This window comes from Enoplosus armatus, chromosome 5, assembly GCF_043641665.1.
Source record: "Enoplosus armatus isolate fEnoArm2 chromosome 5, fEnoArm2.hap1, whole genome shotgun sequence".
Lineage (NCBI taxonomy): Eukaryota > Metazoa > Chordata > Actinopteri > Centrarchiformes > Enoplosidae > Enoplosus > Enoplosus armatus.
The window spans coordinates 13,900,427-13,972,515 of record NC_092184.1 but is presented as its reverse complement, the minus strand read 5'-3'; the positions used below and the strand labels follow the sequence as shown (position 1 = coordinate 13,972,515).

The 72,089-nt window shown below is 41.6% G+C and overlaps 4 protein-coding genes across 4 annotated transcripts; 2 read left to right on the top strand and 2 right to left on the bottom strand.

Annotated features, from left to right (window-relative positions):
* Positions 1-32,269: 32,269 nt before the first annotated feature.
* On the bottom strand, positions 32,270-39,209 carry rhoub (ras homolog family member Ub). The gene is made up of 4 exons (XM_070905344.1): positions 38,870-39,209; positions 36,909-36,967; positions 33,958-34,471; positions 32,270-32,568 (listed from the first exon to the last, which is right to left on the bottom strand). Exons 1-3 carry the CDS (start codon positions 39,084-39,086, stop codon positions 34,016-34,018), a joined length of 732 nt encoding a protein of 243 aa, XP_070761445.1. The 5' UTR covers positions 39,087-39,209; the 3' UTR covers positions 32,270-32,568; positions 33,958-34,015.
* A 1,904-nt stretch (positions 39,210-41,113) lies between these two features.
* Positions 41,114-50,269, bottom strand: rtn2a (reticulon 2a). Its single transcript, XM_070906114.1, has 7 exons — positions 50,240-50,269; positions 46,961-47,168; positions 46,535-46,673; positions 44,374-44,443; positions 44,228-44,274; positions 43,870-43,928; positions 41,114-43,035 (listed from the first exon to the last, which is right to left on the bottom strand). Exons 1-7 carry the CDS (start codon positions 50,250-50,252, stop codon positions 42,960-42,962), a joined length of 612 nt encoding a protein of 203 aa, XP_070762215.1. The 5' UTR covers positions 50,253-50,269; the 3' UTR covers positions 41,114-42,959.
* A 7,828-nt stretch (positions 50,270-58,097) lies between these two features.
* On the top strand, positions 58,098-63,594 carry ppm1na (protein phosphatase, Mg2+/Mn2+ dependent, 1Na (putative)). The gene is made up of 6 exons (XM_070905741.1): positions 58,098-58,503; positions 59,534-60,105; positions 62,558-62,675; positions 62,772-62,886; positions 62,987-63,050; positions 63,562-63,594. Exons 1-6 carry the CDS (start codon positions 58,098-58,100, stop codon positions 63,592-63,594), a joined length of 1,308 nt encoding a protein of 435 aa, XP_070761842.1.
* Positions 63,595-65,874: 2,280 nt separating this feature from the next.
* Positions 65,875-69,518, top strand: LOC139285855 (amino acid transporter heavy chain SLC3A2). Its single transcript, XM_070906523.1, has 10 exons — positions 65,875-65,919; positions 66,056-66,440; positions 67,660-67,818; positions 67,909-68,003; positions 68,094-68,171; positions 68,250-68,311; positions 68,388-68,568; positions 68,754-68,861; positions 68,954-69,016; positions 69,126-69,518. The coding sequence occupies exons 1-10, from the start codon at positions 65,875-65,877 to the stop codon at positions 69,516-69,518; spliced, it is 1,569 nt and encodes a 522-aa protein (XP_070762624.1).
* The last annotated feature ends 2,571 nt before the right edge of the window (positions 69,519-72,089 follow it).

The window sequence follows — 72,089 nt, the reverse complement described above, 5'->3', positions numbered from 1 at the left end:
ACTTCTGCTTTCTCAACAACAAATTCAGTTCCTTGTGCTTTCACTACTGCATAACCAGCACTCAATGTGTCTCCTACTCGATAGCAGGACCCATCAGTCCAATACTCCAGATCTGCCTCTTGCAATGGAAGAGCTTGCAAATCTGACCTGAGTCTTGAGTATTTCTCTGCTTCCAAAACACAATCGTGTGGCTCCCCATCCTCTGGAGTTGGCAAATTTTCAGCTGGATTCACTGTGGCACATCTTGCCAGGGTAACATCTTCCTGTTCCAAGAGTCTATGATAGTCTCTGAGCCTAGGCATTGTCAATGTATATTTGCCATAATTTAAAAGATTTCTGAGACTGTGATGGGTAAGAATTGTAACAGGATAACCCATAGTCACAGCTGACGCTTTGTCATACATTAAGTGAACTCCCACCATTGCTCTGTAGCACAGTGGTAACCCCAACTCTGCTTCTGAATAAGCAGTAGAGTAATAAGAAATAGGCTGAGGACTTGTCCCCGTACCTGTTGGCTGACAAAGAACTGCACATGCATATCTACCCCCAGCGGATGTAGACACATACAACAAAAAGTTCTTAGTATAGTCCGGCAATGCTAGTGCTGGTGCCTTCTGCAACCTTTGCTTCAAGGTTTCAAATGCCACTAGACCCTCCTGGGTCCAGGTCAGGTTACAATGAAGTTGGGTATTTCCAGTAGCTTTGATCATGGCCCTCAAAGGCCCTGTTAGACTGGCATAATCCTCTACCCATGCTGAAGAATAACCAGCAATGCCAAGAAATGTCATCATCTCTCTGACTGTCCTAGGCTTTGGAGCCCTTTGGATGGCCTCCAGATGTTTGTCAGAGATACTTCTACGTCCTTGTGTTATGGTTTGACCCAAATAAACCACTTTCTCCTGGCAGTACTGCAGCTTCTTCTGAGAGGCCTTGTGTCCCTTTTCTGCCAATATCTGCAACAACTTAACTGAGTCCTCATGACATGTTTCTTTATCTGGAGAGCAGATGATGATGTCATCTACATACTGAACAACAGTACTATTTTGCAAGATCTGATCTATCCCTGCCAAATCATCTTTCAACACTTTGTTGAAAATGTGAGGACTATGTTTGAATCCTTGTGGCAACCTCTTGTACTCATAAGACTGTCCCTTATATGTAAACCCAAACAAACCTCGACTTTCTGCGCTCAGTGGAACACTAAAAAATGCTCCACACAGATCTAACACTGTGAAATGTGTAGCGTCTGGCGGAATTTGAGCTAACAAAGTATGTGGATCCGGCACATCTGCTGGAAAATCAGCAACCACTTCATTTATTGCTCTTAAGTCATGTACCATTCGATAGGACTCATCTGGCTTCTTTAACGGCAATAAAGGTGTGTTGCTCTGAGGATTTGAAGTTATCGTCAAAACATCCGCTTGCAACAGTCCTTCAATTTGTGCTCCAATCCCTTCAATTGCCTCCTCTTTCAGTGGATATTGGCTTTTCCAAGGTGGTGTAGTTTCTGGTCGAAGTTCAACTTTCACTGGTTGGGCTGACTTCACAAGTCCAATGTCAGTACTATGCTTTGACCACAAACATTCTGGAACTTTTCGCAGCATCTCCTCTCTCATACCATCTGAGTCTAATTTAGCACTGAAGATTGACTCATGTGTCATCTGCACCGTCTGTGGTTGCCCTTGTCCTTGAGCTGAGATCATAATCTTTATAAATCGCTGATCTTCACTTCTCCAAATTGCAAGATTTTCCTTTATCGGTTTAAAAATGGCTTTCTCTGCTTCTGCCATCATTGTCCCTATATGTTTTTGTTCATATCCTTCAGCCACTCTCAAAGACACATGTGGAACACTTTCCTTGATATTATGCTCTTTATCAAAATAATCATTATTGCTTATCTTCATTGCTGCTCCTTGTGGTCCCAAAATTATACAACCCGAAACGAGCTGCACTTGTTCTGGTTGTTGACTTAACCACTCTGCTGGATTTGATTCAGCAACAGTCTTAAAATACTTAAGCGTGCAATGTAGTGGACTCTCAGGAAGTCTTGTATCAGGCATGTTTGCTATGATGAATTTTTCCCACAAATTGACCGGCTCCAGTAGTTCTGGACTAAGATTTCCAATCCAATAGGCTTCAGAAGCCTCGGTCTCTGTTGTCATCAATAACTGGTGGTAGGTTTCACTTGGCATTTCCACCAGACAGCCGTCTGGTGTGCATCGTATCGTACACTTCAATCTGCACAGAGCATCTCTTCCCAAGAGTGCAATTGGCGTATGTTCTGACACCAATATAGGTATTGTGATCTTCTGATTTTTACAGCGAAGCTCAATTGGTTTTGTGAGAGGAACCAGCTGTTTCACACCCTCAAACCCGATTGTCCGTATCAATTGTCCAGACATAGGGAGATGTATAGCGTCTTCAGGCCGAATACAGGTGAAAGCAGCTCCACTATCTGCCATCATTTCTAATGGTTGATCATTTACTTTCACCTTTACGATTGGATCTTGCTCCGGTCCTAACACTACCAGCTGACACCTCCCTTGCGAGTTTTCTGGGCACCCCTAGTATTCTGGTTCCAGACCCCTGTAAGGGTTTACCGGTCCCCTGGGTAGGCGTGGTTGTCCTCTGAATCCTCCTCTAAATCCTCCTCTATAGCCTCCTCTAAAGCCTCCTCTTGACCTGTAGCATTCACGAGCAAAGTGGTCCATCTGTCCACAATTATAACATCCTTCAGTTGACTGTTGAAAATTGGGATTAAAATATCCTCTTCCTCTTCCTTGATTTCCTTGTCCTCTTCCTCTCCACAATTGTGACTGGCCAAAACCTGGTTGTGAAAAGGGAGCGACGGGAGTTACAAATGATGTCTGTGGTGGTTGAAATTGGATCTGTCCTGGCTGAGTTTGTGGTGGTTGATTTGGCTGGGACTGACTCTGCATAACCACGGCTTGGTTTTTGTCCTTCTTTTTGTTATCTACCAATTGTATTTGATTAAGTTTTCTAAGAGTCTCCTGGTCCTGTTCTTTCTGGTCTTGCTCCTTTTTCCGATACAGTTCCACTTGGTGTGCTATATGATCTGTGTAGACACCTCTTGTCATGCTTCCAAGTCCAACCACCTCGGCCAGTTTACTCCTCACTGGCAGGGGCAACCCTTTCTGTAGCTTAACTCGCAAGATTGATTGCTCCATCTGATTCAAATCCGGATCATTCCCTGTAATGTTTCTCCAAACTTGATGAACCCTTGACACGTAAGCCCTCGGATTTTCTTGTGGACCCAATGGCTCAATGAGAATATTGTCAGGATGTACATTTGTTGGGAACATATTTCTCAATGCTCTCCACAATTGACCTCTACTTGCAGCAAACAACTCTGGATCATTTACTGCAGTCCCCATATATCGATCAAGTCCTGCATTTTGCAGAATCTCTTGCATAGTTGGGATCCCAAGAAGACTGGCCAGAAGTCTCTTAATGTCTCCCATGGCAGGCTGTGTTCCCACCAAAACTTCTTCCAGCTTTGCGATCCAAGGATGTGCTCCTTCTTGAAGAATAGGTAGTTTTCCAAGAATGTCAGACATATCTGTATTTTGCCAGGGCTTATACTCCAAATTCCTACCTCGAATGACCACTGGGCACATCTTATCCAAATCCTTTTCCTTTCTTGGACGTAGTGAATATTTTGAAGTGTCTGGCTTTTGAACTATTCTCTTTCGCAATTCTCTTCCCGTTGCCCGCAGGTCCTGTATCTGCTTCTTCAATACCTGTCTGCGCTCCGTGCTGACAGATTCTTCCAGGTCTAATTGACATCTGCTCAGAGTATTCTCAACCTCTCTTAAAACCTGTTGTCTCTCATCTTCTTTTCCAGTACTGGATGCTGTAGGGAAAGAAAATGAAAGACCCTCATCCTCCAAATCTTCATCACTGGCTCCATCTTCACTCTTATCCGTGTCACTTTCCTCTGGACTCCTTACTGATCTACATCCTCTTTCCTCTGCTTTAGTCAACATCTTTTTGACTGCTTGGCTATATCCCCCAATGGCCTCATCCGAGTCATTCTGACTCTCATCTCCCAACTCCATCCTTTTGAACCTCAGTCCACTCAAACCTCTCCGGTGTGTCTTCTTCTTCTTGGATTTGGAGGTTGGATACATTTCTATAGTTGTTTTGGCCTTCCCCATTTCGATTATTCGCTCATCTTCATCTTTGATGTGGTAATTGCCCTCCTGGCTGATCACTGGGAGCTGAGGATACACATCAGTGAGCTGCACCTTTTTCTCATAAGGTGGGGGCTTCTTTACTGAGGCAGTATGTGAGAAGGGAGAACTGACCTTTTCCATTAACTTTTCTGTTTCCTTCACATTTTTCCCTATATCTTCTTCCATTCTTTCTCTCCTTTCCTTTGCGGCTTTTACTACTTTCTGTCTCTCACTCTCAAATAACTGCAAAATACCAAGCTCGATCTGTCTTTTGTCTCTACGTTTTTGTCCCTTCCTACCTTTCTTTTGCCCAACTTTATAAGTAGCCACCAGCACTTGCATTGTTTTAATCACATCTGGGTTAAGAGTGCCTTCCACTGGCCAGGGTTGATCAATGTCCGGCCAACGCTTGCTCCATTTTTTCGACATTTCTGAAACACCTTTGACAAGAGGATTATTCTTCTGTACTACATTAACAGGGGTAATTGCTTTCATAATTTTAGTGTCCATCTTTAACATTGTGATGGCTTCCCTGTACTCTTGTCTTATATCAAAAGAAATTAAAAGTATTTTTATGATGTACCTTATTATCACAAACAATCCAGAAAAACTACTGAATTTGCCAACCTCAAAGGAAACCAAAGGTTTCGTGATCCGAAAACAAAATCTTAAATTCCCAAATTATTTCAACACTTAATCTTAACTCAGATCAAACAAGATCATGCTCAGACAATGAAATCCTCTTCTGCAGCTTTCAACTGTATTTTAATCAAATCAACCGTTCACAAATAAGTAGTTAAATCAATACTACTCCACTGTTAGATTAAATACCTCAGTTTATCAGTCCGTTGCCAAGCTTCCCAGTGTAATATATATATATATCCCCTATATGTATTTTATGAACCCCAAATTGAATACCAATAATTGAAAAGAAAGTTGTGTGACTATTTTTGAAATAATATTAATTATATGTGAGTGTATATCTATGTAGGTGATTACGGATATTTGTTAAAAGAGTTTCTCTTTAAACAATTTTAATTAATTAAATGTATAACAGTTCATTATATTCATACATACTTTTATCAATTTATGAATTTCAAGAATAAGTATTTTAATATAATTTCAATCTGGCGTATCCTCTAGTTCTCTGTCCCTTTTCTCTTTCTGTTTTACACAGAGAGAGAAAAAGAAAAAAGTGGGAGTGCTCACTCACTGCTCTCTTTTTTAGAAGAAGCCACCTTCAAAAGTGAGACACCACCCTTTTCTCTGCCTCTTTAAAGTAACAAAGACTTCCAGTTTACACTGACTGCCGGGGAGTGAACATCCGGCCCAACTCTCCTCAAAAAATTAACTCAGTGTATTAAGCACAAAGACAGAGGCGAGGTACACCCAAAAGCCAGAACCATATCTTCCCAATCAACAGCCGAAATACAGAATTTATCCTTTAACCATCCAATCTTCTCCTCTACTTTCTGCACAATCCTCCAACCACAGAAAAACACATTTTTAATACTCTTTTTCAGGAGATTTTCTTTCCCTTTCACTTCTCAAATTATTGTCTAGTGGTTATACAAACAAACTGTCCCTGCCGGTCTTCAGACCTAGCGAAGGCTCATATCTTATTATTATTATTATTATTATTATTATTATATGTCCCAAAGACGCTCATTATATTATTAAACTAGTAATGTCCCTTACTGGGCTCATTCTCTTATGTAATTATAAATGTCCTCCTTTTTGAGGCTCATGTTTTTATCAAATTATAAAGTCCCTTCGAAAAGAGCTCATTGGTTTTTTAACACTGTATCAACAACAATATCTTGCCTTATAAATTGTTAATCCCCTACAGCCGATCACAATCTATATGTCTCTTCAATCACACCTACTACATATATATCAAATACACATTACAAAAACATTCCACAGCCTTACACACACACTGCCATACCACACACAACAAACACACACATGAGCTCTCAAACACACCCCCAGCGCTTAAACTTATTCCCTTATATTTTCCTCATCTCTCTTTTCACTTCTCTTATTCTTTATCCTCTCTTATTTTCTATCTTCACTTTATCCTTTAACTATTTATCCTTTAACTATTTATCCTTTAACCATTTATCCTTTCACTAATTGTCTAACAAAATATCCTGGGCCCAGGATCCTTATTTCACTATTTTTACCATTACCAATTTGACTATTGAAAAGCTAACTTTCACACAATGTCTAAATTTACACATGTCTAACTGTTAAGAAGAGTACGGGCCCTGTATTTCATTAATCTGACTGCATGGTTTTTTCTTTAGCACACTTTTTATTGTTACTAATATAGCTATTCCTTTTTCTTCTATCGTTTATTTCTCTTTTCACTTATTTCTATCTTTTATTTCTCTTTTCACTTATTTCTATCTTTTACATCCTTAGTAGTACATTAATTTAAACGGAGTCTCACTTCTACCATCAATACATCACCACATCAACACATCACTACATCAACACAGATTCTTCTTATTAGTGCAACCATCAGTTTTAACCAAATGAACCAGCCTCACCTGACGTCTTGATGTGGTAGTTCATGGGTTAAGCTGTTAATTCGGATGCAGCAGATCCTGTTCGTGACGCCAAGTTCTGTAGTTAATTTCTTCTTCATTCCCCAGATGTAGGCGATGATTCGATGATGGAAGGAAACTCCGCTGATACTGACTTTTCACATAATATTCTTTATTTGCATCAAAGTTCAGGATCAACAGGCATGCGCATCTTAGCCTGGACAGCACCCGTAGCCGAATCAGTACTGCTGCCCCGAACACTGTCCAAGCTCATCTTTTATACCTTTAGACATGCATGGGGTCCTACTACAACACACAAGTCTGTAAACTTCCGTTCCCTATCTAGGGGTCAGGAAAAGAGACCTCTCAGAATGATGTTTCACGTACCTTAACCTCTCAGAGATAACTTTTCCCATACCAAGGAAGATCTCGTCTAAACAACAATGCATCTTATCTTTAAGGTGCCCCAACATCTGTTAATTGTTTACCTGGAACATTGCATACATGGCAACTTTGTACTACATATCATTGTCTGAAAAGACTACCTCTATGATTAGTATCAAATAATACACATCAGATGCCAAGCCAAATATCGCTCTGATTGCAGTGGAAAATGTGTAAGCTCTTCTCTTTGATCACCACACATGTAACTAATAGCAACGGAGTACACAGCAGCATATGAAGCTGATTAATCTTCATACAATGGAACAAAGTCGCTCAGGTGGAAAATGTGAGATCTGGGTGGAGCTCTCAGGTAGAAATTTAACTGTCAAGGATGAAAAATGAAATTAAAGTCTTAGGAAAGTCAGGTGGAGACAGCATTTTTCCTGAGGTGTGGGTGACTGGATGTGGGACTTGTTTTCCTGTAGCCATGCTGAATTAGCTCCCTCCATTCTTGACTCTCCCCTGTGACCTCACTTCCTTTACTTTCTAGACACACACTGACTCACACACACACACACTGACTCACACACACACACACCTCATACCTCACATAAACATTCATCTTGAAAAATATCCATTCAAACTCCTCGCTTCCACATTCAGACTTTCTTGTCTTTCTTGTATTGAATCTGCTTCATCGATAACATTTACTCACAATTATTATGATGTTATAAGACGTATGACAGCATTTCAGTGTTAAGAGTAAAGGAGTAAGTTGGGAATTGAAATGTACATTTTGCACACGTGACCGAGCAGAGCTGCCAAGAGTCTCACATAACATCTCGCTATTTTTAAGTGTTTGTTGTTGTGGCTTTCAGCAGACAGGAAAATGGTAAGAGAAACTCAGGAAGTTTTCTCTGGGCTTCAACAGATTGTGTTTGTCTTTGAGGTTTTATCTTGATTCAACTCAACTGGACAATGGGTCTTAAGAACTGAAGAGCTAAAGAATTAAGTGATGTTTAATGGAACAAAAAAGTGTGTCACAGGAACTGTAATTAGTTATCACCTGAATTTGTTGGCAATGTCTGTCCTTGTGCACGCTGATGAAACTGTCAACATGTTTTCAACTTTTTTGACATCATTAATCTATTTTTTGTTTTTTCACTTTGTTACACCTCAATCAAAATGAGTCATCGTTCCATTTTCCCCTCATATTTTTAGTTCATAGGTAAAATTATAGTGAACATCCCTCACACTGGGACATCTGTTTTACTTTATTGGTTTACTACAATCTTGTTTAGCATCAACAACGTGGATACTTTTATGGATCACATCATCCACAAAACATCGCAAAAGATAGAGCGATATATTTTCTGATCCATCAACACATTACGCAGCGCTCTTCTCAACACAATGGATAGAAGTGGTGAAATACTATAAATGAATGGTTTCACTGGAGGACTGTTCTCCTGTAAACAAACCTGCAGGACTGGAGGAGCAGAGCTTCACTGCCGTAAATGCTCCTTTTGTATGTGTGTGTGTGTGTGTGTGTGTGTGTGTGTGTGTGTGTGTGTGTTTGTGTGAAACAAAACACAAATCTATCAGCACATATGGATTTTGAATGAGGGCATGTATTTTGCAATAATAAGTATGTTTGTAGGTATACTTGTGTGAGCAACTTTGTGTATGCATGTGTGGTTGAGAGAGTGTGTGTGCACACACACCTATATACAGAGACAGTAATCTGAAGTTTCATTAACTGCTGGAGGGCAGAAAGTAGACTCCCATACAAATACAGTGGTGTGCCAAACAGCAACTATTCAAGTTTTTATAGGTAATATGTTGATAAAAACCTGCCCCATGCTGCTTGTTCATCAACATCAATATGTCGTCAGCGTTTTCATTCTTATTATATTCTAAAAACAAGTCTGATATCCACTATTGTGGCTGCATTTGGTCTTTTTGGCTGGCTTTAAGTTGGGCAGTTACCTGGGGTGGTAACAAAAAATGGCTTTGAGTTGTGAGCTTCTGTGCTGAGATCAGCTGCAACTGAAGTGACTTGACTGTATGGAGCAGAAGCCCAAAGTGATGATCTTTTTGATGAATTTTCACTGGCATCATACAATAAACCCTTTAACATTACAGAGAGTTATGTAATTCATATATTCATATTTTTCTTTTTTAGCTTTAAAGGTGCCATATGTAACAATATACAATAATTGTATGAATCGCTTTTTGTTGCCAATGTGTGAACAGAGTGTAACGTCTCTTAAAAGATGAGACCCTCCCCGACTTTCTCGGTTGCCTAGATGGCCAACATTAGCTTGCTTGCTAACAATATGGCGAGAAAAATACTACCTGCTGATAACTGATCCATGATACTAACTGATGTATTATGACAAACGACGTTCATTTTAGCCATCAATAAATGATGTAACAATACAAAGCAAAGGTGCATTAATGTTATAGGGTTGTTTTTTTTGGCTGATCGAGCGCTGAGTCACTGGTCCAAATAAAATATAGGAACATTACAGATAGTAACGTTATTCTAAATATGATTGTAAATCAGTCTGGTGTATGTCACTTCACTGTTTTGGCTCGCTCGCCCCTGCAGACTGCGAGCACGAGCAACGATGCTGATTGCTGTTCACTTAGCGGCCACCGGTGTAATTAAAAACAACGACTTTCTGAAAACTCCATACAGGACCTTCGAATACACATATTTAACTTTTTATAATGAATATGTCTTTGTTTATATGTACAGTCTTTTGCAATTGTATAGAATGGGCCTCTTTTTGGATCAGCACTGGAATGCAAACATGCAGTTCTTGAAAGTCACAGCATAAATATACACCAAGCTGAACACCACCTCCCCACATTCTCAATCTCAGTCACAATTAGTAGTGAGTATTACTCCAATAAGATTGAAAAAAAAGTCTTGTTTACTCCTGGTGTGTTTATTTACAACATTTTTCAGCTATCCCATAGTATTAAAACTATGAACACTTTGAATCAGTATCCAGAAAATGAACCTTTTCTTATTATTCATATTAAAACGGCCTAATAAGACATTATAAATGCTTCATAGCTTTTAGTTTATCCATAAAGTTTGTCCTACTTTTTACTACTATTACTACTTATTGTAAAAAAGCACATTTCATACTCTTACACATGGATTTGAGTGTTGGTGCGTGTGTCATTGAGTGTGGGTGGGATATATAAAGCTTACATTCGTGCCTCCAGCTTGAGTCTATTTGTGTTTTTTAGAAATATTTTAAAGGTGGCCTCATATCATCTCAGTTAGCTGTCCGAAGCTGTTATTATCACAGATTTTCCAGTGCAGCCCAGGTATTGCCTGCCAGCCGGGCTTGTTATCCTCCACTGGACAGAATCAAGGCCATCATTTCTAAAATACACAGCAATTTGCCTGTAAAATAACCAGCTTCTAATAGCCATTCAAATAAATCACTTTAAGCTCCTTTGACACGGCACTGGCTAGACAGTCCCTAATAAATGCCTCAAGTTAACGCACACTCAGCAAGGGATCTAGGTTGCCACACACATACACAGACATCAGACACATTAATACACATGAGCACATGCACATAGACAAGTACACACACTATCTCCCCCCATCATCCTGTACGGCGTCTCTCTTGATCCCCTCAGCCTAAGCCAGTCTGCTCTGCCTCCCTCTCAACCCAAACAAGCTCACGTTTGGAGAAGAAATTGGTCCAATAAATCAAAAGTGTAACCGACACCAGCACCACGCCTGTGTTTCTCCATCCCGCTGACCTCAGGAGCCCCATTAACCAGCTGTAGTAGGGTCCAGGGAGGAAATGGGACAGCCTGAACTCCTTCCTCCCTTCCCTGCCTGGCCCTGTGCAGCACACGGCGCAGCACGTTTCCCACACACTGTTGGGGTTCACCTCTGACTTCTGACCCTACAGAGGGGGGATGGACTGGGCTAGGGGGGGGACCACCCAGTCAGGCTCTTAGGGGCTCCCCCTGGGGATGGGATGGCTGAGGGGTGTGGGGCTAAGACTTCAGGGGACAGCATTATAGCAGGTTAGGGAAAGGGAGGAAGATCAGAGACATGTATTTGGTGAGGATGGGAAAGAAACAGTGAAGGAGGGGTGGAAGGGGCTTTAAATGGGTGTTGGGGTCACTAAGTGCTTCACTAAATGACCAGAGGACAGACAGAGAAACACTAAACACTCACATCTGTGAAAATGCTCGTCCTGAAGCTTGTATCTCTTTTACCACACCTGAGGGTGGGGTCTGACTTGATTTGTCTGATTTTTCCACTCCGTATCTGAGAGATGAAGAACCTCACTGATTGAGGTCAATTACGGTTGGTGCTAGAGGGTGAAGTGATAACATTAGTTCAGGACTGAGTAGGACTGATGGAGTGAAGATAGACTGATTCTGTCTCTGGGTTGTAAATCTCTCTTTATCACCCACCAAATAATAGTCCCAGGGCATTCACTCAGGCAGGAAGGCGCCCCAATAAAACTGCCAGATTGCGCCGACACATCATCAGGCTGTAAAGCCTCACTGCTGTTACTGGACGGTTACTGTAGCTACAGTCGTTTCTTTTTTGTTTTTGTTTTGAGTTACATTATTGTTGAGTGGTAATGTTGTGAGCAGGTTTTCTATTTCATGCAAGAAACCTCAAATTTCACCTCATCTTTTTCTTGACATCAGTGTTTTCTCACTTCATCTTCTGGATTTAATTTACTGACAATCTATTTTCCTTTTGTGACTATAGACAGAAATAAAATAAAATAGAATAACAAAAACAAACCTTTGACAAAAAATACCCATTTCTAATAATTTTCCAAATATCTTCATGCCCTACTGAAATAAATGGAAGCCAATGGCTGCTTGGAATATGGTAGAAACTTTGGACATGAATGTGAAGTAATATGATTTGTAGTCAATGGGCCAAAGCACCAACGCCTTTATGGGATAAGGTTGGTGTTTTGCTGGCGTTTTCTTACTGTCAACAAATGTAATCTAGTCCATTTCTCAATACTTCCTTACCCATTCAACCAAAAATTAATTGGTTCCTACTGCAGACATAAATCTTTTAAATGGGTCACAAATATCTAGTCTCATTGTTTTTTTAAAGGCTAACAAATTTCCTAAAACAGCTGGGCACTGTAGTTTTCAGCAAATGTTACTCAAACAGGAACAAAAAATGCATTTGTTGGGGATTATTTTCAGCTGCGGATTAATAAACATTTAGTGTTCTATTCAGTGTTGGTTTTGGTCTTTTTTATGAGATTTATTGTAAATATAGATGATTGCAGCCTTATCCTTTAAATATGATATAAAATATTATTATTTGAAAAATGTACATTAAAAAGTATTTGATTATGATTTAAAATTAAGTATTTATTACATGTAGAATGTAGATGAGATGAATGAGTTATAAGCTGTAGAAGCCCTTTATAGCCCGAAAATACACAATAAAGATCTCTGAAAGAGCAGAAATTATTCTTAACTGTCTTATGATGCACTACAGTGATCCTATTTGATCAAAGCCTGCATAGCGGTGGACACAGCATAACAGATAACACACGCAGAGGGGAGGAGAGGAACAGGCAAACAGGGTAATAAAGAAAGAGTGACAGTGGAAACAGAACAACAAAGAGTGTGAACACAAAGAGGTTTGACAGGGCCGGAGCAGGAATGTGCCGGCAGGTAGTGCAGGGGCCCAGGAAGCAGGGAGACATGGGAAAACATGGAGGGGGGAACAATAGCAGTGGTGTGTATGTGTGTGTGTGTGTGTGCGTGTGTGTGTGTGTGTGTGTGTGTGTGTGTGGTTGTGTTAGGAGGTGAGGTGTAGCAGAGCCCGGGGTAGATCAGTTTACCCTCCACCACTTACCTGCTCAGCACAGCACTCAAGCTGGGAGCAGGCCTCAAAGGGAATCACATCAATGGCTGCTATTCATATCAGCACATAAATGTGTGTGTATGTGTGTGTGCACGTCTGCAACGGACATGAGCCGATGATTAATTGATGCACAGATAAGGCGGGGAGGAAATCTTTCAGACTTTTGTCAGTTGCATTTGAAAACAAACACTGATGTTTGAATTACCTGTGTGGTTTCTATGAACTCTGAGTTAAAGTCTACAAACATGTGATTTCCGCTCTTTCAAATGAGCTGCTCTCTCGCTGCTCTTTAATTACACCAAATCACAGAGTGGATTAAACCTATTTTCTGGCACTGATACAGAGAGAGGATTATGTAAGGATGTGTTGCGGAGTTCTTCATTACACACAAACACCTCATTTAAACATGCAGGTAATGATGATCGTGTACGAGGCTGAATGGCTCATATCACATGAATCCCCACGAGCGAAACATTTGGTTTCAGCAAATTAAGGGGAGGAGTGGGGGTTGTTTTAGGGAATCAACACAATGGGGATTTTCTTTGATAAGCAAGGGGGTTTTGGTCTGACAGCTGGGAGATATTGGGTTTCTAATATTTTTCTCTGTCAAAGTTACGGCAGAGTTAATAGATTTTCTTGTATAAGGACGGCTTGTACTATGTTAAGTCTCAAAATCCCCCTTAACAAATGTTTTGGCCCTCTGTGTCCTGTGGGAAAGTAACAAAGTCAAATACTGTACTTGTTTTGAGGTACTTCTATACTTCTATTCTACTACATTTCAAATAGTACTTTTTGCTCCACAGCATTTATTTAGCAGCTATGGTTACTTTGCAGATTAGGATTTTACATAAAAAACATATGATCATATTATAAAACATGATGCATTGCTATAGATTAAAGGACCCAACAGTATATATACTACCTGTTGCTTACACATTAATGTGCCAATCATAAGTATCCAACACATACAATAGCATAAAATCCTTGAAGTAATAGTTTGACAGGGGGAAACAGTTAGCCTGGTTCTGTCCACATACAATTACATTTTAGACTTTATAGTGTGCCCCCAATTTAGAGGCAATAGTTTGGGGAAGGCTCTTTCCTGTTTCAAGATGACAATGCTTCCGAGCACAAAGCCAGGTCCATAATGAAATGTTTTTCTTCCCCCAGTTTGGTGTGGAAGAACTTCACTGACCTGCACTGATCATAACCTCAGCCAACACCTTTGGGATGAATTGCGAGCCAGGCCTTATCGCCCAATGTCAGTGGCTGACCTCACTAAGCAAGGCTCGACAATCCTGTGGAAGGCCTTCCCAGAAAAGTAGAAAAGCAGCACATTAAAGACTGAATTTAGAATGAGGTGATGACAATCACATAAGGGTATAATGTTTGGGTGTTCGTAAACTTTTGGACACGTTTTCCAGAGTACTTCTGTACTTTTACTCGTAAGCGAATATTTATATTGCTACTTTTACTTGACCAGAGGATCTGATCATCCACCACTGATTGGGACAAATTGAGAATACGAGCATGTGTGTGTGTGTGTGAGGGAGAAAAAGAGAAAGATGTGCTTCGATTGTGGCAGATGTTGGACTGTAACCTGAGACGAGCTCTGGTTTTCTCCCAAGCGACAAAAGACATGGGTCTCAGTGACAAAAACGAGTGACCCACAGCAGCTGGGGGGACATGGTATGTGTGTGTTGTTTCATATATGTGCATGTGTTATGTATGTTGCATACATGTGTGACATGTGATAGTGCACCAGGCAGATGCCTGAAAGAGAGATAGCCAGTTGTCGGGGGATTCCCACGCTAAATCTGTGGAGGATGGTGAAGTTTAAGCCGTCACTTCCCTTGAATCATGTGCAATAACAAATTTCAGGGTCGGTCTCACAGGTGGATAATCAATGCATTGGCCTCTTCATGGGCACCAATCAAATGTCAGGAACTAAATGATGGATGATAATGACAAAGATCTGGAGGAGGACAGAGTTAAAAACCTTAAACATCTTGCGTAACACTGATCGTACTGTAGGTGGTCTCCAAACGCAACCACAACAATGCTGACTCATGCTGTCCCGAGCGCACTGCTTGACTACAAACATTCAATTAGGCTCCTGCATCTGTCTCTCCCTGTCTCCGTGTTTGTGTGCGCACCCGTCGACACGTGTCTGTGTTTGTGTGTTTCCACGAATGCGAAGTCTGTGTGTCCGGTAAGAGGAGGTCACGTTGCAAACAGGAAGGTGCTGACGAAATCTTTCTTTTCCAAACAGTGCACTGACACAGCAAGTCATTGGCCTGTTGGGATGATTTGTTTTGAGGGGATAACAGAGAAAGGAGAGCTCAAACATAAATAAATAGTCAAAATGTTTTCATAACTAGAGTCCTGAAAACATTATAGGCAGCATATCGTTCTATAGGGAATGAAACCATTTTTGATAACTTTCTTCTGTTGATATTCAGTGAACTGAAAGCGTATTTGAGCAGAGACATTGTTTTGGCTCATATCCGGCACGTGCCAGTGTTTATGCCAGACATCAGACTGAAGGCTGTACGGGGCATAGGGGAGGTTATAGTGCTATTATTTAGTAAACATGAAATATAGCAACACTTTTCCCACTTTGAGCTCTTATCACGGGATAGAGGCGACACGAGGACCCAGAAAGTGTTGATATGACTTCACCCAGTTGCCACTGTAACATTTAGACTTTAAAGAGATAAGAGCACAGAGCCAAAAACATAAAATAAATGTGCTCAGTACTATCTATGCCCTATATAGCCTTAAATCTGATATTTGGCATGGAGACTGATATGCGGTTTAAAGCCCTGAGCTGTGGGATAAACCCCTGAGATTGGGCTTAAAGGGGCTCTGCTCTCAGCTGTGTGACATGCCCCTTATTTGCTCTCACTGGCCCAGCAGGGGTGTGTAATCTCTCTGCTCTCTCCAGCCACCCTTGCCCAGACTCTCCTCCTCTGGGAGTCGGGGGTTAAATGTGAAAGAGTGATGTCCATCAAATGTTTCATGTGTAATTCTCCATCCAGACTAAGATGGTTTCAGTGAACACACGTCTTTTTCTCTCAGTCTCATCCTCCCAGTGTTTTCACAGCAGGAAAGACTGATAATGTTGCTCTGTAACAGCTGGATGTGTAAATAACAGGTTCACCGTGATGATATATCAATGTTGCGTTCTCAAACTTTTTCCCACCGCCCTCAAGTGGCCAAAAAATCAGTTAATGCAGGTTCAAAGCGCACAGAGGCCCTTAATGTGGACTTGGATTAAGGTCACTTCACACCGCCATCGGTCAAGTGGAATTGCGTCACCTCTGTGGTTGCTCAGGTGTGCGTTGTGTTGAGTGTGTGTCAGTGGGCTTTAATAAACAAATGGAAATCTACAGGCATTTCAGAGCGTTTTTTATTACACGCTCCCATGATCACACCGACACACAGGCCTCTCTGGTCTTATCTATACTGCTGGAAGGGGCTCCCTCTGTTCTATAGGAGAACAAAGTCCACTAGTTTCACCATAATAACCCTTCAAAGAGAGAGAGAGAGAGAGAGAGTGTGTGTGTGTGTGCTTGACTTCCAGTAAATGGCCTTATAGCTTTCCACAGCAGCAGCCGTGGTAAGCAGGTGTCCTTTGTTAGGCTTAATCCTCACAAACCTCTTTCAGAACTGGCCTGATATTTACTTTTCTCCCTCTTTCTGAGAGACTCTGACGTCAGTGCTTCACAGATACTGACGAGGCTGAAGTGAGTATTTCACAGCAATTCATTCTGGTGACACTTTTTACAGCCTGTATCTGTTCCACTAACAGATGATTTATTATCCCTACCCCACTTCTTCTGCTTCTTCTTCTCAACTCTTTCCACCAGACTTTCCACACTTTTAAAAAAAAACTCACCTCCCACCTCCTTATCTCTGCCCCCTCTCATCTGCTTGCCTCCCCCCTTGTATCCTCCTTTATCACCTTTCTTTAAACGCCCCTTTTCTCCCCCGAGCTCAGGTTGTCTTGCCTTGAGTTGCACCATTGTGGCCAAACATTTACTTTTTCTACATCCCCTAGTTATGTCATACCCTCTGTCTGCAGCCCCGGGGCTTCTGTCAATCAACAGACCATAAAACAGCACTCATCCGACCCTGCCCACTTCACATCAGCCCATAGACACGTACAAAGTGCCACTATGCTGCTTTTTCTGACCTCTTTTCTATATTTTCTTTAGTAGTAAGTCGTAAGTTGCTGTAGTTGCATGTCTAATTTCAGTTGAAGAGATGAGGCAGCATTTGCATTTGCCAGCATGTCTTAAATAGGCTGTCGGCTTTATATAACACAGCAGCCTCATCCAGCAGCTTGTCGGGTCTGTTTATCTTACTATATTTATGTTACTGGGTGTTTCTAGTGTCTGATTCACTCCCCAGTCAGTGGGGTCTGAAGCAGCTGCGAGTGCTATTGTTGGATAAGCAAAGATGGAGCAAAGTCTGTTTAATGCATTTAGACAGTAAAACACTGGGCACATTTTAAATGGTGTGCAAATGCTGCTAATATGTGTACAGTAAGTACATCTGCTTTTGTCTATAAACGTTTGTGGGTTGTGTGTCTATCTGTCAGTCTATTGTTCATTGGCGTGTGTGTGTGTGTGTGTGTGTGTGTGTGGATGGATGAATAGTATATTACAGTGAGGTTTGGGGTGGATTATGTAACGTGGGGAGGGTGATGGAAGAACAGAGTAATGCATAAGGGCGGACATAAAGTACACTGTCTTTCCATGCTGTGACATGTTGGGACAAGAGAATGCCACCTCTTGTTTATCTGCGTCTACGCTCCACAACTCATCAATAAGGCTCTTTGACAGAGACACAGATACAATGTTTGTCATTAATCAACGTCGACGCTCACTCAGCTGACCCCTAAACCCCTGTGTGCTCTCATTTGCTTCCCTCCTCCATTAAACAAAACAAAACATCCATTCAAAAACCCCGAACATACTGGGTATAATATTTTTAGAATTAGCATCCCACCCATGTTTCTTAAATAACATGTAGGAGTGTTTTGTTTTTCTTTGGTTTCTGTTCCACAAACTATTATGTGCATATTGTCACTACAGTCAACTGCTTGCTCTGGGCTTGTATCATTTTAGATAAGAGATTATAAACCAGTTTGGTTCAATAAAGACACATTGTTATTTACACAGACCCAGGTGGAAAAGCAGACAGACGCCTTGATGACAACACTGTTTAAACAGATGTCAGGTGTCACTTGGACTCAGGTTTTCCATGGCTAACAGAGCGCCAGCTCAACTTCAACTCACTCAGCGGCAACGTGATACTAAAAACAATCAGGTTACGATGGCATTTGATATGCTTCAATGTAAAAACTGATTTTATGCATCACTTTGACCGTGCAGTAGCGTTATATAATCTCAAGTGTCAGGCCCCGTAAGCATGCACTCATGCATGTTTTTTGAGTAGTGTGATATGTATTGCAGCCTTAAATCCTTTGGGATTTTGCTGCCGGACTGTGCCACATTTCCACTGTGTGTTTGCATATGTAGTTAGATGAGCTGATTTCAGCAGGGAGATTGGCCTGCCAGTCTAGAGTGAATCTATCTATAGGTCCACTGAGACATCTGCAGCAGCTGGCCAACGCAGTCACCGGGCTCATTTTAGGCAACAGACGGCTACACAGAATGGCAGAATGTTCAAATGAGAGATGTCAAAATAAATGACAGGGGAGATAGGAGATATGTGGCGAAGGATAACCTACTGTTAAGGCACATGAATGTGAGTATATAATGACATAGAGAATGAGCTGCAATATACATAATTCATTATAATTAAGCAAACAGAAAGGCTGTCCACAGGGACAGGAGGTCTGTTAATCTTTTTGTTGAAAAAAAAAAAAAAATCCAATGCAATAATAAAGGATTTTTAAATTATAGAGATCTGAGGCATTGCAGTGGACAGACATGACACACTGCTGGAGCCACCCTTGAAATTGCACTCATATACTACTAATTTGCAACAACATTTGAGAGAACAGTAATGTAACAGTGAAAGTAATATGAATTATGTTTTTGTCAACATGAGGAAACATTTTCAAGTTATAACCCTTAAGATTTTAATCCTGGCAGCCGGTCGCCTGTAACACTTCATCTAACAGCTCATTGTGGCTGCTCCATTACTACCTGAAATGTTTTAAACTTATCTGCTGTCAAAAAATGCCCAAAATGACTGTTTCTTGTTTTGTAGATGCATTTTGATGAATCATTGTGGTCAGCACTAATCTCAGCACGTGAATGGCGGACCCCGCCATTGAGAATTAATACTACATTATAGAGAGGTAAGTATACAAGGTAAATACATTTAATGGCTATTGCATCATAAAATAGTAGCAAAAATGAGATTTGATTTCATGAAAATCTCAAGGATTCTAACTTTAATTAATGTAAGTCACAAAATGTTTACACTGAATGTATTTGCAAAGCGCTCATTGACAACATGTATTTGTTTTTCCTTCAATGTACGCTCTTTCAATATTATGTCGGCATTTTTTATGGCTATGTTTAAGCACTCAAAAGGTTAAATATTAAATATTAAATATTCAACAGTGACTTGAAGCACAAGACTTGACGTGTTTACTTAATTAACACTGAACCAAAACCACAGTCTTTCCCCGACCACCCTTCCTATGAGTTGAGTGCAGTACAAAAGCTTAGCAAATCCTTCACTGGAAAAAACATATTAAAACAGAACCCTAGTATGAAAGCCTAAATTTCCAAGAGACAGAGCTAGTTGTAGTATGCGAGATGTACTCCTCTCACATAAACTGCAAGAACATACAATTTCAATGTCAATACAGTAGAAGTCATCAGACATCACTTCAAATTCACCACAACTATGCCCAAGGACGGAGATAATGGTAGGTTGGAGAAGACAGAACGACTCAAATTCAGAGAAAGCTAGAACGAGGGAGAAAGTGAAAGAAAGAGAGAGAACACTAGAGATTGAAAAGATGGATGGATTTTGCGATCTAGAAGAATGTAGAGAGTGCTGTGTGATTACAGAGCAGTTGTTCATGCTCATCTGAAGAAGCCAGAGTTGTGTACGAGCCGCGACATTAACTGGCCCGAGGGACTTTTCCCTGCTCTTCACACAAGCAAGTGACAGGCATCCACTGTGTGTGACGGCAGAGAGAGAAACACTGTTAAACTGCACCACGCTAACACTGCTCCTGTTTCAGCTGCTTTCGTGAAAATACAGATGAGGAGGAATGTGCATTTGCAGGTTTTTATTGCCTGAAGTACAGGGAAATGTACAGAATACAGGTCCAAACACGGTGTGTGTGTCAGAAATTGAGTGACAGATACAAACTGTTGCTGCTGGCTGTCTAATCCAGGCTCAGTCCCCCTGAGTCACACTCTAGTCCTCATATTCAGCAGCAGACCGGAAATAAATTCTGTGTCAATGTACCAGATTTATGTTAGACGGATCACAACTAACTCCTACACATGCCCCAGTCTTTCCTGGGCACACAGGCCAGCACATAGAAACACAGAAGCACCCATGAACACACACATTATGCTCTTTCACATGTATCCACAAACACACACACACAGAGGCATGCACTGGTTGACAGAGAGAGTGGTTGTTCCTCCAAGTCCTCCCTCGGCCCGGCAGCTCTGAGACGCCATGGGTCTATATTTCAAAGGCCAAGGTCAGGACGGCCAGCATTCACCAGGAAGTTACACAGTAATGAGACCAATTAGGAGGCTGCCGCAAGGAGGTATTCAATCTCTCCCTTTCTCTGTCTCCCCCTCTCTGTCTCAAATCCCACCAGAAATAAAGCCTCACTTTGTCCTCGGAAATGATCCACATTTTTTACAAAAACTTTAAAAACAATAAATACAACTTCTCCTTGAATTTGCATGTCGGCTGTCAGCTGACTCTTTTCCCACAGCAGGCACCGCTTTCCATTCACCCTCTCATTTTTTTCTCACATCACACTCCCTCAATGTCTGCTGTGCTCGGCCTCTCCCTCCCTCTGTCTTTCCCAGACCTCCTGTATCTCATGCTGTCCTTCCTTCCCTCCCTTCTTGTCTCTCTGTGGTTCACTCCCCATCAGCCCAGCGTCCCATATGAGAGATCACACACTCACACATACACACACACACACACCGTTTGATTCCCATGGTGGCCAGCATGTGTCCATTAACAATCATGTGTGCTGTTCAACCTTGACTGAGACAATGAACCTCTGTATACTCACTTCATCAGCCAGAAAAATACACAAGTATTATCAGCAAAATGTTCTTAAAAGTTACAGCATTCATTGTGCAGCAGAATGGGCCCCTGTTAGTGTTATATTATCATGTATTACAGTATTTGATTATTATGCATTAACATCTAAAGGGGCACTTCATTGATTTTACACACAAAGTTCAATTTACACACCACAGAGAGTACTATTCAGCATGTGAAATTAGTTGTATAATATCTGTTTTGGCTCTGGAGGGAGATTTCCAAAGTTTGGAAAATGTCATCAGGGTTATCTCGGCATGGGCTTGAGACTTAAAAATGTTAACAAGTTTTCACTACAAACTGAAGGTGTGGTATTTGAAAGAGGTGGGTGTTTAGGAGGCAGGGAAGGTCTAATGAGGATGCAGCGTATTTGGATCGGATCATACAAGGGACTAAAAATCAGAACTCTGCTGCTTTTCAATCTGTCTCTTGTGAGCAAGTCATGAAAGTACAATACTAAATTGTTGAAGTACTCGTTTAAGCTGCATTTCAATCTTGTAGCTCATCAAAGTGACCATTTTACCAGTTTAATATATTCTGTGAGATAAGTTTAGTTTACTGTATAACAATGCATTGCAGGGATTACAGGTAGAAAAAGTTTTCAACTTGGACGATGTGATTTATTGGCAGCAACAGGCTGAACATTAAAACAATAGACCATCTTTGCATTTACATCAGGGAGAATGTCGCCAATCTTGCACACAGCATCACGTGTGAATTGTTGAATTGTATATAAATTTGTTGGAATGGGCAAACAGTGGAAACATTGTGGGACACAATAACCCAGACCTGGAAAGTAACTCATGAAGCTTTAAGTGCAAACTTAAGCGGGAAGACAGCATCTAGTCTATTTCACCATCACAATGACATGCCTAAGTCTTTATGAAAGAAAACTTCTGCATTCGTGTTGACTTGTGCCTTTCTGGATTGAAGTAGCTATAATTGTCAAATAATATAACGAAGTAAAAAGTAAAATACAAGTACTTAGGGACAGTACTTGTTGTGTTACTTTCCACAACTGAGTTTTCAACTCATCTGAAGGTTCAGATCACATTTTAAATGTGTATGTGTGCACACACTGTCATCTTTGAGGAAGTTTCATAATGAGAACTGTTCCAACAAACTAAACCACTGAACTGGTAATTTTTCATTTACCAGAACAACACATATTACCAAACTGTAGGTACTTAGCCTCAGTGAAATCCTGCAGCGGGTCTTTGTTCTCATTCTTCTGGTGGTGAAAGCAGCTTTGCTGCTGACACACACCAGACGTCATGACCCCGTTTCCAACACGTCCAAACCCTCTCTGTTCTTAACAACTCAGCTCTGCAGACCAACAAAAGAATCAACAGTCCAAACTGAATCAAAATCAATCAAAAGCATCAAAGCCATTTTCTGACTTGAATGGAGAAGCTTGGATGGTGCGTTGACTACCTTTCAGTGGTGCACTCTGAGAAAAGCCTTAGCTAAATACAGAGACAAAAGCAAATGGATGATGATGATTCATTTTGCTCAGTGGCATCACAAAGTGAGTTTGTTCTTATAAACTTTACTGGCTGTGACTGGATACATTCATAATGTCAGGTTGAAGAGGGAAAAGCCAAAGAAGAAGAGGGCACTGAAAAAAATGGAGAACAACAAAGTAACGGTGTGAGTTAAAAAAAGAAGGACCTGGAGAAATGTTACGTCAAGACATTTCTCTGAACACTTTGCAAAGCAAAACTGCCATTCTCACTTCAGTGAATCAACACTGGGTAAACTAGTATATACTATACCCAACTGAAACCACAAATCACACGTCTTGTAACAATTTTTCCACTTTCCACAGTGTCTTAGCTGTCTGAACGCATTTCTCCTGCATGCAAGGAAGCCATTAGTTTCCATTCGTTTCAGTGTCTTATGAAAATCAACTTGCAGTCGCTTGTGGACTGCTGGAGATCAGTAATCCATCACAGTTAACATCACGTCTGTCTGTTGTCAAAGATACGTTATCACTGACTACAGTGCAGAGATTTCACATCAATCATTTTCAACTGCTGAACTATGTAAAGATAACAACACTTTTACCAAAATAAAAAGACACTCTGTGATAGGCTACCTAACTTTTCAAGTAACATATGAAAATTAATGGTTACCAATGGCTGCCTGAAAGGTAAGAGAAACATGTTTAGGACGCTTAAACACAACAAACATAATCAGTTAGATGATCAGCAGTGATTTAGAGTATATATAATTGATGATAAATAAACTACAACATGATATAAACACAGATTGCTCTTTCAAAATGTATCTGAACCTCTTACATCTTGTTGTCAGGTCTTGCCTTCACCCTGCCAGACTCAGATCAGGTTGGTCCAGACACTTAGTCTGGACAGTGTCTGGGGTCAAGGCCCTCCTGCAGAGCTCCTCTCATAGGTCACATCCTGTCCAAAGGGGGAGAAAGAGGGGGCTCCTCTTACCGTGGGAGGTGGGAATCTGGAGGTCAGAGGTCAGGGCTGCTTTCTCAGGTTTCAAAGCTTGCTGGGGGCTGAGGTCGCAGGGTCACGGAGGGTAGTTTGGCTCTAGTTAGGGCCGCTGTGTCTTTGTGGATCACAGTAATGGCTTCCGAAATTAAGCACTAAAAATGGAAGCATTTATATCCTCTGGTGAAAGCGGGGGACAGTGATGATCGTCGGGGTAACTGCTGTTCCGGCCAATCGTGATCTGTCTTGGGGTGCTCGTTACCTGCTGTGCGGTGGAGCACGCGCTGCAACAGTGATTTTAGTGTGTATTGTTATTGTTACTGTGGGATTACTGAGCAATCAATCATTGAGGTCAGCTCTGCTTTAGACTTCAGTGGACAAACACAGTCTCAGTGTGAGCTCACTGTCTGGAATAAAAGACTACGAGGTCGGACAGATTCAGGAGTGTGTGCATGTGTGTGTGTTGGTGGTTTTGGAGGGTGGATTGGTAAACCTTTGTATTTTATAAAAGAGTGTGACTAGGAGGTATAGGACAACAGAGAGTGACTAAGAAGTATATTAGGATGAAAAAAAGGAGAAAAAACGGACGAGTGTGTTGCGAAAAATGTGAAAAATATATGAAAACGATTTGTGAGCAGACCCTGAAACTTGAAGAAACTTGGAGGTGGAGAGTGAACAAAAAATATATGAAAGAGAAGGGAGTGGGAGGGCAGAGAGAGGAGAAGGTAAAGGTCATTCTGCTGGCCAGGGCCTGAAGAATAAGTCATTGTTTTTCGTTTTCGATTGGGGAAAGAGAATGCAGATATTCAGAAGTGGGATAAAGGGCAACTCTAGAATGAGAGCGGGGTGGGGGGTGGAAATGGGAGTGAGTGTGGGTGTGGAAGAAACAAAAGAAGACAAGAGAAAGACTGCCAAGAGGAGGAAGATAAAGAGGGCGAGACAGTGCAGAAGAGCACAAATCAAAGAACCTGCAACAAAATGTATAAAAAAAGAAAAAGCAGGGAAGAAGAAAAAGTACGTCAGAAGTACAAGTTGAACCCTGTTGTTTTCCATTGAGCTGTAAAATTGCTCCACTGTACAGGAACAAAGAAGTGGAGCGCTTCTGCAGGTGTTATCTCAGTTACCGATAAAGAGCTTTCATGCACAGCGTGGCGTGAGGCGAGGAGCTGAGCCTCATAGGGAGAGAGGGACACGCTCACATAACTGGCCCGTAACTGCCAACAGCTGGCTTGGTCTTGGCTTGCAGCATTAAAGCCTCTATGGGTCCAGATCCAGATTTCATGTGTCCATCAGTAAGTACATTAGAGCGGAGAGGAGAACAGAGAGTCTCTGGCAATGAGAGGTACTGTTTCCTGTCAAGATGCATCTCCTCAGTCTGAGCAGGAGAGCATATGTGTTGATCAAGTGCCAAGAACTGAAAAAGAGACCACAGTCACTTTAATACGCTGATCCACGTATTCATTTCAAACAGTTTGAAATGAGTGATGAGGCAATGTAACACTTCCCAGCTTCAGGCACTGACCGGTTATCAAAATGTATTAGCATGAGGTAAACTGTATATCTTCAATGCGTCTGGGGGAAAGAAAAATGATTCCATTAAACCTGCAAAAGTGTTTCCACTAGATACAAAATTTCAACTACAAACATTCCCAAAAAGTAATTTGCCCTGAGAAATTGTTACAAATCACTGACGCACAAAAAGAAGTGTCTTCTGATCTGACACAGCTATGGTCAAGGTTTGGTAAGATTTAGGAAACCTTGTGGTTTGAGTTAAAATGACTACTGACTTAAGAGTAAAGGACCTTCGTCGTCATGGTTAAAACAAGAGTCTTCAGCCATGTGGCAGCTCTGTGAGGCTGTGCTATGAGCTAAATGCTCATGTCAGCATGCTAACATGCTCACAATGACAATGCTAACACGCTGATGATGAGCAATAATGTTTATCTTTTTCACCATCTTTAGGATGTTAGCATGCTAATCAGCTCTAAACACAAAGTACAGCTGAGGCTGATGGCAATGTCATTAGTTTTGCAGATATTTGGTCATTAAGTTTGTACCTAATATCATGGCAATCCGTCAGATAGTTGTTGAGACATTTAACTCAAAACCACAACAGTCAACGTTATGGTGGCGCTAGAGGAGACGTCAGGGGATCACCAAAGTCATTAGGCTTCATCCTCTGGGGACTGTGAACATCTGTACAAACTGTCATGACAATCCATCTGATTGAGATATTTCAGTCTGGACCAAAGACAGACAGACTGACCAACATTGCCCACTCACGCCTTGTCGCCAGCATGACTAAAAATACCGACTTGGTGAAGGTAAGGGAACAATAGTGGTCATGGTTAAAAATACAAACAATGTCGATTGTTCTCCCATGGTCTCCTGTGTCAAATACAGACATTTTGTTGACCCATCCTTCAACCTGACCTCCTCCCTCTGCGGACTTTGTTGCTCCATAACAATGTCACACTATTTCCTCCTTTGCTCCAGATGGACAAAGTCTGATTCCTACAGCCACTAGGTGGCTTTGTCATTTGAACACATTTGCGGAAACGACTGATGCTGTCCTTTTTTCTTGGAAGGACACTGTCAACATTTCTCTTTAGAATTGATGACCACAAACTCGATCAATCTTACATGTGTGGAACAAAATGATCTATGTTTACTTTCGCAACAAGGAACACTTTGGTCCATCGGTCCTGCTGAGCTGGTCAGGCCACTAATGAGTCACAGGGGAGGGTAAATAATCAGCTTCCACCTCTGACATTATCAGTGACCACTAAACCTGCGGACTGACTTCATTGGCATTTGTTTACTCTGAGAATAAAATTGCACTTTTGTTGATAATGTCAATTTGGCACGGATGTTTGGAAACACTCAGTCAGAGTGTGTGATCAATGTTAAAACCAGTGAGTCACTCGTACTTTATCTGAGGTGTCTTTGTCCTGTGTAAATCAAACCGAAGGCTATTGGATTTGCAGTCCAAACAGTGGGAAACCACAGGACGACATCAAGGCCAGGGAAAACAGGGCATAAATGTGTGTGTATGCATATGGATACAAGAACACACACACACTCCCTGTACCCTTATCTGTCCCATATGAGAGATCAAAGCACCGCAGGCTGTCAGCAATCAAACAGAGAATGAGGGAACGCCAACAAAATAAACTGATAAAGAGAGAGCAAGTGATAGAAGCAACAGAAAGAAGAAGAAGAAGAGATTCAACAAGAGCAAAAGAGAGAGAGAGAGACTGGAGAAAATATTCACATATGTCCCAGAGTAAATGAGGTCACTACACCCATGAGCCGTTTCTACACAGAGAACAATGCATGTCTCTGGAGGCCAATCAGATAACATCAGCCAAGTGGGCTGCAGCTGTGAGCCAATCACAATCTCTGTTAGTGACATCAGACGTACAGTTGGATTCAAACCAGGGAATATGATCTACTGGGGAAAGAGAAAAAAAACCTTAAAAAGGTGGTTCTTCTTGGTAATCAAAACCTTATTGAATTAGACCCTAAAGTCTTCACTCGTGCTCCAGTTTCATCAGCAATATCACTTTCTAGAGTCAGGGAAGGACTACTTTTCATGCCCCAGATACAATTTGGCACTAAACACCGAAACCAAGTACAGTGCAGGCAACTTGAGACGCTCTGCAAACAGCAGATGCTCTCCTTATCATGAAGCTCGCAGCATCTGGTTTGTGTCTGAACACCAGAGAATATAAATCCAAAAATGTTTACAGCTGAACCTTAGAGCGGCAACATGTGAAAGTCTGACATAATTCAAGTCAATTATTAACTGCAATCTTCAATGGAGAGAAGTTTCTATTGTGCAGCAGACCTGCAGATAAGGAGCAGATATGGAGCCACGTCTGTCAACTCATTATACCTGAAACAGTTCATTATCTTTTCAGCTGTGTGCTCAACCATAAACAGAGTGAAATTACACAACCTTCCTCTGTGTTTACCTCTTTAAAACCAATACATTGCAAAGGCCACACATGACAAGCACATGCAGGTGTGTGTGTGTGTGTGTGTCTGTTTGTGAATGAAGCAACAAAGTGTATGAACCGCTGGCAATTAGAAGTTTATCTAATGCTCTACATTCACAATTTGAGCAATCACTATGAAGACAGAGAAATCTTTTCAAAACAATACCTATATTTTTATAGGTAGATTCTTTTCTAATTTTGAATGCAAACTATGCTAATAAATCAGCCAGTCAAATCTAAACTTCTAAACACATAACTTGTGTAAAGGCTTTTCTGATGAACACAAGTCCAGTAGAACAGATGTATGAGCCCAGAAGCAAGACCTCTTCCTTTATCCTTTCTCCTCTGAGACATGAATATCTCTATCAAATTTAATGGCAATTTCAGTGTGGATTGCAATGCCACTAGCTTTGCTGAAAATAAGAATAAGAATTGAATATAAAAGCATACAGAAAGACCAAAACACAAGCAAGGCTCCAGGAAAGAAAGAGGAGTCGGAGGCTGGAGTGAAACAAGGACAAATAACTATGTCAGGTTGACAAATGGCTAAATTGCTTTACAGAGGCTTTGTTTTTGCAGTGAGCTATCGTAGTTTATAGTTACTTTTATAGTTATCCTCAAAATGTGAATGAACCTACAGGCTACAGCTGAAGGACCTGTACATAAATACACTGTACGTGTGCAAGTGCAAAGATACCAAAATGTTCACGTCCAAACAGTTTGCCTGAAGAAAAGACACATGTTCCACAAACCGCAGGACAGATGTTCTGGAGGCAGTGATGGGCCTCTTTATAGCAAAACACTGAGCTGTTCAAAGAGGCCCTGCTGACCCCGGGACAGAGCGACTCAATTAGCTTCCCATAATGAGACCACACTGTGGGGGGTGTTTATATAAGCTTATTAAAACATAATCCCGCTAGCAACGTCATACTGTAGCATGCCAGACAGACCGCTCCTGCAACCACAGTGTAAGCTAACAGCAGGTTGGTGGCTTTATTCAGAGAAGACTCTGACAAAATATTTTTATTCATTAATATATAAATCAACTTCAATTTCAGCAGATTCTGTCTTTTTTTGGGATGAAACAAAACTTCATCTGTCTCTCTCCAGTAATCTCTGTTCACTTTACAGTCTTTTTCTAAAAGACTCTATTCACTTTATATTAATTATTCACTTTTTCTCAATTAAAATTTTTTCTGGGCCTTTTACTCAGAACAACACAGGTTTAGATGTTCCCCACAACTGTCGCAGTACAACACAGGTGGTGAGGACAGTGCAGTGCTATAGCACTACAGTAAACCTGTAGTAGTAACAGACTGCCGTCACACAAGACCACCAACAAACATGAAAAAAGAAGGAATACTGGACACACTAGACGTATTATTGTCTGGCATTGAGTTCCAAGTGTTTAAAAATCTACAAAGTGCCCAGAAATAAAACGTGTGTTTGAATGAACTTTTTGGTGTCTCTCTGTCAGATGTCTGCTCATAAAAAACGTCTACATCAGGAGTTTTCACTTCAGACAGAATCGAGTGATTTCATCACTCCTACTATCATACTTTTTAAAACTTTTTGGGGGGGGAAATCATGATCTAATTTTTGGGACTACAGTTCCCCTAATAAACAGGAAGTGTAACGTTGCCATGGGGTCAGTGAGTTTAATGTTTGCTATAACTCAAACCCCATTTGTCTTTTTTTTCCACTAGCTCATATTTGTTTATATTTTGACAAATTGGCACCATTAAGAGTATGACGAGTTAGCCATTAGCAGTTCCTGTTCACAATGTACCCATGGATGTGATTCATTTATATATTTTACACATATATAAAATATAATCATATGATTATTTACTTGATAATGTCTTTTTTTTTCATTAAATGTTATTTAATGTTATACATTTTGGGGTCCCATACATTTCAAGCACATTGAACCCTTTACACCATTCCCACCTTAGTAAACCTGTGTGTCACAGTCATATAGAGACCCAGCACTTAACACTTATAGTCCTGTGAACATATGAGAACATGAGAACAAGTCACTGAAGACTGAGGTCTTAAATATTCTTTGAAAGCAGATTTCTGTCAAGAATAATGAACTATTCTCAATCTTTGGATAAGTCTATGTGTGGGTGTCTTTTAATCAGGTCCCCAGACATATTGCATCACATTACAAGAGCTTGGGCAACAGTTAATCCTAAAGACAATGTACAAAGTGGACCACAGTCTGCTGGTTGGATCCTTTCCCACCCCACAGACCTGATCGACATAGTTAATGTCCCTCAGTAATCCCGCCCCATGGGCTGAGCTCCAGTCATTATGCTGGCGGTTATCTGAGGGGTGCTGGAGAAATCCTTCACCAACTTTAAGACATCAAAACTGATTACAGAGCTGCTCTTTCATGTGGAGTCAGAGTTCAGTTGTTACCTAAATGATTCTCAGAAGTTACGTAAGGAAGTGGGTTTACAGGACTGAAGAGTTCAACGACAGCTGAAGCAGGCTAAAGCTGACTGGGCCACCCATTTCACACCATATCTCTCCCAACATTAATTTAAAAGGGATCTAACAGTTTCCATCCACGGAAAGTAGATACCAGAAACTTCAGTACATTTATGGGAATTTGGGAGGTTTATGACATGAAGAAGAGTTTCCATTCTACGATTACACACATATTACACATGCTGGTTTTATTTTAGGCTGATATCTTAAAGGAATAGTTCAACATTTCCAGCTCTAGAAGAGAAAGTAACTGAGCATCTATTGGTCTGAACTCAATATCTGCCACGGAGGGAGCCATCTGATTGAGCCACAAAGATCATTTAAATGTTGCTTTTTCCTCCATGAACCTGTGACCATGAAATGGCTTCAGTGCATATAGTTAAGTTACCACTGAATGATAATATTTTGTCAGCTCCTCATGAGTTTCATAGTCTTCAAGGGTTTAGTGATTTTGGCTCACTGACATATTTTACGTTTACATATGGTTGCACAAACACCCCCACATATGTTTGCTTAACTCTGAGCTCTGTTGTTTTTTCTCTCTTGTGAGTATTTATTCACTTTTCTACCTCAGGGACAGTTTTGTGTTTGGATTAAGCAGAGAAGTCTAAATCAGTGGAGACACATTTGCACATGGACAGCTCAAGATTCCTACCACAGACAATAACCTGTACTTCCAGCAGACAGGTAGGTATTACAGTCAAACACACAAGCCACAGTGCTAAATCACAGGACGTTTCACAAGATGGCGGTCTTGCTAGGACACAACAATGGGGTTTCCTGCTAAAATATCGGTGGAAAATAGAGCCATCTTGACTGTCATAATTAGACCACTTGGCTCCACTTCTACCTTAGTTTTACCCTCGCTGAGGCCGGAACATACTCATCTGCAGTCTGCCAGACGACACAAACTCTCTTTTAGCTGTCTACCCTATCATTAGCGCTTCTAAACAAGTACAAGATACCCAGCTAACTGTCATTCTCTGCCCATTGTTGTATACTGTGGTGTAGACACGTAGCTATGAATAGGAGGAAAAGCCTATTTCAGGCAATTATAATCATCTGATCCTGCATAGTTAGAAGTCTTGGTGCCGCCAAAACCTCTGAGGCTAAATCTTTGAAGTCACATTTAACTCTTTTCCAACTTTGTAAAAAAGTCTTGAGTCAATTTTAGAGACTGGCTGTGTCTCAAAGAGTTCACTTATTCACTATTCATATATAGGAAATTCTATATGTAGTGAATCACATGCCAATAGTATCAGTTCATTTCTCATCCAGCTGATGTCAGTGTACATTTACCTTTTTTTTCTGTCTTAGCAATGCATGATGGTAGTTAGCTCATGGTTAGTGACCATCAATTCTACACTACTTTTTACATTGCATTATGGGGTCATTTGAGTCAACTATATAGGGTATGATAATTCTTAATAGACATTCAGCCAACAAAAAATAGCTAGCATCCTATAAAGCAGACTATATAGGGAATATTGTATCTTTAACGAGGCCCACAATGGAAATAGGTCTTGGCTATCCTTGACATCTTTGTAGTTGTGTGAGATTTTATGTACTCTTTCTCATAATGTCAAATCATGAATGATTTTGGACACAACCCCCAGTCTACTAATAGTGCATTTTTATTCACGAAGTTCAATGTGTTTTTCCACTTAAGGCATGTTAAAGTTTTGTAAGGCTGCAGGTACACTTTTGGCAATAGCCCACTAACCTACATTTTGGTGGGTATTTAGACCAGGCCTCTCTTTCTTTATGGCAATTTTCTGTATTGCAAATGATTTACCAAAGCACATACAAAACATATGAGATCTGTCACAAACACCTGTTCATACTCTAATAACCTTTGACCTCAGAAAGCAAGTGTGTAACAAACATTCCTCCACTGTTACCATCACATAAGTTTCTCTACAGTAACAGTGTGACAGTCGAGATAACATATCTCCATGGACGAGCCAACGATGAAAACAGGTTAAATATTTCACATTTTATTTTGTTCCGCTCATACAGCTCAACAAACTGCTCTCATGCCAAAAAATCTGACACCAACTGAAACACTCATACTGTTAAGTACCATTAAGAGTTGGACAGCACTGGGTCACTCATATATGTACACACAGATTTATCCTGATGACATTACAAACATCATAAATGATTACTATGTAACATACATAATGACAAACAACATTTCATACATCTGCTCTGTGTCGCTGTTGATCAGTTATTGGCCCAGTAGGAACAGATAAATAGACGGAGCTGAATGACAGGCTTCTGAAAAATAAGAAGCAAACATAGAATCAGTCTCTTTGGTGATTTCACCTCATTTACTGTATAATTTCAAAAGACGGATAATGATCTGTTTAAGGCCCTGACTACAATGACAAAGAAAGACCCTGTGATCATCCAAAGCAGTGGGTAGTGCAGGGAACATGCAGATGAGCCACTTCTGCCACTCAAGCACCGCCAGTGCATTTACCTGCTCTATATCTCATTCACACCACTGGTCCGAAGGCCATTGCATGGCAAGACTTCAGTGATGTGTTTTTCAACTGTGTGTGATAAGTGCAATGTACAGTGGCACCACCTAACTTATTGCTGCAACCTTGTAACAGTAAAGTCGTGAAAAACTGGCTTTCTTCTTTCAACACTTCAGGTGAAGCTTTTCAATCAACTGAATCTTCTAAACGTACGGCAGGCATGTGTTATCCAGTTTAAGTTGGGTAATCAGCATCAATAGGCAATCGGTTTACTCTGTTAATGTTGTGTGGCATCAGTACTGTGAGGAGCTTACAGACCTCTAACTGAGAGGTCGACTAACAGCGTGACAGCTGTATCAACACTTCAAAATGTGGCACAGACACAAGCTGATGTAGAGTAATCCCTACGCAAGCTTGCAGTTACACAGCACTGAAATGGCTGGACTACAAACCGCAGCTCCACATCCCCAAGATCTCCTAGATTTAAAAATAATTGATACTCATTTACATTTGATTGTAACCCGAAAGAGAATGAGTTGAAATACATTTGATCGGTTGCACATCTGACTCTTAACAAGTTGTCGCTAGAGTTGTGGGTGCTTCTGGTTTCGGAAACAAGGTGCACGACTGGCTTTGACTTTCAACAGTAGAATTATTGCATCTTTGATTGGGGATTTAAAGCACGTTAACTTCATGTTCTGATTTCAGTGAAATAAAAAGGAACTATCAGAAGTGTTGGGGCTCTGAATTACAGTGTAGAACACATAAAATAATATACTTTGTTTAAGAAGGGCATCAAATCAGACACATAGGAGGAGTATACTTTTAGTACTAACATCACCGTCTGAACACCTCCCCTCCGAGGAGCTCACATTTCCTTTGGACGCGTCCAGTATGATATGCAGTCCATGTGCCAAAAACCTTTATTAGCTCCATAATTTTTGGTTGAATGCTGGTCACAGTCATATTTAACAGTTCAGACTGGCTCTGAGGAGCAGACAGTGGTTACAGCCTTGTGCTGTCTGTCTTTTAGGCATCAACAAAGGGATCTTTTCTGGTCAAACTGAAAATATCCCAAACCTGGCACACTCTGGCTCTGTTGAACTATTGCTCTGCTGATTTAAAGTCATTCTGGCCACCACATCTGGGGTCGTGTCCAGGTGGACGTAAAAATAGTCCTTACATCCAACTCAGTCCCCACCAATAAGTCAGCAGTCACAGGGAAATGGTCTCCTCCTGTCCTACTGGACGCACACATACTTCTTCCACCAGGACTTGGAGAGCATCTTCATCTTATCGGCTGTGCTACGGACCTTCCTCTCCCGCCTTGCTCTCCTGTCAGAGTGCCGCAGACCCACAGCGATGGCCGCATCAAACACCTCCTTCAGATTCTTCTGTGTCAGCGCCGAGCACTCAACGTACGTCACTGCCCCAATTTTTTCCGACAGCGCTCTGGCGTCCTCCTCCAGCACCGGCCTCTCCCTCCGCCTCGCCAGCTCGATCAGCACTTTGACATCCTGCCGCAGGTCGCACTGCGTACCTACGAGGAGGATGGGCGTGAGGGGGCAGCGGCGGCGGATTTCGGGGACCCACTTCTCCCAGACATTTTGAAAGGAGGCGGGGCTGACCACGCTGAAGCAGAGCAGCAAGGCATCAGTCCGGCTGTAGCAGAAGTGGCGGAGTTTGTCGAACTCATCCTGATGGAGACAGAAACAGATACTTAGCAATGTGGTGATGTCCGTGATTTATACATATCAAGCAAATGTATCTTAACATTTTCCATTTTAGCTCTAAATCTTTACGTTGTGATGAATTATTTCCCTTCACTTCCTGACTGACCACACACACTAATGCACTTTCAGTAAGTGCTCCATCAAACGAGTCAACACAGCCAAGTGCTATCACATGACAGGAAGGGGAATTGTGCCAATGACCATTCAATAAGAAACAGTCTAAATAGTGTTTATATTGTGCTGATGTACAGTACACATAAGCCCTGCCCATTCATTTATATCATCTACAGTAAATCTCTTATATTAACACTTTGGAGCCACACAGCTTTGACTAACAAGGGCCTCCCACATCCTTGAGTACACAGATTAAGGTTGGCAGAAACTCTCCTTCTTTCTCTTAACCCTCTCCTTTCCAGCACACTTCTCCTAATCCCTCTTTGCCTAAACAATGCTTTCGTGCCGGCCCCTTCTGATCTTCTACAGAAACAATCAGTAACTTAAACACGTGGATTTGAAGCTCAACAAACGGAGTGGACACTTATCAGCATGCGAGTTTCCCACACAAGCTTTGGCTGTGCTTTTGCGATCTGATGACGTAGGCCCATCTGCGGAGCATACAGACATATCAACGTCTCTGAGTAAGGAGCAACTTTGTTTATCAGCTTTGGCGGCAGCTGTTATCATTTTTCCTCCAGAAAGTTTCTGTCTTTCTGTCTCGGCTCTCTCTGTCATCTCTTTTATTTTGGCACACCCCAACCTGTTTCTGGCACAAGCTCCCCTCTTATGAAATTGCATAAGTACAGTAAGTGTTTGCCGACTTTTATCTGCCCATATTTGCCCAAGCTTGTCTGCGTGTGTGCGTGTGTGTGCATATGTGTGCAGTTTTAACACTGTGTGCAGCCTGCAACACGCTGTGAGGGTTTACATGTATTAGGGGCTTGTTCAAATGCCTCGCTCCACTTTACAGACAAGTTGTCTTTGATTCTGTGTAGAACTGGCAGTGCCCCCGCAGCGTTTGTGAATGTCAAATATGCTGCTCCCAGGGCAGGGTTCTTTTGAGTTGGATTATGAAACAACCACACATGCCTCGGAGATATAAAAACACTCTTTCACAACCTGTTTCTTCACAAGATTGCCCTACAGTACCAACATAATGAGCCAGTAATGTTTGCCTGGCAAGCTCCCTGTAACATTGTGTCCTTAACAGCAGAGAGAAATCACATTTTTTGCGTCATCACCTTAATTCTAACCTATGAGCTTTTCCCTCTCCTTCAGCACCCTGTCACTACCTATCCTATGCAGGAGTGTTATTCTCTTTCCAGATGAAGATTGACAGCAGAGCCCAGGAATCTGGCCATTTCTATACAGATGAGCTACCTGCAACAGCAGGCAAGAGGCCCATACTAAGAATGAAAAGAAAAGGCAACATGGGCGCACCACGAAGACAGTACGTCTGTTACTAATGAATATTCTTACCATAAATTCATCAATCAATCAATTATTTGTTCAATCTTTTAAAGATCCAGAAATTCTGAAAATGACCCTCAAAAAGTCGAGGTGTTGTGCTCATATGTCTGATTTTATCAGACCAGCAGTCCCACATTTAAAGGTGTTTGATTTACAACGATAGAAAAACAAGAAAAAGCAACAAATTCTCACATGTGAGAAGCTGGAAAGGGTGAATGTTTGGCATTTATGCTTAATAAATGGCATGAAAGATTCATAAATGGTAATGTAACAAGAAACAGCCATGCTAGCAGCTCTGTGAGGCTGTACTCAGCCCACAGCTGTGTTTTGAGCTAATGGCTAACATCAGCATGCTAACATACTCACAATGGTGATGCTGACATGCTGATGTGTACCATGTTCACAATCATATTTTAGTGTGTTAGCATGCTAACAGTTGCTAATTAGCACTAAACACAAACTACAGCTGATGCTAATGGGAATGTCAGTAGTTTTGCAGGTACTTGGTCATACAGTATTAATCTATTATTACCTAGTATTAACCCTTTTAAATTCTGACCCAATGGAGCTACGTAAAAGGTTAAGGGATCCACAAAGTTATTACACTTCATCCTGAAGGGAACATTTCATAATAATCCATCCAATAGTCATGGGTTCACCGAAGTCACCAGGCTTCATCCTCTGGGGACCATGAGTGTATGCACAAGATTTCATGGCAATCCACGCAATAGTTGTTGAGATATTTCAGTCAGGACCAGAGTAGTGAACCAACCGACCAACTGACATTGCCACCCATAGAGCTACACCACTAGCAGGGCTAAAATGTGACTTTCATGTGAAGCAAAGGGTCGCGAGGCATGCAGGGCATACATTGTGATCCAGATAAGGTGCCAAATGGTGATGCAATATGTGTTTGTGTGTGAACAAAACTCACCTGTCCTGCAGTGTCACACAACTGTAGTCTAACCGGGTTTCCATCCACCTGAACCACAGCTGTGGACACAGAAACAGAGAGACAGAGAAAATAAGTCACAGCTGCCAACTAGACTGTAAAGCCTATAAAGCCCCCACCTGACACACACACACACACACACACACATTACCACCAGAATATTCAGTGGAATAAACAAAAGCCTGCCAGTTGAAAACACAAAGACCCCCTGCTCAGCTCTTCCAGCTCACAGACGGCCTGCTCTGTCTCGCCCACCCACTCAGCCATTTACTGTTGAGACCACAACACTTTACTGTCGCTCGGACCACTCTGTGAGCTTTGTTCTCGGCTGTGTTTTGACAGAGGCCATTCCAAGGTTGTCTAATAGGGGGGTAAAAACAGAGCAGATTATGTTTGCTCAGTGACTCTCTTCCAATAGGCCTCATTTCCAGATTGGAAAAGTGGATGAGTCATCTTGCAGCGAGTTTCATTACAGGGCCATTTATTCTTTTCAGAGGAGTGAGCACAATGCGGAGCAGCAGGCACATGGAAACATTTATAATGCGCCTGGAGTGTGTGGTCGGTCATACCACCTGATCAAAGAGTTTGATGGAACTATTCAAGTAGTGGGACAGGCATCATGGCACCCCTGCTTTCACAAAAGCAAGGAGAAAGAGCGGGAGAAAGAAAGGAAAGTGCGAGAGCTGCCATTGTGTAATAATTTCCTAATCCCTGACATATGATACCCCTTTGATTTTCTGGACCAGAACTCCCTCTTATCGTCCCCTCTCCCAGCGTCCTCCTCAGCCACCTGTGGCATTGCGTAACTGCTCAGAAGTCAGCTTTTCAAGAGGACGCTCTGATTCTGGGCACCGAGAAATGACATCACCATTAAGGGCCCCAACTGCACAATCACTCTCTGTCAGGCCGAGGCGAAAGACAATCTCTGCCTCTGAGCCACTGCAACAGATGTGCCCATTCCAGTATAGAGGAGAGGGCTCGCGGGTCAAGGCCGACAACAATAGGCAGAGTTGTGCAATCCAAAACCCCTGAACCGGAGACGCTCTCTGCTCTGTATGGGAGGGTTGAGCCAGCGCTCGGCTGAGGGCGGTGTGTGTTCTCACTGAGGGTTTTATGTGACTTGTGTTGGCCAAGTTGTTAGTTTAACTGCTCATCAGCGTAATGTCAGAAAATGTACTAAGATTAATAATAAAACTATTAAGTCGTATTCATTCCTTAATTCTAAATAAGCATACAAATGTGGTAATGTGTGTATTTATACTATCAGTTTATACTCAGTGACAATAACAGCTCCTAGTCGAATATAGACAGTCAGGTTTTCAGAGTTTCTCAAGAAAAGTCTGAAGATGTGATCATGAAGCAATAAAGGTGATCAACATTTTCATGCCACCACAGATCAGTTTCAAAACAAAGTTTCCCCTTTGTGTTCTCTCCTCTTATTTTGCAGTAAACAAAGCCTGCTGGGACTAGAACAGACAGTTTGGAAAGTGGAACCATGCCAAAATGGAAACCGTGCTACATCAGGGAGGAGAGCTCATGTGCATTTAAACACTGATGGAAAACAGATAATAGGAAACACAACCACCATCTATCATAACAGTGGAATAACAGGGGGGGATGGCAGAATGGGCATGGTGCTCTCAAAACATGAAGAAGAGTTGAAGAAGAGTTCAGTGGAAGTTTGTGAGATAGTCAGGCAGGTAGACACAACTTTTAATTCAACAGAATTTACCCCAATTTGATCCCAGACTCCAATCTCAATAGCGGACTTGCACAGTTATACAATTATATATTTTCTTTGCGAATCTAGAGAGGTGTGTGAGAACCCCTGATCTAGAAAAATGAGGGGTGATCTTCCTTGTATATATTATTATTTCACTCTTTTGGACTATTAAGGCATTAAGTAAATTGTAAAGAATCTAAACCATCTTTCTTTTGCTTACCTGAGAAGTCATCAAATGCAGTCGGGACGTATTTGGTTGGGTAGCCATTCGTTGTGTAGCTGACCACCAGGCTGGTTTTGCCCACCGCTCCGTCGCCGAGAAGGATGCACTTCAGCAGCCGCTCCTGCGCCTGCCCCGGCCGGGCGGGTATGGGATTGTGCGGGGGCACCGGAGGGGCCATGGTGCGTCCGTAATCCATGGTGACCGGAGGCGACATTCACTGAGCCAGCACTTCACCGCGCTCTCCTCGACGTGCAGATGAAGGACCCACCATGAGAAAACAGATTCCTTCTTTACTACAACTTTTCCAAGCGCTTATGCTTGTGCGTAAAATCGCTCCTCTTGCCCTGCGCGCTGCCAAATCCACTGTGACAGCTCACCATCAGGACTACAGACTGGGACTCCGCAGTTTACAATGCGAGGGCGGGTCTAAAGCATTTTATCTTCACATTGATTTGACTAATCCCACCCACTTCACCTCCCAGCAGCGGAGGGCCGGACAGACTCAGGTTGAAGAAGTCTGTATCACAAAAAGTTGATTCTTTTTGAAAATATAAAGCATCAAGAAGATTACTTTTCATTCATTTCCATTCCTTCAATCATGTAATCTACTACACAACCAACTGTGTCATTTTCTAGGGTCAACTAACTGTGAAGTTGCCATGTGAGTTTGACCCTGTGCAGGCAAGTCCAGACTTGTCCTCACCGGTGAGAAGAGGACAACCTTGATGTCCATTTTAAACACGACACATTAAGTACTGAAATTTCAAACCCACTCAGACCTCTTGACCTACTTTAATTTGTAGCCAGCTGAGCCTAGAAGGACCGGCAAGTGGCCACAGGCTGTAGCTGCTGGAGAATGTACAACACAAGACCAAAATATAGAGCAATCAGGGGATATTTGTGTTTCCCTCTGATTGGGGAGTTTTTCAAACTGGCTGAGGTTTCCTGGTCCCATCCTGTCAGACGCACTTGTAAAGATGTGATGGAAGTCACGTCTTGACTTTTGTCGCCTCCTTGTGGTTCGTTGCAAGAACAAAAAGAAACAGACATGGATAGTCAAGGAAAGAGGAGCACATCAAGGGTCCTAATTCACATGTAAATGCAAATGGTGGGTGCTTTACTTAAGTAAAAGTACTAATACCTGTAAAAACTGTAAAAAAAATACCCTGTTACAAGTAAAAGTCCTGCCTTTGAAGTGTTACTTATGTAAAAGTACTCAATGCAGAAAAATGTCCCCTGTGACTGTTATACTCTTATATATCATTAGATTATTATTACTCACACATTAACAGCCACACAGCATTTTACTGTTGTAGTTGATTTTTTACTATTTAATATGTCCTATAGTATAATTATTCCCTTATGGATGAATGTCCTGATTATTTTCTTGAGTAATTGATTCGATTGATTGTTTTTGTTTGTTTTGTTTTGTGTGTGTGTGTATATATATATATATTTTTTATTTTTCACTTCAATATTGTAAATGTATATGTTTTTATTTTTTATATCTTATATTTGTACATACTTCTCATTACTAACTCTATGCTACTTTTTCTATTCTTGAATGGGAGCACCTGTAGCTGTAACTTGTGTAATTATCCCCTGAGGATCAAGTGTTTCTGATTGTCCAACCAATAGTCCAAGCCTCTCATACTATGAAAAATAAATTCAAATTATGAATATAAATATCAAATATAAATACAAAATAATTGCAAGGAAAAGCAGTACATCCTCACATTTGAGAAGTTTGAACCATGAAATGAAAAATCCAGATAATTGCCATTCAACTAATCAATAAATCAACTAATTATTTCAGCTCTACTTGTATATATAGTCAGGTAGTCGTTTACTTTATTACAAAGCAGCACATTTTAATGTGCAAAGTAACTAGTAGTATAGTAACTAAAGCAGTCGAAAAAATGACTGAACCCATACTGACATCTCAGGGGGTCCAGGCCGAGAATCCACTGTAGGGGCCCATGTAAGGTACATTTTGTATAAATGTGAGGCCCGTGTTACAACCTATAGGCCCCTTTACCTTTCACGTTGGGAATTCAACAATAACAAGCTATTTATTTGTTATTTCTGTCTCTAACATACTAAAAATCTACCTGAAAATATATTTGAAAAAGTCACACTATACGCTTGTTTTATCTTTTCAGTGTGTTTATTTTTCCAAGATTAAAACTCTAGTTATTTTCAAGAATACAAAATAATCAGTGTACTACTATAATGCATGTATTGTGTTAAATTAAATTAACTAAAAGTTACTTTGGATTGAATCGATCTTTCATCCACACAGCAAACATAAAAACCATTAGATTGACAGATTAACAGCAGTTTTGTTTAAATATGATTGAACAAGACAGGTCTCAGCGAATGAACCTTTTTGTGTATGCCAAGCTGTGTGGATATTTAAAGAAACGAGTGCCTTTAATTGCATTGCCATCTTCATTTTCTTTGCTGGAGTTCAAGACAAAAGCTTCATTTGTGTTAGTACAGAAAACTGCAACAGGAGGCCAGCGTGTGTGCAGCTACTGTAGGTCCAATACTAAGCAGCATGTGACGTCTGACGCTAAGCGGCCATCATGTTTGGGTTTCACGGATCAGGGTTGTTAACATAATGCTCTGAATGCAGCACACAGGTAAATGATGCAATAATAAGGCATTGGGACAGACACATTTTTGTGAGAGCTTTAAAAGCGAGCACTAAAGGGAAACATGGACTTATATCCTGAATACTTTTATTATTCCTAAAATGGATCTACTTACAATTCTGTATAAGATACCTTGTCATGGCACACATGTACTATCACACAAGTATTGTACACGTTACAAAACACCATTCTCAGGAAGGCAATGGTCAGGTAATGAGAAGTGGTTTGTTTGGGAGGAGAAGTGGCTGTAAGCTGTTGTCAGCGGTTGTAAGTACTGTGAATCAGATCATGCACTATAACCTGCAGTTAGAAAGGCACCTGCTGTATTTCACTCCCACAGTCCTTCACATCACATTACGAGCTCAGAGAGGCAATCTATCCGAGAGCACTTTTTGTATCATCAATCCATCCGATCCTAAAATAAATGAACACTGACACATTCTGATGCTCCGTCAATGAGGAACTTCCTGTCAAGTGATTTCATTCTATTTGATGATACATCTTACATTATTGATCTTGTAGCAGAAGAATCTATCTCTATCTCTCTGAATATTATGTTTCAGCCTCCCATTTACATCAATGAATGGGGTAAAGCAGCACCCAGTGGTGTACAGTAAGCAATGAAGTAACATGAGAAGACAACCAGGAAAAAACAACAACCCCAAACTCAAATGATCCGTGCGAAGGAAAGTGGATGCCTGCGTGTGGATGAGAAGAAACAGAAAGTTTTGGAAAATAAAGAACAAATGTGACTTTAATTGCTTTTAGGTTTCATTTCAGCAAGCTGTATGTCAGGAATTACACACACACACAAACACACTCATACTTGCATACACACAGATAAACTGTCATGAGAATGAATATGCATTCAGAAAAGTGCATGTGCTGACACATGCATCCTTAATTGCCAGTTTTATGCTGCCATGAATAATGATGACCCCCTGTTTTTGTCCCCTCACTTCAATCACCTTAACAACTGACTTCCCTCTTCTCAGGCGAGTAGCTGTCGGTGTGGGAACTTCCCATTCCTGGTCTTACTACCTCATTTGGACTACAGCTCTCAACCACCTAAGACACTTCTCTTAAAAACAGTGAACACTTCCGAGGATGGTCACGTACGACAAGCTGTGTCGATGAATCTTTCCAGCTCTGACGTCAGCAGCAAGTGTCTCATCCAGGATTCATATACCTTGATTTCACCTTAAGTTTAAACCCAAACCCCTAACCTCTAACCCCATAATTTAGATACAGGTAGAGTATAAAGTACCATGCGTGATCCACATCATTGTCCGTATAAGTAACCTCCCTTCCCTTCCTCCGTCTTTGGAGCTCCGTTTCTCTGGAGCTCTGAGCACAGACTGCTGGGTAAGACATCTGAGTGACAGCCTGTAACTCTGGGAGCTTTTCTTTAAGTTCTTGTCCATCAGTGTTTACTGGGTTTTGGGTTTGGCGCCACCGGGAGTTGGGTCAGGAGGAGGGCCACCACCCTGGGCGAGTCTTTGAAAACTGTGAAAGAGCAATAGAAGAGTAGTTAGTACTTGTACAGGTCGACACTTTGATTTAGGGTCTGTCCCAATACCTACATTGTGCCATCAGGTAGCTGTGTGAAACATTACACAGTACACTTAACCCACACTTGATGCACACTTATCTTAATACTGCTTCCAGGCAATATTTAAAGTCCAGTTGTTGGCAGTATTGAGCCCCAACTGTTTCTATGACCAACAATAATCAACAAACATGAAGAAGTTGACTAGTATATATTAAAAATATTATTATTTCAGCCCAAACACTACTACTAAATGTCTTGTGAATTAAACCAGTTTACTCACAAGTCCAGGAGGCGGGGGAAACGGTGAATGAGGGTTTATTTTAAGTTATAGATCACAACACCAGGGCAAGTAAATCTTATCTAAGATATTACATCTCAGTCCGGTCCATTACTGATTTGATGTTCTATTAAAGCGGTGTTACGAGATATCACCAGCTACCACAGTGAAAGTTTGTTTCGATCTAAATTTGCCGACTTTTCTATATCTTACTGGCAATACATTGTGGCACTTCTTCACCCATGCACACTCAAAACTGCCTTAGAGCACTATCACCTGCTGTGAATAATAAAAACATACTGCATGTACCTGAATTCAAGCACTTAAAGAAAGAATAATAGCAAATAAGAGCTTAACCTTAGTGTAGTCCACCTAATGTATACCACACTATTCAAAATGTACTTTAACTATTGTAAGAACTTCAATAAACAGAGCTTATGTACACAGTAGCAAAATACCAGTAGACCTGTGTTGATGACAACATTGTGCCAGAAGATGGCGCCATACTCACGTGTCCTTTACGTTGTCAATGTGGGCCTGGATTTTTGCAATGGAGCTGCCCACCTGCTCCTGTGAAATAACAGAGACACAGACAAATACATGTTTATGGATATGGAAATAAAGGGACAGTTAGAGTGACAGTGTAAATTTTCACTTAAATATTGTAGATGTATATATTTTAGTTTTATATATTTATTTGTACATACTGCTCATTTCTAAATTCATGCTAAATCTATGCTAAATTTATGCTACTTTTCTACTCTTGAATGGGAGCACCTGTAACTTGTATAATTTCCCCCCCGGGGATCAATTAAGTATTTCTGATTCTGATCTGATTCTGATAAAGAATGAATTAAGAGAGTTATTACCTGGCGTTGTCTGTAGAAAAGTGGCAGAGAAAAGAGAGCGATCACACCTGAAGACGAAAGAAGACGGAAAAGTAGAGGAGTTAACGTGACAGGCAAACAGTATGTTAATATATTCCATATTTCCAGCTGTAATGTCTGTTTCTTACCGATGATGAGCACAGTAAGGCCATTGCACAAAGCTCCCAGATATGTCACAAGGTACATCAGGACCAGGAGCTGAGACCAAGATAGAGGGAGAGAGAGTTAGTTTAACTCCCATCACAGATGCATGCAGATGTCCAGAAAACCCTCCAGCACCGCTGTGTGCTTTTAATTTCATTCTGTTAGAAAGCAGTCAATCACGCTGCAGTACTGCAGAATTCCCTGCACTGTATTATATCCATCACATGACTCAATAAAATGATCCATACTGACATCATTTTCTCCTCCATGAAGAAAAAGAAAGAGCACCGAGTACGAGGCTCCCAATATGGGTCTCCGTGTTTCCCCTTATATCCCACAGTGCGACGGCGCCATGCATGGGATCCAGTGTTGCCCTGATATGGGACACCCCTGTCTCAGATGGAAAGAGATTCCAGCTTAACCCGGGGCGTCTCTGCGTACCTCCTCCTGTGTGTCATGTCACATACCGGCCAGGTCAGGGTTGAGATGGGGAGGTCCTGGGGTTTAGGGGCTGAGTCAGCTCACACTGACTCACCATTTACTGTAAATGTGTTAAGTCTGTCTGGTCTCAAACTGCTGCTGTTAATGACTTCAACGTCATAATCACATCAGGGATGAACTGACCTGATTTCTTTGCTGATAGTTGATATGAAGTATATTTATATGGACGTTTCAGCTGATAATGACACAAAATTATATTCCAATACCACCGGTGAAGTGTACTTACTATGCTGTAACAGCGATGGTTGGTACTGATGTGTAGTGAATGCTGCATGAATAGCACCTGCCCTGATTTAGTAAGAAACACACAATCCAAGTGTCTGTCATTAGCACAAATTACTTAAAAAGTAAAACTCATGTACATGTATGTATCATATTTGGTATTTTGGAAATATATTTTCATTACTATACTATATTTCTTTGATGCAGATTTTTTTTTGTCCATAAGAGGATCCTTCAAAGTTTTGCACAGTCAATTTAAACACCACCTTTAGACTAGAAATGTTCGGAGAGTTGTATGAACTTCTTCCATTACAAAACTGGCAAGAAATTGTCACATTTAAATCACATTGTGACTCACATTGTTAAAATGATTCCTGACATAATATATTAATGATGTTTTATTAGGATTAGTGTGAAAATATACTGTTTCTATTGATTCTGATATTGACATGATGACTTTTGTGCCTTTACATTGCATTATTATAAACCCTTTATGAGGTTTGTGCACAGTGTGCCAACATTTAATGAATATGCACCGTTACTACTGTGCACATACATATTAGCATTGTTTTATCTATTCACTTTAAGAAAACATTATTTGTGTGTACCATATAAAACATGTACAATGTCCTTTAATACTCCTGGCATGTCCTACTGTATATCATGCTCAGCATTATGACAATACATTCATGTGGCAGATGCTTTTGTCCAATTTCGGGTTATTTTTTGTCTACTTCAACATGTGGACATGAGGAGCCAGAGATGGAACAAGAAATACTAAGATTAATAGCCGCCTCCATCTCCCACCTGAGCTACAGCCACCATCTAATCATTTTGAAGAAATCCACCATGTCTTTGTGTTTATTATTGGCTATTTCTCAACTACAGTACCTTATGAATTAGATTCCAGAGAAACAACATTAACTGACTGCGGCAACATACATGAATGATGAGATACATTACAGATTTATTTAGTCTTGATAAACATTAACAAAATGCTTTGGCTGGATAAAAGGCATAGATGAGAAAAGCGATGCCGAGTGCCTCCTTTTTACGCTGTTAGTACCAATTCAAACTAATTTGAAAGGAACTGAATGCTTTTCACATGATTACCAAAAATATGTAATTGGGGCTGGCAGTTGCCGTCAGTGATATTGCCCTAATTTAGTCTTCAGCTCTGAGCTAGCATAATGAGAGAGATGGTTGGCATGGCGATGCTGTTATCTCCAGTGGAAGATGATGGAGCAAAATGAAAGAATGTAGAGACGGACTGATGTCTGGGTTAATGAGGGGGAGAGGTTCTGGAGAGGGTGAAGCAAATCTTTGAGGACGGGTCATTAAGAAGCACGCACGCACGCACGCACCCGCACACACACACACACACACACACCAAGAAAAACTAACTTAATTTGCTTAGCTCACCTTGATGGACTCAAAGAGGTTTCCAACAAAAAAGAGTCCCTTCAGAGTGTCAACAGCAGACAGAGCCATGACGATGGCTTTCTGCATGTAGACGTCAGCCTCGTCTCCACTGAAACTGATGTCCATGTCCAAGTACGACCTTAGAGACAAAAAGAGGATATGAGGTGAAGAAAAAGATAGAGACTGAAGACAAGCACACATACACTGACACAGCATGCTGCTTATTACTACAAGCCTTGTTTTTACAATGACATAACCCCAGCTATGCTAATTGAAACAGCCCACAAAATTCGAGTGGAAATGCTTTTGGCTGAATGAACTCTGGTGCTTGTTTTGGAAAACATTTATTCACTGTGACTGAATGAGGTGAATCCACCTTTGTGTTGTGTAATTTTTCTTGCCCCATGCTTTTCCATAGCATCTTACTTGAAGGGGTGTTGTCCATCGCCCCAGTTGAGGATGTGGAGGAGTTGGTAGTAGATGCGCACTGAGATGGTGAAGCACATGACAGCCAGGGAGACTGTGGAGACCACAGTGATGATGCTGAGCTGGAACAGGGACAGCAGGCCGACCACTAACCCTGTTAGCACCATGCCTGTTCGCTCCGTGTCCTTCCAGTAGATCAGGTCCATTACTGAGAGACAAGGAGAGTGGAGGGAGGAAAAGGAGGGGGCAGAGAGAAGAAGACAAGAAGGTGAAAAAAATAACAAGGAGCGGGTCATAGCGATGTAGGTAAAATGATTCAGAGGTCTTGAACCAGTCTATAGAAATGTTTACATACAGTTGGTGCTGTATCAATCACCAATAGTCTCAGAAAAAAATGTGTGTAAAGCAGGAGGTTTTCTAGCTGCACACAGCTGACAGCGTTGTGAGTTACTGCATCCTTCCTGGTTTTCACAGAGCAGCTGCAGCCTCACTCAGCCTCAAGCCTTTCCAAAAGGTCTTTAATTTTTTTTCGGGGGAACTAGTGAGAGGAAGAGTGGCAGGAAGATACAGTAGTTGCGACATGGGGATAGGAAGTGGGGGGAGAGAGGCCAGAGAAGTGGAAGGGGTAGACATGAGGCAGAGAGGGATTTCCAGCCTCCGGCATGAGAGAACACAAGCAGCAGCTACGAGGACACGTCAGGCTCCGGCTCGGGCTAAATTTAGCCCTCACATGAAAGAGGGAGGCAAGTGGTCGAGCAGAATTTAAATGCAGCCTTTCACAGCACCTGCCGATGGACGTCAGGCCGTCATCAGCCCCTTTTCCACACCCTGTTGGTGTCACCCGGCAACAGCTGCTGTGGAGACTGAGGCATCTGTAGGGTAATGCTTTACAAAAAGTGGACAACCATGAAACTAAAAACTATAGCACACAGGCCATTGTAAAAGCAGTGTTTATGTGTTGTGTAATTACAGGGTATGTTGTGTGGTGCAGCACTGTCAGACAGGCATCGCTCTTTGTGCTTGTCATAAATGCTAAGCCTCAGCATTAGAATAAAGGGAAGCCTCTTTGAATAGAGTGCACTGACAGCAGGTGGGTTATTTATAAGCATCACTGCACACAATTAATACCCATGATGCCCCTGGAACACACCTGTGCAATGTGTTTGTTTGTGTTGCTGTCATTCTGGGACAGAGTTACTCAGCACATGGTGTCAGAGCAGGCGACTCATTTAATAACAACGATAGAAAGAAACCAACACTGGAGTACTGAAAGCATCCAATCTATGGACAATGTCTATGCTAAACAAAGGACACTAGAGACACTATTATATTTAAAAACATGGTCACTGTACTGTACTACAGAACTACCCACACATTTATCCTTTACTCACCCAGGAGTTTTTAAACCCACTGTGATGGAGCAACTATTCAGCAGCAGTGCAGGAGACATGTAAGAAATGAGACACCTACGGCATTGATGGAGTCTTCGGAGTTTATTTTAAAGGAATAGTTCAACATTTTGGGAAATATGGTGCGAGTTAGATGACAAGATTGATACCACTCTCTTATTCTTGGGTAAATATACAGCTACAGAGAGCAGCCGGTCAACTTAGCTTAGCATAAAGACTAGAAACACGGGGAAACAGCTAGCCTAGCTCTGTCCAAATGTAAAAGAATGCAACTACCAGCACCTTTTAAGCTCACTAATTAACACATTGTGTCCTACTTGTTTGAATGTAAAAATGTCGGGTGGGGTTATGTTTCTTGGCCGGGCGCAGTGACTTCCTGGAGTCTCCACTGGTTGCCTGACAAACCGTCTTAACACTAGTTTTTGTAATAATGAAACAAACCTGATTGCATCTTAAGTAGTGAACTTTACCGGTGCTTGTAGGTCTATTTTGTTTTTATTTTTGGACAGAGTGAGGTTAGCTGTTTCCCCCTGTTTCAAGTCTATATGCTAAGCTAAGCTAACTGGCTGCTTGCTCCAGTTACAAACATGTGAGTGATATCAATCTTCTATCTAAACTAACTCTCAGCCAGAAAGCAAATAAGCATATTTCCCAAAATGTCCATTTCTTTAAACCCAACACAAACTGTCACATCATAAACTGGCGTTATCTACAACTTGGGGGAGAAAACATGCAACTTATATTCTATAACACTTTTGTATTGTTGGATGTAATAAACGGGGGGAGGACTTCTTTCTTCTATTGCCATCTATCTCTTACCTCAACTAAATCTGTTGTACTAACATTCATTTACTTCAAGAGTACTTCATGTGTCAGCAGATATGATTATACAGCTAAATAGGTGAGTAGTAATTGCCTCTAATCAGGAGGCAATTACTTCTACACTATCCATCACACTTCAACTGCTAGGATACAATATGAGGACATTCTCTATACCACAATAACGCAATCCAAACCAGCAGAATTTATCTTAGTGTACTAATTGTTTGACAAATTATATAAATGAGCATTGAGGTAGTGATGATGATGATGCACGAAGGAATCAATGATAATCCAATCAAGCAACCAATTAACCAACCAGCCAATTAACCAATAAGAACATAAATCGCGTGGTTCATTCACACTTTATGTCAAGCCAGCCTGACATCACCTCATTTTAACATCAACATCCATTTCACTTGACCCAGGTCATGTCAGCTTAATCACTTGTGTCCTGGAAATCTCATAGTACTACAGTCTGAGATGTCTCCGTCCCTGCCAGCTCATCAGCCTAATGAGGAAACGCTAAAATGTAAGAGAACCCAGCTGGCAAAGTTATTACACACTACAACCATAACAAAATCTGCAAAAAGCATACCACAACGGGACAGTTTGAACTGGCTGCCGCTAATTTAAATTACGGCCACTGTTACGGAGTCCACCCTGCTACATCTGAGCAGCTCATCAGTTAAAAGCAGAAACACTCCTCCAGCTGACGGAAGCTGCCGTCTCCAGAGACTCGGCTTATTAAATGATCAAAGAGAAGCGAGAAATCCGCTCAATTCCCACCTTCAGTCCCCTGATAGTCCGGCTTTCTCACCAAAGTCACAGAGCTCAACAGTCCGCTACTGAAGACTATAAGTGGTTTCCACCCCTTTACACTTGAATGTATAGCTTTCTTCTGCCTTCTCTCTTCACTCTGATCAAACACGGTTCTTTGCAGTAGCTGGCTGTCAGCTCACGACTGTAAACAAATACCTAAACATCGTCTACATAGCTGGACTCTGCGGTCTCAAATGATCCTCTTTTCACTTTAAGCCAAGGGTCTCACCTTTACTGGCCATTTTGGTTGCCGCTCCAGTGTTTCCCCTCACACCCTCTGTCCCTCTATCTGTCCCGCTGTGCTCCCCTCGTCCCTCTGAGCTGTTTTTGGCCACCCCCTGCTCACTCAGCAGTCCAAAGGCCGGACGGCCCAAAATAATTTTGTTTGCAGCACCACCCACCACTCTTCAAGACTCCAAGAGCTTCACACAAAGAGATGATTCACAACACGATACTCTCAAAATCACTATATCTTCTTCCTTAAAGCAAAACTTCATTCTGACGCAGTATGAATTTATGGTATTCCTTTGAACTCAAGTTATATAGATTTGTGTTCATATCCACGTGTCATCTAACACCTGAAACAGGAGAACAAGGGTTTAGTTTAGTCATGTCACCAAGCCGTCTCATACCTTTGCCATTTCTATGCTACTAATACATAGATGAGCGGCTTCATTTGCTGAGGATGAGTTCACTTTTTCTAGTAAATAAAGCTTATTTCATAGTAAAAACTCCAAAGAGGAGGTTTGTATGCTTGGCAATGAAGTAACATCCAGATAATCAGACAGATTTGCTATTTCGTTTCACTGCATTATCACTTATTCACTGTTTTTGAATCGCTGGAAGAATTGGAGATGCTGGTAGTGACTGAAAGTAATTGTTGCTCTTATCGGTAGATTTGAACTTACTTGATCTGTTTATGTCAACTTTAAGACACTAGTATGCAGATAACTGCTGAAACACATGCATTTAGGTTAAAACACAAATTCCTTGCATCAAGTAGGGTTTAGCATAATTTAAAATGTTTTGATATGAGTGCCAATATGACGCGTGAGTTTCAATAGCAAATGCTACCTCTATACTTCTATAAAACACCTTTGTTCCTTTTCAGCTTTACAAATGTTAAAAGTTGTCTAGACACAATCAGCTGTGCAAGAACTCAAACTATGATTCAGAATCGGTTTGATCAAAGAATAAGTTTAATCTGACCACACATTCAATGTCAGCTTTAGATATGTTTCCGGTACTCGGTGCTAGAGACACGAAAAAAAGCTGAGGTTTGACATGCAACCCCTAAAACAAGTAATAAAACCAGAAGAAATATGATCTTCCAATAGATGCATGTGTGCTATTTATTCAGGACACCCTAAACTCTGTCATCAGCCCGACCGCACATTCATCAACGGTCTGAGGGTTTACTGCCCCCCCACATCCACTAAAATAAGACTCCACTCTGACTGAGGGTCCACTTAAAATGCCATCAAGCTGGAAGACAATGTGTTATCTCTCGTTCTCTCTTTCTACCTCTCTCTGTCTCACTCACTCCTAAAGTGCCAACAAACTCTCAAAAAACCTGCATACAAAGACTGCACACCCACACCCACACCCACACACACACACACACCTGTCTCTTTTTCTCTGTATGTGTGTCAAACAGTGACACACTCTCATCAGCGGTGATTGTGTGCCAGTCCAAAAAGTAAGCGAATGCCAGGAATGCTTTCCCCACAATTAGCCAATCATTCCTGAAATCCCAAGAGAGGGTTACCATGGAGACACAATGAACAGCCAGGACTTCCGGCGGCGGGGGGGGGGGGGGATTACTCTTTGTCTGCCTGCTCTTGAAGGTCCATTCTGGAAACGAAATCTGATATTTTCTTTATTTAAAGTATCGATTAACGCGCTCAATGAAAGGATCTCGCTCAGCAACAAGATGAATACAGAGAGATTGGAGGGCGGTGGAAGGACGGCAGTCAGAAGAATGAGAACATTTCAAAGATATAGATGTGAATCTTGTACCTGCTATGTGGGTGCATACTGTCGGGTCCTCTGATAGGTTAAGTGCTGAAAACCAGTGATCGCTGACCAGCTGTTCCTGAGAGTTTCGACTGATGGAAACTGGCGACAAGGACGCCGGGCCTCTGGGTCGCATAGATGTGAGCAGCTTGACTGAAATGGTTTCCCTGGTGATGGGGGACTCTGGCTGGGGGGTTGGTGAGGCTGCTGCTGTCGGGAAACAGAAGATGATGTCACTATCATGATGACATCACCCCTTACTTGTTGCAAATGCTCAGCTTGAGCTATTGACAAAAGATATTGAATTATATTTTCAAAGCCACAGTGTGCCACAGTACTTGAACTGCAACATTTATGTTGTGGTTCCAGATTTCTTACTTTTTACATGTTTACAACTTAGTAAGTGAGTTATTAGTGACAATCTACAATGTCTGTTGCAATAATTTAAGACTTTGATATTGTCAAGACCTGGAAAATAAGAACATTCAGATGGTATGACATCTAAATAATTACTACATTACTATATTTACGACACATCAAGGTCATAAAATGTCTCTAGGTCCTTTTCCGAGTCAAAGACATTTAAGATCATCATAAGTCCGACTATATAACCAGCTTCTGGCATATCGTGGTTTGACACTCACGATCGCAGACAGGGAGGTGACCTTAGGAAGAATAAACCAGCGGCAAGAAGGAGAGTGAACACTCTCTACCTTCACTACAGGATTTAAATCTGGGAAGCATCTCCTGCATTAACTGAGCCCAACCAGATACCTGCCGGACCAACAGGTGAACTATTGGGTATGCTGAAATGATGACACCTCTTGACACTCCTGAACATTGCTAACAGCCATTTAAACTAAGTGTTAACATATAAAATGAAGCACAGTCCTGCAGCCCAATGGCCTGTTTGTCCAAATCACGTGACAAGAGAGAGACATTTGAGAGGACCATGTTTAACTATGTTGACAGCCAGAACCAATGGCAGCCCAGTGAGAGTTGTGTTGGGGCATCATGAGCATTCCCAGTGACTGCGTCTTTTAGTCTTCACCACTGAATAAAACAACCACTTCACACATCCCTCCTGTTTCTCACCCTGAAGCATCTGTGAGGAGCTCTGACGCTGGGAAGACGGGGACGAAGAGGGAGGCTGGTCAGTCTGGGTCAGACTGCTCGGAGTCTCATCTCTTTGGATTCCTGCGTCTCTCCCCTGAGTTTCTGGGTCCAGATTTAGATGAGAGGGTTGGATTGTAATAGTCTCAGTTTGTCTGCGCTGCTCCCTCCTCACCGCTGCACTCTCCTGCTCTCTCCTTTCTGATGCTTCCTCTTCTTCCTCTCGACTGAGGAAGGCTTGAGAGTCCCAGTCCACATCGGGGGAGTCCAACAGTGTTTCCAGGGTGTCCGTGCGGATCAAAGGAGTGCGGCTTCCCCGAGAGCCGCCCCTGCGCCGGTCACGGAGGTGTCGCGAGGCTCCCACGGCTTCGGGTTCGGCGATGGCAATGTAAGAGAAAGTCAGCTCGAAGGAGTTCTGACGCGGCGTGCCCCAGATGGACGGGGATGAAGCCAGTCCCTCGTCATCATCTGGATCTCCATCTCCCCCCTCCTCATCGTCGGACCACTCCCTGGCTGTTTGCAGCTCGCACATCTCGGACTCCTCATTTCCGCCTGAATGGAGACAAACACAAAGAAATGTGGTCAGACAGGGAAAGAAAAGAACTGTTCCCAGAGACTAAATGTAGACAAAAAATACACACTCTGAGCACAGGAGCGATTTACAACACTTAGCAGTTTATGCAATTACAGAGACTGCTGCTTACTGTGTGTATATTAGTTCAGTGTCATACAAGGAGAGTGATTTTGCTTAGATGAGTAAGATGAAAGCAGCCGTGGTGTCATTTGATGTCTGGGAGAAAGAAGGTGTGACATCTAAAGTGAATGAAACCCTCTTTGATAAGTGCATAAACATCTCTCCTTCAAAAATGTGGCTGTGACCAAATGTTCTCCTGTGTTTACCCGTGGATCTTCAGTTCTAGTGTTTTAGAGGTGTTCAGATGTATTCTTCTAATGTTAAGTTAAAAAGAAAGGCTTCAGGAAGCAGGAATCTCTTATTTATAAGTCTCTCTCTTATAAGTGTTGTGTGACAGAATTTCTCAGCGGATGGACAAAGTGTCTGCTCCGTACCATCGGTGCATGGAGGCGTTGAGTCTGGAGTGGACGCCACCGAGCCATATTCCTCTGGAAGAAAACAGTCAACATTTTACAAGAATCTGCTAGTAAACATGCTGAAGAAAAAACACTATCAGAAATATAAATGTGTTGTTTCTGTAAACCCACTCGTTCCAACATGTCACGTTCATCTTAACAGTGTCACTCTCAGAACAGTCTAACGTAAAATGATTAACCACATAAAAGCCCCAACAAACACTACAGTCCCTTGTTATGAGTCATTGAAGAAGTAACAACTGTAGACTCCTCATTGTATTTCACATTGAAATATTGGCAGCTAAGCTAATCAACAAATATTAACCTCTATACAAAATAACATCACATGCCACTAACATTAACACTATGTTTGTATCAAGTTCAGATCAAAGGAATGTGACGTTTTTAGTGGCATACTGTAGGTCAGTGAATATAGACTCATTTCCTTACAGAGCTAAACTGGCAGCAGTGAAGGCCTTCACTACATTAGATAGCCAGCATGACATTAGCTAATAAATCAACCCAGGCAGAGCAAGGAATGCAGCATGCAAAGAATCATAAATCACTTTAATTTCACTGTAGAGGACATCAGGTGAATATTTTGACAAAAAAGATAAAATAAAACACAGATATGAAAGCACAAAAGAAGCTTTTAGGGAGAAATAACTTGCATTCTTGACATGCCAGCCTGCAAAGCCTTCTTGTACACAACCACATAAACATCTGCAAATCAATAAGAGGCAACAACAAGGTCTCCTTCTGCACTGCATCCATCCATTCAGCCATGTGTTTATCAAAAGGTAGGAGCATGAGAGAGGAATGGAGAGTAGGCGGGGGGGGGCTAACACATACGTTGCTTACAGCAGTTAGCAAGAAAAGATGCTGAGCTGGAATATGTACATATAGACGATGGTAGAGCGAGATAAACAAATGCAGGAAACACAGGTGGAAACAGCAGAACAAAAGAGCAGACTCACGGCAGTGGGAGAATCCTAAAACCTGGCCCATACTCCATCAAGGCATCGCTGGGCCCATCCAGTCTGGAAGCCCCCCCCCCCTCCTCTGCTGCCGGCACTCACGTCCTGTGGATATACTCTCTCTTTTCTCTCTTCCTCCTCCTCCTCCTCCCTCTGTTTCTTGGTCGTCTGTTGAGCTGCGTCCTCCCGCTCTGTCACTCAGCAGCCCCGCCCTGCCTGCCTCACTCCACCATCCTCCCTTCTGCTCCCTCCTCTCTTCATCTCCTCTCTTGCATCGTTATGACTGCAGCGGTAGTCATGTATGCTACAGCGAAGGGAGAGAAGCATGAGTGTGTCCCTGTGTCTGTCTGAGCCTGTAGTCGTCTCCCATTCATAGCTAATCTGCCTCTCTCTCTCTCCCCCTCCCTCGTCATGTGATTTCATCTCAGGATCTTATAGGGGCAGGCTGTAAAAGGAGTAATAAGTCATTAATAATATATAGCGTGAGCATATACAAAACATACACGGAGAAGGATGTGTTTGAGGATGGGCAGGACAGGCCGAAGGTTTGACAGCTTTATTATGGTTTAGTAATATATAACATATTCCAATTTCACATGTAAGAAATATGAATGTTTCACAAATCGCAACTAAACAAACAAATGAATCATAAAAGCTGGAGTGTAAATAATTTACAGACTCACTCAACTAAAAGCTTTTTTGTATAAAAGGAAGTAAGGCCTGTATAACAGTGAAAAGTAGGGGGCAGCAGTGTGCAGCTGTAACTGATCATGATTAATGGACGAAGGCTAGAGTGAAAAAGTTGCAGGAAAATGTGGCTTCTTTGCTTTGATTTATACATCACATTTCACTTAAAATACAGCATATGACATTTAAAGCAAGACTTTGTAACTTTTGAAAGAGGAAATAAAGAACATATTCATTTTACAAATCAAAAGTTGAATTCATACGCGATAATATGGATGTTTGCTCAATTCAATACACTCAGGGGTTTGTGTGTGGTCTGGTATGATGATGATGATACAGACGTAACATATGACCAGTAGCTTTTTATGGCTAATGTTAGCCAAGTTGGAATAAATATTGCTCTGTAACTGACATTACTGAGTCACTTAACTGCCAAAATAATGAAAAGAAATTACAAAACACAAAACTGGAAACTTAACAGAAAATGCAAACAGAAACAAACGAAAGGAGAGAGGAGGATAAAAGTGCATGAGTGATGGTCTAAGTTAGTGGTCGGTAAATAGCAGGCAAATTTGGCCTCTACTGTAGATAACACTGTAAATAAAAGGCTTGTGTATGACTGGGTCTGATTTGTCAGGAAACTGATGGTTCGCTTTGTGGCATAAAACCTAAATATTGTGTTAAATCAAGACATTAACAGGGCAATCGACTTCCTGTGTTATCCTGTTTGCTGTGTGTGTGCTCAGTCTTAACTGGATAAATAAAAAGGTAAACAAACGCACTTCACCTGAAACATAGCCAGCAGAGACCAACATCAGCTGATAAAAGGTTTAGTCCTACTTAGAACTGGATAAGAACAAACTATCGCACATGTAGTCTTTAACCATATTAAACTTCAAGAGTTCCTAAATGTAAACCAGGTCATAGGCTCCAAATACACAGCAGTTAATGAGATTAAGACACACAGCTGTCATGCAGGGACAACAAGGAATCAGCAAGTCAAATACAAGACGGGGTTTGAGTCTCTGTGTCAACATACAACACAAGTTTAGAAGGATTCTCATTAACTGCACAGTGACTTCTTATTTTAAACTAATAATTAGGACACATTGGAAAGAAGCGACTAAATCTCAAATCAGTTGGTGGAAGAAAACCTGACAGAAAATTGAGAAAATCGCTGTGGATGTCTAGAAACCGGACTAAGATACTATAATGCAAAAAGCAGCAAATTTAGATTTAGTACACTTAGTGGCTGTTCTGAGTTTTTGTGAGGAGGTGGACTCGGCTCAGGGGCCTGTATCATGAAGCAAGGTCAACTCAGTGAGTTAAATAATATACAATATAATCACACAGAAAGAATAGAATAAGAAGCTGTCGGAACAATATCTACATAACAAATGTAAGGTTATAAACAAGTAAAGGAATTATTATAAAGCCATTTGGTATTTTCAACATATTCAATAGTCTAGAAAAGTGACAACAATTATGAACATGAATTAATTTCATAATGATTATAAAACAGTTAAAGCTCCTCCTGTTGCCAAAGTAAAGGGGAAAGTACAGAGAGGCCCAAAGTAAAGAAATGAAAGCCTGTTTATAATTTACTGAGCTAATTAACAGTGTGTCCCCATACAGACATGCAAGACTGATTATGGGTTCCCTCTGTATTGTGTAACATGACATGCTCATAATCCATGCTTGTGTTCAGACACAGGTCATCTGGGCTGCCTTGAAGGCCAGGTGATTATCCAGCAGTGTTACACAGATGGGGGGGCAGTAGGTGGGGACAGAGCAGAGGGATAAATCAACAGAAATAGATAAGCCAATAGAAGCGCAGGGTTGATACAGGACGGGTAAAGAGGAGGAGGAAGGAGACATAGAAACAGAAACAGAGGGACAGAGAGAGGAAGACACCTTATGGTCTCATTGTCAAACAAAAAGGACAGAAGGATTCTCAGATTCTACCTGCAGGCTAAGGGAGGCCAAAAATGGCCCTCATCATTTTAAACAGAAAACCAATTCAGTGTTTTATTTAACAGGATAATTCTTACCTGAAGCCACTTCTTGTTTACCTGCTTGGGCTACCACAGCTTAACTGTTGCGCTGGACCTGCTGCGGAAAACACAGAGCCGGAGGAGGGGCACCAGGAAGAGACGGGCTGCTGCCAAGTCGAGCAGGAAGCTTGAGCACAGGCTCCGCGGCGTGATGAGGACGGCCAGGCGGGCCAGCAATGTGGAGGTGCCCTCCTTCCTCCGCCAGCTGGTCAAAGAGACCGAGAAGATGGTCACATTCTTCTTCAAAGGGGGGCCCAGGGAAACAGGGCCTGGGGAGGAGGACAATTTGGATGAGGACGACTCCATGCCGAGCCCATACCTGGAGCGTCCCATCTTGGAGAAGCAAGTGTCAGAGGGGGGTTCTCAGTCGGGGATGAACTACGCTGTGGCGAGCATGCAGGGCTGGAGGGCTCAGATGGAGGATGCCCACACCTGCATGCCCCAGCTGACAGGAGAGCTGACAGAGTGGGGATACTTTGCTGTTTTTGATGGACATGCAGGCACCACAGTGGCACAGTACTGCTCCAGAAACCTGCTGGATCGCATCCTGGCAACAGGTACAGACCAATTAGTGACTAATAAGCTGAATCTAATTATTCAAGATTGTTAAAAAGAACTCTAAGTGCTTGTACTGTCGCAGTGAACACGCTTTTAGTTGTTTGTTCAAGAGGGATGCATGTCCAATTATTTTATGACATCTAACTCCTGTTCATACAGAGTTTAAACACACATGTAATATCATGTAAAGTAGAACCAGGTTGACGTGTCAAATGTTTTAACAGTCATCATTTAAACTGAAAACATACTGCATTTGTTTTTCCAATAAATATGTTGTGCTGCAAAAGGCAACTTCTATATATTGCACTGAAAATGAAGAATAAATCTGCACAAACAAATCCTGCAATTGTTTTACACATAGACTTGATTTAGGAACACAAAGTCTATGAAAGTTGCTGATTAAGATTAATAAAAGCTAAAGCAATCCAGATTGAAGGGTGAGATTACACATACACATATAATGTGTGCCGTATCTCAAAACTAGGATTCTGGATATTGTGGTATTTTTCTTCAGTGAAGAAGGTTCAGGGGTCCAAGAACAGGCCTGGAACACATTTTGGGGATCAAAACAAAACAGGGCTGCTGTCATTCACTCAGATGTCAAGTTTTATACTTGACATTTAGAGCTGTGAGCTGATTGGTTAGCCATACGAGAGAAGATTAACAATCGTAATTACATTTGATGATTGCATAATTACTTGTTACTGCTACCTGTCATGGCCAGCTTACTCTTGAGAAAGACATTTTTAAGCTTTCTTGGTTACATAAAGTTTAAACAAATCCAGCTCTAAATTGTATTCGACACTATCAGCAAATCAGCAGCTTTGTGTCGGCCATGTTGCTCTGACCTTCCAGTATGCCGTTAAATGTTGGGGCCGGATATTTCACAAATCAAACACAAGGCAGACCTCCAGTTTACCTGGGTCCATGTGTGTTGGCCTCTAAACAACCAACATGGCGGTGCCAGAAACTATACGGTATGGTGTGAATCTATCTTAAAACCAAATGTTTCCCCCTCATTTCCCACAGGTGGGATTACAGCAAGCGAAGACCCCGAGCAGGTGAAGGAGGGGATCCGGGAAGGCTTCCTGGACATCGATCGTCACATGCACAAACTGGCCCGCCAGGACAACTGGGACCGCAGTGGCTCCACCGCAGCAGGTGTCATGATTTCACCACGCCACATTTACTTTATCAACTGCGGGGACTCCCGCACCCTGCTCTGCCATAATGGCCAGGTGGTCTTCTACACAGAGGACCACAAGCCGTTCAACCCCAGAGAAAAGGAGCGCATCCAGAACGCTGGAGGCTCGGTGACCCTGCAGAGAGTCAACGGCTCGCTGGCCGTTTCCAGAGCACTGGGGGACTTTGACTTCAAGGAGGTGGACTGGAGGCCGCAGACAGAGCAGCTAGTGTCACCGGAGCCAGAGGTGTATGAGCTTGAGAGGACGCCCGAAGACGAGTTCCTAATTCTAGCATGCGACGGCGTGTGGGACGCCATTGGTAATGAAGAACTGTGTGCCTTTGTGCGCAGTCGTCTGAAAGTGTGCGATGACCTGAGAGAGATTTGCACCCAAGTCATTGACCTCTGTCTCTACAAGGTGAGAGGTCAACATCACAATAGTGTATAAACAAGGTGCATGAAACGATAAGAAAAAGAAAAGCCTTTGATAAAAGACTCTGGTAATGACAGATACATTTTAATCTGTGTGGTTAATGGTTGAATGTGAATGAATGAGAAACAACCTTTCACATTCAGCATTCAAACATTGCACCAGGAAGGAAGAATCATGGGCAAGCAGATGAATACTTTGCTAATGTTTAATGGAAAAAGTGAGGAAGAAGATGGTACCTCAGAATAAAGACATCTGAAACAGCTTTGCCACCACCATGACAAGGGATAGGTATCGTTATATTATACTATTATACTAATTTGGTCAAGAATAACCGTTCAATCTCAAATTTTAAGCCAACATGGATGAGAAGTCCATCTACAATTCCTTGACAATTGAGCGAACTCTGCAGAGGAAGATCGCATGACACAATGTAAAGCTCCGGAATAGCTACTAAATGGACTTGGGGTGAGATTGTTGAAGTATAAACACAGTCTTTCAACAAACCCCTTTTAAAAGAAGAATCCAGAGTTCCTCAACGTTAAATGCTACCTGAACACAAGAATTTTACCTAAAAAAAATGGTTTAAAATCAAGAACTATCTAATCAAAGAATAAACACTTGACAGTTTTTGATACACGGAGGTACAGACACATTTCGGTCAGTACCACCAAAGCACTGAGGTTCAATACCGCAGGCGGTGGCAGAGTGAACAAAGCTAGAATTTATGTCTCAAACTTCCATGTGAATTATATGCTCTTGGAACCTTAATACAGCAGGTGCAAAAAGAGCTTCAGAAACTATTTACAATTATATATCCTGAAAGGATAAAGATGGAAAATGTGATTATTTTGTGGACATACTGAAACATTTTCCACAAAGTGTGGGTCTCATCTGTCTTATACATGTTTACTAAAAGCACAGATTGGAATGCAGCAACTTGCCAAAATGTCATGGAAACGTTAAATTCATCTACTTAATTAATTAACACCTGTATGTAGTATTATCACCCTGTAGTCTTAGCTCAAGAGAACTCCTACCCATTTCTCCAAACTCAGCTCATTGGATTCTTCTTCGACACACAGTGTTACAGAAGGTGGATTTATGAATGGGAAGCTTTACATTAAGAAGGGGGCATTGTGAGCATGTGTACACTGTGGGTAGGGTCTCTGTGAGGAGGAATTACACTGATGTTGTTATGTAAGTAGACTTCTCCTGCAGGTCTTCTTAATGCTTGTTAGTAACCAGCCACCTGAGCACTGACGAGCCCTTAGCCTGCCCTATAAATAGCTGTATTAAGGCATCCTGGGACATGGGATAGGAGGGAAGAAATGCTACACATGGCTCGGATTAAGACTGAATGCTCCAGAGTCTGTTGACAGGAGCTCAGTGTTATCGCTCAATACACACCAGCTCAGAGGTTTTATCCCAGCTGGGATGGGCTGCTATTTATTTCACCTAAAAAGGCTTACTGTGCCTGTTGAAAGACTGTGTGCTCCAGTACACACTGAGCCTCGCTCCTCACATCTCTGATGTCACAACCAACAGGTTGATGGTTGTAAAACGGCATTGACGTCACAGTATAGACCAGCCAATATTGGATTTTTAAGGCCGATATAGATTAACATGAACACATAACATAAACAAACAATCTCGTTATAGATCATCTGCTTCTAAATTACCTAAAATCTTGTTCTGCATTTCTGTCGGCCGTCATAAACACTGATATCAATCTGCAATAAGTTAATATTCAAGAAACATATAAGTTTGGCTGTACTTCACGTGTGCATTATTCTAAAGCCACAGACTAAAGTAATGTGTTTGTAAATCAGGGACATCACCCTCTTCTGTAAGAGCTTAACTGTGACATCAAACCAAACCAAAAGACCTGACACAGACCTCAGCCCCCTGCTATTCTACCTGTCAACAGGTCTATTTCAAGTCTTTTTAAGTGGTGGAGGAAGTATTAAGACCATGTATTATCAGTAATTTACTTAAAGTAAAAGTAAAAGTAATTATTATGCAGTCAGAAGGGCCCATGGAAGAGTTATATTATTATATATTATATTAGTGGATTATTAACATATAAGCAGTATTTTAATGTAATACCTGTTTGAGGTGGAGCTAATCTCAACTACATATATTTTTGCGTAGTTATATTTAACTACGCAAAAATGTATTACAAGGCATAATATGTCATTAATATGCTCATTATAGGTTTTTTAAATCACAATCTGTAGAGTAACTAGTAATTATGCTGTCAAATACATGTAGTGAACAAACAAGTACAATATTTCCCTCTGAAATGTAGTGGTGTAAAAGTATAAAGTAGCATAAAATGGAAATACTCAAGTAAAGTACAAGTTACCTCCCAGTCTATTTCATGTCAACTTGAATGAAGTGCTCCTCTGACAATCCTGCACTCTGTCTCCCTCTGCAGGGCAGCTTGGATAACATCAGCATCATCATTGTCTGCTTCCCCGGCGCCCCCCAGGTGTCCCAAGAAGCACTGCAGCAGGAGGCCGAGCTGGAGCAACACATTGATATGAAAGTGGAAGGTGATTTCCTGAAAACCCCCCAACAACAAAACAGTCTACACTTCAGACCCCTGTTAGCTCCCTGGTTTATAACCGTACTGTTTCCTCCCTTCACAGAAATTATCCAGACGATGAGGTCCAGAGATGAGGACCCTGACCTTTTGTATGTGATCAAATTCCTGGCTGCAGAGGAAATGCCAGGGCTTCCACCAGGAGGGGGCATCACCAGCAAGTGAGTGTGAGCAATCCCCCCCCCCCCCAACACATGAACATCAGTGGGAAATCAATACAGGAATCCTTTCGACATAATACCACTGTTTCTGTCTTCGCAGGCGAGACTGTATCATCTCTGCGTATCAGAAGCACATCATGACTCTGAGATCTCAGGAGCCTATGGTAAGACACATGAGTCACGTGACATTAGATTTAGATGTCATTAGATGAACTGCCAATTAAAACAGTCTCCAAAACCATCTCATAATAATATGCCACATTTACCATGGCCGTTTTCTAGGGACGGTTAATCATTAGGTCTAGAAAGCACCAGAAAACAGTGAAAAAAGTTTACAATGTCCTTGAGCCCAAGGTGATGAGGTCTTGCTTTTTCCAACTAAAAACCCAAAGATCAACTAATCGATTCATTGAAAGAGTCGCCAGATTAATTCATAATGAAACGAATCATTAGTTGTGGCCCTAGGAATGATGGCGAACAGTGTAAAGGAGGGACGATGCAAAAAACTAACGTAGATATTCAAGAACGTCTCCTGAAATAAACTAAACCGCGAGTCACCTTGTGTTTAACATAAAAGCAGTCGCTGCTCTTTTTAAGCGACAGCCTGGAAAATAAAGTTATGTCTCCTATGTAGATATTTAATGTCACTAACATTATTGTATTGTGATGTTTCAGGACACCGAAGGATCGGAGGAGGACTCAAACTAAAGCTGTGACCATGAAAACAGAATCAACACCAGCTTCTCCATCTCCATGGAGACCAACTTAAATGGGAACCTTTTACATCGTAGACGAGCACTAAACTAACCACGACTCTGTGTGTAATGTATTCTCTTTGAGCATTTGCTTACCGGTCAATTAAAGCGGAATTTAAATCAAATACCCACTGTGTTGTTATTCTGTAATCTAATCTCTAAAGTGGTTTGTTATTGACAGGAAGAATTTAATAACATTTTACCATAAGGTGCCTGGGGAGACACTGATAGATTATCTGCACGTGCTGGAGGCTTCTGGATAAGGCAGCTCATTTTACAGAACTGTGTGGCTGATAATGTATACAAACTGTACGTGTGGAAAACAAATGATGAGCAAATGCAATAAATCACACAAAAAAACTAAATAGTATTGCACTTCAAAAAACAAAACAACAACTTGAATGTAATTCATGCGGTCCACGCGTGGGCTACATGGGTCTCGTGATGGAAAGCAGCGTCTCTCAGTAAATAATCAGTTTGCACAACGCTGTCAGGTAGCAAAGGTGACATGGATAGCAATGACTTGTTATAGAAAGAACATAAACGTGTGCCATATTAGAAGAAAGCCAGAGGGAGAGACACAAAAGGAGAAAGAACGCAGGACAAAGCGACGGAGGCGGGGTAGAGGGCCATACTAGGGAAAGGAGGATGAGATGTTCCCGGGAATTAGCACACATACCTCATTAAACATGGAGCCCTTCGGCACTTTAGAGTGGATGTGTCATGTGTTATGTCACCGCATGATTTAAACGTTGCAGCAGGAAACAGATTTGTACAATGGGATTGAGCTCCCTGATAGGATAGTTATTACATTTGTGACATCTAGACCCACTTATTTTGAACATACACTTTGTTAGGGCTCCAACTAGTTTGTTATTGATTATTCTGTTGATTCATTTATCAATAGTTTTGTCTCTGAAGTGTCAGAAATGTGTTTATTTTGTCTAACCAACACACACATATTTACAATGATATTTAGTTATCACACCATATAAAAGAAAAAAAAAACCCCAGTAAATTCTCACATTTTAGGAAGCTGGAGCCAGCAAATGTTTTACTCAAATTACTCCAGTTATCAAAATAGTTGCCAATTAATTTTCTGTCAATAATTTCAGCTATTATTCAGTTGATTTTTTTATTTTCCCACACACACACACAAAATATAATATATAATACCAGATTAAAGTTCTCTCATCGTACGGTAATGTCAGAAGGCTGGCTTTGACTTTACAATCCTGCATTTCCTTCAAACATTCAAACCCAAATAATAAAAGTGTTCAGCACACAGACTGAAAACTACAGAGGAGATAAATAAATTTCTCACTTAGCCTAACTACAGTATCAACAAGCTAGTTCAAGTCAAAGTCAAAACTACCCCATGAGGGACTTTAGGCGGCTCTCTCTGGCAGTCATGGGTTCTTCACAATGTGTTGCGAAGGTGTGGTGAGGCTCAGCACCTCTGTAATAATTGACCGAGCAGAGATTTCATTGGACAGAGCGTCCTTCTCACCTCCTCACTCCTGACAAGTCAGATCAGTCAAATATTCAACTCAGGACGGTACCGCTCAGCTGGTAACACTTGAGGAAAAAGATAAAACAGGAAAGAAGAAAAGGACCTGAGGGGGGGAAAGGCAAGAAACCTCAGACAGAAAACTGTGAGTAATGACTGTGACTGTGCTTGGTGGTATTTAGATAAGCGACCTGTGGAGAAAACAGTTAGCGCTGCGTGCATTTGAACCTGGCCTGGCCAGCTGGAGCCTTTCTGTGTTCAGTTTGCCTGTGTTTCCTCCGGTTTCCTCCCACAGTCCAAAGACATACTGGTGATCTAAGCAGCTGTTTAGAGCCTAATGCCCACCAGAGGGCCCCTAAACCAGCAACCGCTGTCAGATAGCTAATATATAACTAATATATAGTACACAGAGGTAACTTTTAATATAATAGATCAAATACTAAGAGAGTAATCAGGGATCAACAAGGAAGATGTGATCAAAGGGATAATGTCGGTCAATTTAGGCAACAGTATCGGCCAATCAGATGCTAGTGAGGGCCCTGAGCGTCACCTGACCCGAGACGTGTCACAGCGGGTGATTTAATTAAATGAAACACCTGCGTAAACCAGGTAGTATCAGGGGGGAATGAGCGCAGGTCATGGCACAGAGTGTGTGTACACCTTTATGTAGAGACATTGAGTCCCGCAGCGCCTGTTACCACCTGTGGCCCCCCTGTGGTCCATATGGAACAAACTAATAAAGAGGCCGCTGAGGAGACACACAACACGGTATGGAAACAGACCGACAAACGGGTCCAAATAAACTTGAGCCCAGCAGCAGCTGGCCAGCTCCTGCCGGCTACAACCTGAGTATCTGCATGTTTATCAAACCCCCTTAATCTAACTATATGTCGCCTACCTGCAGCCGGGCAGGATGCCTCTGAACGCGGGAGACACCGGGTACGGCAGCGTGCCAGGCCCCGGGCTGCCTGGCAGCGTGGGCGCCTCGGAGTCGGCCCCGCTGCTCATCGCGGAGCCCGAACCGGAGCCGGTCCAGCGGTGGCAGCCCATGACCAAGGAGGAGCTGGAGGTCGTCGCGGGGGGTCCCGGGTGGAGGAAGGTGCGCTGTTACCTGGTGCTGCTGTTCTGGCTGGCCTGGCTGGCCATGCTCGCCACTTCCGTCGCCATTATAGTGATGAGCCCCCGGCCGGTTGTAACACCGCTCAGGTGGTGGCAGAAGACCCTGTTCTACCAGCTGCAGCCGGACCTGCTCGTGGGGGAGCAGACCGAGGGGTCAGGGGGCATAAACGGTGAGGGAATACGGGTTTCATTTTTAAAAAATAGATATTTTAGAGAGTACTTGTAGTTCAGCCCCCAAAACAACGTGCCTTGTTCCAATTGCAGGCCACGTGCAACTAGAGCTCTTGATTCGCTCGCAGTTTGACTTTCTGCCTCCTGGTGGTCACATGGAGGCACAACTCTCTCCAGACTCACCAGTATCATTCAGCCATGCAGTGTCTTTGTAGGTTGTCCCTGACACACGTTTGTTTAGAGTTCATTTTTATTTTCATTTTATGGTGTCATGTCTTCTCGCTTAATCTCCAGTTCTTCCCGCTCCTCACTCTGTACAAATCAGTACAGTTATTCTATGCTAGAATATCGGCTGGCTCCAGATTTGCTGTGTGGTTATTTTATTAAACAAATTAATACAAGAATAAGCCAAATGCTAAATGCAAAACTGAAATACTGAAGGTTTCAAACAAACAGAGTTTCAGGGTTGTAATAAAGCAGAACCACCTTTTAAGGCCCTTATGTCAGCTGGTACTGTGGCTTTGGTGGTGCATATTCTTAAACATATTTTCTATTAAATTAGCACGAACCAGTTGACATACAGTGACCTTGGCCCCAGAGAAGTTGCCTGGTTTATAATGCCGCCTTGCTCAGGAGGATGTTTATTGGTAGATATGCAGTTTCGTCCTTGTGAGAACCAGGTGGCTGATATTAATCAGTTATGTTCGTAGTGTGTGAGAACATTCAAACTGACCACAATAGAAATGTTAAACTCTGAACCCAAATCAGGCTCTTTGATGACTGTGACGTTTGTCATACTTCACATGAAAGACTTGCACATGGCTCTTTCATCTTGGAAAGGATTAATGCTGTGGGCTACCACATCATTGTAACAAACTTGGATTAAATAGTTTAAGAGAGCTCAGGTATTTGATTTTGAAGTGTTAGATCAATCTTTTTTGATCCCACGCAGGGACATTTAGCAACTACTAGTAATAGTGGTACAAGAATGATGTGTAATGCAGATAAGTAACCTTAAAATAACTAGAATGCTACATATCTTATAAGTGATCTGTTGCGTCCTACATGAAAAATGACATAAAAATAACTAAATACTGTATACACCAAACATGGGTGGTAACTTAAGTGCTTTGAGACAAAAATAGGCACAAATGGCATAAGATGGGGAAGTTGATTTTAAATGTTACTAACTCAGTCTAACGTTTGCTCTCTCTCAAGCGCTTTGTGAGCAGCTTCCCTACCTCAGGTCCCTGGGTATCGGGGCCCTAATCCTGGAGGGTCTGTTTGATAAGGAGGCTTTAAACATCACTGCGACTGGTGAAAGGTTTGGGACGTTGCCTCAGATCCTGCATCTGCTCGCAGAGAGCAACAAAGCAGGTGAGTAAAGGACTTCTTTTTGTCAAGCTGCCCGTTTTGTTTTTTTCCTGCATGATTTGATGATTAATAAGCTTTTCATTGATCCTGCAGGTCTCAAAGTGGTGTTAGACTTCTGTCAAGTGGATCTGTTGGGACCTCAGGATGCAGCAGGAAACAAAGATGAGCCATCAAACCTCTCAGTGCATGTAAAAGCTACTTTCTGTTCATGCTAGTAAGCATGTTAAAGTTTTCAGTGATGCTGGATTTCTTAAAATGTGACAATACTTTTTCCGCAGCATGCAGTCCGGTTCTGGTTGGAGCAGGGTGTGGCAGGCTTTGCAATCTGTGACACAGATGCAGCGTATTCAGAAAAGGTAAAATGGTGCTCCAATAATGTTTAGTATTCAAACAGTTTCCACAAACTCACTTCCAATAAAGTATGTACATTTCAGACTCTGCTGGAATGGAGAGGCGTCTTCAAGGAATTCAGCAGTCAGGAGGAGGACGAAGAAAGGTATAGTTATACATGCAGATGTGGATGGATGTTTATTATGTAATGAAGGTTATTAAACGCCTGTGCGTCTCTTCAGGATTGTCGTGGTAAAACAGACGAGAGACGGTCTGCCTCCTCTAAACAACGCTACGCTGGTGGATGTGGTCATGAGGTCAATTCTGCCGCCTTCACATCACGTCTTGTCTGCCAAGGAAGTGGCTGATGCTATAGAGACGCACCTGCAAACAAGACAAGAAGATATATGGCCCAGCTGGACAGTAAGACATATACATATATCACTTCATCCCTGAGTTTTTGCAACCAATTTTCCTCTTTAGAAAGCCTGCATGAGTTGAATATACTGACTGGCAACTAACAAATTAATATGAAGATTATTTTCTTGATTAATCGTTTTGGTTTCATGAAACGACTGAAACAATTAATCAGTTCTGCGGTTCTGCAGGTTGGAGGTAAAACGTCGCGCGACTTGAAGAAATTACTCCTAGTGTTGATGATGACTCTGCCAGGATCACCTGCCATCCAGTATGACGAAGAGATCAACCAAACGCAGGTGAAGTCTTGCTTGAGACTGCTTGAGTCCATTAATTATCCATTTTAAAAGTAGATTATTTTTTTACCAAATAAAACCTTCCTGTCGTACAGAACGTGTCCCTGAAAGCTGGCGTGTCACACGGAGAGACGAGCGAACCATCGGACACAGATACAGTGAGAATAAAACCCTCTGGAAATACCTCATTTAAATCTGTAGGTAAAGAAACAAAGCATCAGTTGGGTAGGTTACGTTTAACACTTGTCTCTACCATCCCTCCCTCAGGACAAGGAGAAGATGAAGCGTTCAGCTATATCTCTCCTCACCTCCCTCAGTCGCTCCAGAGCCAGAGAAGAAGCTCTTCTGTACGGCAGCTTCACTTTCCTACCCTTCAGTTCCTCCACCAACTCCTCCAACTCTACTCTTGCCTCTCCTTCATCTCCTCCGATCCTGGCCTTCCTGCGCTCCTGGGGCTGTGTCCACTTCCTCGTTTTGCTCAACGTCGGGCCTGAGATTCACGCCCTGGATCCCTCCTGGGCCCCGAGCCTGCCTGAAGCTGGAGTGTTTGTGGCCAGCACAGGAATGGACCGCTTGGGGTCGATGACGCTGGACACGCTGGAACTGCGGCCCCGCGAGGCCATTGTCATCAAACTGTTTGAGGCAGGAAGTTACTCATAGAGCTTCTCTGTAATCCGTTGTGTGGACATTGAGCTACTGGGAATTTTTTTTTACTCTCAGGATGACAAATGTCTGACGCAGCTGTTTCTTTTAACGTTCTGATTTGTGTGTGCTCAGAGGTCAAAGAAAATAAAATAATGGTTGTGTGGTATCATTTGTGGTCAGGATAGTGTGTCGGAGTCTGTCTACTCGTCTGTGAATACACTGAGCATGTCTTATTTATAGTAAAATAGCTTACGCTGTATATCAAGTAGAAACCACCAGAAAAAAACCTGTTGAAAGTGCTCATGTGGGGCTTTCCCACAGCATCATGTGTCTGTAGACCAAAATTTTATTTTGAATTCAATGATTTGCAGGCATGCATAGACTATTAAGGCACAAAAACAGCTGGTATAAACATGTAACTAGACTGCGTTTATAGTTTTATTTCATATTTTCCTGCAGTATTTGTGTGTACTGCGCTATAATATTTTGAGTGATTATCACTGAGATATTTGTAAATGTTTACCTCTCCCTGGGTCACTTTTCTTGTGTTTTTGGGGTCCCTTGCAGCTTTATAATTTGTTGAACTGATAACATGTTAAGTCACACTTATAGCTGAGTTTTTGCTGGGGAAAAAAGGACACTGAGCATGTGGGGGAAGGACAGTCTGGACTGGAGGTTGAATATTCTTCATGATGTAAAGGCAAACAGAAAGGTTTTGGGGGTTTTTTTACATCAAAGAAACTATTTTATATTTCATGCTTCATTTCTAAGAAGTACATTTTCTGAACATGTGGCCTGTGTTATGTCAATTAGCTTGAGCTGCGGATACAACGGACCACATTATGAGTCGCATCCTTATCGCTCTTGAATGTGAAATCAAACCTGCAGGTGGTCTTTTGTTGAGCAGCTGAACTCGGGGACCTGATTTACAGCATACAAAATCTTTGCCATCATACTGTCACCGAGTGGCTGCCAGAGAAGAAACTGATTTACAGATGCACATCCAGCTTCGTGTGCACTACTTAAGCACATAGTGGTGCTGCAGTACCAGTTTATAACTTTTACATGAGACTTTGATGTCAAGATGTAACTAAATCATGAGTTTCTAAAGATGGCTAAGCAAAATTAATACATAAAAATTAGATGGTTTACATAAATTGTCATCAATCGGCTCTTGAACTCAGTATTGTTAATGTTGCGTGTCATTTTTATTTGCAAGAGCCCTCCTCATTTCCCACATAAACCAGCGCTTTCAAATGTAAATATTTATCTGTCAGTTTCAACACTTTAGCTTGCCATTACTCTGAATCTGAATCTGAATCGTATTTGTAAACGTGTCACATTTTAGAAATTTACACTTACATGAGAACCTCTAAGAAATGATGCTGGCATCATTTTACACTTTTGTCAAATTGAAATTGAAAAGCAAGCGTCTGCTTTCCTCAGGCTGCGTCATGACTTCTGATTAATTCATAACAAAAATATTTTCTCCAACATAAACAAGATCTTTCAGGCAATGTCCCCTAAAATGCCATAATGGCGAACATATAAATAATAACAGAGTTTAACAGGAATCTGAATGTTGCTCCAAAACTTCTTATGGGGAAAATGTGATTTCCAAAGTAACAATCAATCACATGAACTACTGTACCTTCTGACTTTTACCATCAGAAACTTGATATATTGGAACATATTTCAGTTCTCATGTAACGTAATGACAATTTTCTGTTTCATAAAAGTATCTTTCAACCTCTCTAAATGACGACAGTCTTACAAAACAGAGCCCCGCATATCTAATAAATGTCCCCTGTTGTCAATGTAGTAAATAAACAAACAATTATCAAAATTTAAACACAATAATCTTCTGTTTATCTTGTCGCTGCTTCCATTTCATGTATTGTAAACACAGAAAATGTGCTCATGTCAAGAATTATACATGAACTGAGATTTTTTAATGTGTAGGAGTGTTAAACATCACAAATTCAGTGGTGTGTTTCTGTGGGAACATACGCAGACATACGTCGTGAGACAGTTTGTTCTTTTATTAATGCTTTATTTCACATGAACAAAATGTGTAACATATAATGAATACTATTTGTTTTCTAAAAATGTATTCTTTCATTCATCTTAATGGATGTACATCTCAAATACCTCAAACACCAAATGCGCAAGTGGTGACTTGTCTGACTTACCTCTGGGTCATTCATGACTGAGCATTTAAGGACTATAAAGCGAAAAAGTGAGTGTGCAGCAAAGCCCAACAAAACAAACTCAAATCACTGTGTGTGTTATCCCTATATCTCTGCACTCCACTGCATAAACCAAAGAAACAACATTGTAAGGATACACAACATTATAGCACAGTGAAAAGGCATAAATACACAACATTTAAATGCAGTTACAGCATTAAACTCACAACAACAACAACAACAACAACAACAACAACAACAAAAGACTAATTCTCACAGTGCATTTTGCAGCAGCAGAGTTTTTCAAACGTAAGAGGCTCTTACAAGAACATTCACAGATAATCATCATAGGTAGCTTAGAAATCAGTGAGAATGGAGGGGAGGAATCAAATTTTCA

What these genes read in the sequence shown, in the direction of transcription:
- rhoub (XM_070905344.1), bottom strand. Translation starts at nt 39,086, where the DNA reads ATGTCGCCTCCGGTCACCATGGATTACGGACGCACCATGGCCCCTCCG. An exon ending in TGCATTTGATGACTTCTCAG is followed by an intron (nt 36,968 to 38,869) that starts GTAAGCAAAAGA and finishes CTGTGTCCACAG; the next exon opens with CTGTGGTTCAGGTGGATGGA. An exon ending in TGTGTGACACTGCAGGACAG is followed by an intron (nt 34,472 to 36,908) that starts GTGAGTTTTGTT and finishes TGTCTCCATCAG; the next exon opens with GATGAGTTCGACAAACTCCG.
- ppm1na (XM_070905741.1), top strand. Translation starts at nt 58,098, where the DNA reads ATGAGGACGGCCAGGCGGGCCAGCAATGTGGAGGTGCCCTCCTTCCTC. An exon ending in GGATCGCATCCTGGCAACAG is followed by an intron (nt 58,504 to 59,533) that starts GTACAGACCAAT and finishes CATTTCCCACAG; the next exon opens with GTGGGATTACAGCAAGCGAA. An exon ending in CATTGATATGAAAGTGGAAG is followed by an intron (nt 62,676 to 62,771) that starts GTGATTTCCTGA and finishes CTCCCTTCACAG; the next exon opens with AAATTATCCAGACGATGAGG.
- rtn2a (XM_070906114.1), bottom strand. An exon ending in CCTTACTGTGCTCATCATCG is followed by an intron (nt 44,275 to 44,373) that starts GTAAGAAACAGA and finishes TTTCGTCTTCAG; the next exon opens with GTGTGATCGCTCTCTTTTCT. An exon ending in TTTTCTACAGACAACGCCAG is followed by an intron (nt 43,929 to 44,227) that starts GTAATAACTCTC and finishes GTTATTTCACAG; the next exon opens with GAGCAGGTGGGCAGCTCCAT.
- LOC139285855 (XM_070906523.1), top strand. Translation starts at nt 65,875, where the DNA reads ATGGAACAAACTAATAAAGAGGCCGCTGAGGAGACACACAACACG. An exon ending in ATGCAGCGTATTCAGAAAAG is followed by an intron (nt 68,172 to 68,249) that starts GTAAAATGGTGC and finishes TGTACATTTCAG; the next exon opens with ACTCTGCTGGAATGGAGAGG. An exon ending in AAGAGATCAACCAAACGCAG is followed by an intron (nt 68,862 to 68,953) that starts GTGAAGTCTTGC and finishes CCTGTCGTACAG; the next exon opens with AACGTGTCCCTGAAAGCTGG.